The sequence below is a fragment of the Mercurialis annua genome, linkage group LG1-X (genome assembly GCF_937616625.2).
Source record: "Mercurialis annua linkage group LG1-X, ddMerAnnu1.2, whole genome shotgun sequence".
NCBI lineage: Eukaryota > Viridiplantae > Streptophyta > Magnoliopsida > Malpighiales > Euphorbiaceae > Mercurialis > Mercurialis annua.
Window position 1 is genome coordinate 48,513,717 of NC_065570.1, and position 72,089 is coordinate 48,585,805.

Sequence of the window (72,089 nt, forward strand, 5' to 3'; positions counted from 1 at the left end):
AGACCTTTGTTTTGCTTATGAATACAGTGCATACATGCTTCTTTGAGTAAGGATTATTTGGGTTTAGTAAAGAGTTTATGAGTTTAAGGGAATTTTGGGTTTACTGCTTGTATTTTGAGCTTTGTTCTTGGCGGGAATTTGGTTACTTGTTTAAGGTCTAACAATGGCGCTGTTAATGGCATGATCAAATTGGTTTGGTTTCTTTAATTAAAGAGGATGGCAAAATAGCTATTGTAATCACCAAAATGTTTTACTTAAATCCAATAAATGCTTAAAGTTAGTTTTATCCCTTGTTTGCTTAATAATTGGTTTTTATTATGATTTTAAAAAGAATTTATCGTAAAGGATAAACATTTTACAAACTTAGGTTAATATAATTACTCGGGTAATTATATTTGTTTTCAAATACCAAAGTGGCTAAGTTACAATTTAACCCTCGAAAATTCTTAAATTTATTTGATTAGGTTAATGGTTATTAACTAATATTTGTTTTGAATAAGAAACAAAAATATTTATATTTAATTTCGAATATCAATTTGGCATGAAATTGGTTAAATTGCAATTTAGCCGTTGAACTTATTTTATAACTTAATTAAGTGGATTTTGATTAGTAACTTATATTTTGTTTTAATTATAAACTAGAGTAATTAATTTGATTTTAAATATCAAATTGGCTAAAGTACAGTTTAGTCCTTAAGTGGCTAAAGTACAGTTTAGTCCTTTAGTGGCTAAAGTACAGTTTAGTCCCTAATTGGCTAAAGTACAGTTTAGTCCCTAAACTTTTATAAACTTAAAATGATTAAGTTTTTGATTGTAACTCGGCTTACTTGAAGTTAAAGATATTGGGTTCCGTTTTAAATATTGATTTATTATTTTACCAAAATTGATTTTATAATTATAAACTATGGTTTATAATTGGGTATGATTACACTTATTTTATCAAGGGGATTTTGAGAATTATAAACGCCGGTTTATATTTTGATAAAATATTTTGGGTCGGGTTAGACTTGGATCACCCGACATGTGAGGTAGCTTGGTAGTTATTGGTAACTCGGCTAACCCAATATTTGAGGAAATGTATTTAAGTTATTATTTATTTATTATTAAGTAATATTTTTCGGAACGGATTTTAAAGCGGAAACCCAATAGACTTTGTTTAATTATTTGAGTATTGTATTACTCGATGTGATTCATTTTGACTCGGGTCATTACGTGATTAATTGTTCATTCTATTCTTGCTACGTTTATGCTTGGCTCGGTATTGTGCTAGTCCTATGTGGTGTCTAGTATTCTTAGAGTTAGGGGTTGAATGGAGTTTAACTTATATATTGTTTTAGACCCGTCGACTGCTCGTGCTTCGGAGTCTACGCAGGATTAGCTGTTTGCCAAGATTCACGTGGATAAGCAAGCAGTGAGTTTGTAGTGCTATTTACCGCTTTATTAAGTACCACAATTTATTTTAGTATTATAAATGTTTTCGAATTGTTTTAAGCGATTATGGATCTGGATTGAAACGAGCTACTTGATAGGCTTGTATCGAGACTGTGTGCACCGGTAAGTACTCTGGGATCGGCAGACTAAGGTCTTGCTTACGCTGGTAATTTGACGAGGATTTGTTCCCGTCCACTTTGGGTTTTTTTTTTCAGTATGCTATGTCATACTTACGCTGGGATCATTTCAATACTGTTATTTCATAATCATATTATATTAGTATAAAAGGTTTTGATTTAAGGGTTTTAAACTTAATAAATGTAAATAGTATTGCGAACTCATCTCAGTATATCTGACCCCGTTGTTTTCCCAAATTTTCTAGGTTTATTATTTTGAGCGAGTCTGCAGATCTCCGAATCTTTATCCCTCGGAGGTTTATTGTCTTTTTAATAAATTGTCAAACTACTTTTATTCTTAGACCGCAGTAGTAAATTAGAAGTCTATATTATTCTAGTCTGTTTGTCGGATTTGTCTGACTGGCTTTCTTTTATGCTTTGGCATTAATATTGTTTAACTCTGGTTATATTTATTTAATGATAGTACTTATATTTAAACTGTTAGTTTAAGTTGGAGTCTCGGTTGCCCCGAGCATTGGATTTTCTGCAGGTTTATCTGATTGATGGTTTTCCGCAAGGCTTGCTACGGGTTTTGGTACAACCATACCCATACCCTAGCGCCGGTCGCGATCCATGAAATTGGGTCGTGAAAAACTTGGTATCAGAGCTTTGGTTTCAAACCAAGGCCTTATGCATGTTAATTGTTATGTGTTTTTGGCATGATAAGTTGATATCGTGTCTTAGGAACTACTGCGGAATTAGGATTCATGTCTTGTCTTTTAAAACGTCATCATTTGTTTTCAAACCTTCAGCCTACATCCTATAGGTGATGTCTGTCAGTCCTTAATTGGTATTGATGTTTTGATTGACAATTTATTTCACTTGGATGTTAATTGCTGTGTTTTATCATGTTGAGATTATTTCACTTGGCTGATCATAATTGCTTTCGATTTCTCGGGAAATCACAGGTTGGTAAATTTTCCTAAAAACTCATACTTGGGTATGATGTTGTTTGATAAAACTTGTCGTTTATGCCTAAAACGATTTAGAATATATGGTAATGTTACAGTTATTTTACGTGATGCGTTGAACTGCTTTTGCCTTGTTAATAAAGTACATCTTGGCTTTGGCCTCAATTGTTGATTTTAAATGTGATCGTATGTTGGGCGTTAGCCTGGGTTTTTCAATTAAAGAGGTTTTGGGTTAAACCTTAAAACGTGTTTTGATTGTCATGCATTGTTTGACCACATGTTGATTTAAAGATTTTCATTGGGAATATTGTTTTATCTGATTTGTGTTTCGACACAAAATCATAAGAGAAGTTTGATTTTAAATTCTTAAAAGGTTTGATTTTTGATTGAGTTACCAGTAAAAAGAAATTCTTGTATTTTGAAATATTATGTTTGGTTTGGTGTTAACAAGCGATAAATTCAAAATGATATTTTATGAGATAAGCCATTGTTTTAAGAATTTAGCGATGAAATTATTTTACCATGTTGTAGTATGTCAGCCTTTTAAATTTTTGGGATTTAAGGAATAAATGTTGGAGATTAAAGATTTCTCACTTGAGTTTTTAAATTACTGTTTAGCGGTTGGGTTAAGTTGAGCTCCCAAATTTGAAAGGGTGGAAATTGGATTAAAATATTTTTCCGAATTTACAAATATTTTGAATACATTTTAGGCCAAACCCATGTAGAGGTCCCTGTACTTAACACTTTTTTTTCCATAGGTCCTTATACTTCATTTTTGTATCATCTGGTCCCTCTACTTACCTATTTTTGATTTTCAGGTCCTTCGTGAGTTTTTTCCAGTCCCTCTACTTACAATTTTTGTTTCCTCAAGTCCCTCTACTTACAATTTTTGTTTCCTCCAGTCATACAAAAGGACCGAAAAAAACTCATAAAGGACCTGAAAATCAAAAATAGGTAAGTAGAGGGATCAAATAATACAAAAATGAAGTATAAGGACTTACGGGAAAAAATGTGTAAAGTACAGGGACCTTTATATGGGTTAAGCCTACATTTTATAAACGGTTGCTTTGGGTTCGACTGGGATCACCCAAATTTAGGAGTTGAGCTTGGTAGTTGTAATGACTCGGCTACCTCGATGATTTTATGGTTTGAGATACTTGGGTATTCGTTTTAAAGCAACTGATTAATAAGAAGAGACTTTTACAAATTGTGATTTTGTTTTAACAGAGGGGTTCAACAAAACTTGGGAGTTTTCGTATTCGACTTTAAATTTCAAAACTAATTTTGAAGCATGATTTTTAAAGGATGATATAATTACATGGTAATTTTAAAGTGAGATTTCAAAAATATTGTGGCATGTCCTGTTTTGTCATTTAAGTATGCTTGGGTAAATTTTTGCTTAATGGCAACACTTATGTGGTTTATGATTTGTAGCAATCACAATATTTTTGGTTCTGATTTGGGTGGTATAATTCGCTTACATGTCGGATTAAGTTAATTGTTTTGTTTCATCTATTCGTGCGAAGTAGCACGTGGGGGATGATTTATTTCATACGGTTATGGTAAATACCTGATTTTTGGTTTGATTGTGAGTCAGATTTTTGTTCAGACCCTGTTTTGATATAATATCAACTGGGGATAAGCTGAGTTTTCTATATTACGGTTTAGATCGAAATCCTTGGGTTTCGACATCAAGGTAGAGGAGGGAAATATTCCCTTGGATTGGCTAATGGTTTCTAGTTATCCTAGAATGGATAGTGAAAATTCTAAACCGAGAAGATAGATCGGTGTAATGATACACTGGTGTTTTCATCAAGTATAATGATGCGATGCGAGAGCTGGCGATAAAGTTTGTAGGAACGTATTGATGTGTTATTTCTTTAGGAATAAGTTTCAGTTTGGGTTGAGGTTAGTTGGATGCTCAGGTAATGAAGTTGTTAAGAGGAGTTGTTTGTAGCATTTAGTGTTACTAGGTTGCAAGTAAGGAAATTGAGAAATATTTTGAGGTTATCGAGTGCACATCTCACAGAGTGTAACGTCTAGCAAATGTTTTATTGAGAAATGGATTTCAAAGGTTGATATGTTAAAATATTTGAAATATTTTTAACACGTAATTATGCCCAGACATACCATGAACATGCATTTTAAATGTCACAAATAGGATTGCATTGAGCATTGAGAATGTTCACTAAATAAAAAGATAAATTAATAATTGATACATGCATAATAGTACATGCATCACGTGCATTGATATGATTAGGGTTGGATGCAACTCTTTGGGGATGAGAGATGTCATCACCCTGGCGCACAATTATGTAAAATGGATTTTATCGATAAATTGTTTTGAGAAAGATGTTTTGAAATAAACTCGCGAGTCACTTTGTGATACATTTATTTATAAAGTTGTTGGATTTCAAATGATTTTGAAACCGTTACTGAAAGGTAGCTAGACAAATACTCTGTGATGATGGTGATGATTATTGGACATTTACGTTGTGAACGATTGGTCTGTAGAATCAGAATTTTGTGGAATGAGTAAGAATGATTTTTAGGTTGCGCTCGAGATATAATTGTGCTAAGAGCGGTATAGTGTATTTTAGAATAGAAAGCTTCATGTTAATTAAGGATTTATGGATTTAGAATGTTGGTTATGCTCCATGAGTGTATATACACTATATTTTTGTTTTAAACAAAACTTTATCTTTCCAGATTTAAAATTGTCCAAAGTATTTTGGTGAATTGATAAAAGGAATGTTTATAAACAAGGAATTTATATTGCTGATTTTACTTTTCTGAGGAAAGGGAGAAATTTTGTCAAAATTGATTTAAAAAGAGATAATAAATTTTTCGCTTAAACGATTTCTTCAATTTGTGTTTTTGTTTGAAAAAATTTAGAAGCAATTTAAAATTGTGGGATGTTTGAAAGATCAATGTGTATTTTAAATACAGAGGATTTTGCCACTTTTGGCCTGCAAAGTATAGACTATTTAAAAAGTTTTTAACAAGTTTGAATTAAAAAGAACATAAATTTTGTCAATTGAACCTGTTTTATAGATTTACAAATGTATTGGAGAGTAAGAGGAAATTTAGGATTTAAATGTGGAGGTTTTAGAAATTTTTCAAGGGTTTGGAAAACCGATGGTTTTTTAACGGTAAAAGTATTTCAATTTCGAATGAAAAAGGAGGTGTAAGACGTGGAGTCTTTTAAACAAAGTAGAAATTTTTCTGTATATAAAATATTTGGTATTAAAAGATTTTATACCCACATGAGTTAGTTTCGAGCATAACTGACAATCCGGTCGTAGTAAACTGGTCGAATTGATCTATCGTTGTATACGATGTTATAGTCAATTGATTGAATAATTTAAGAATTTGAGTTCGATTTGGTTATATGAGATAGATGATTTGAGAATCGAGAATCGCGGTTAGTAGGTTTCGACAACCATGATTGGTTGATCGATTTTGTTAATTCATAGTATAATTGTAATGTTTGTATATCGTTTGATCATGGTTGAACCCTCGTTGTGAGAGACAAAAATTTTGAGTAGTCAGATGCAGTCGATGTTCAGCTTAGTTGGGGCATTATGTTTCTAAATGACTGAAGAAATTATTACAATTGAGTTTGTTTATTACTAATCTAGAGTTTCTCATTATGAGTCAAGTTCACGTTTGCTTGGGAAATTCGGTATGCGTCTTGTGCTTTATGATTCACAAGTTAATAGTATTATCGAATTGCTATGAATCATCGGGATTGGATGATTATTATAGTTTTGTTATGGAACCGAAATACTATCTGAAGTTTATTGGGTTTAGTTATCAATAATTTTAATGTAGAGATGCTATAAGTGGAAGTGAGTAAGTGTTTTAGAAAATAGATTTTGTCAGCGATGTTTGCAATGTTATTGTTTTTGTTCGAGACAAAAGATTTGGAATTATAAAACTATAGTTGAGCTTGGCGCTTAATCGTGTGTTTGACATTGAGGATTTTATAATGATGAGTTTTGAGCTGGTTTTGGAAGCCACTCTGGTATAGAGTAATTGTGACTTTCAGTAAATAATTGTGTTACTAATAGTTGGAGCACCAAATTGTTAGAAACAGGAATTGGTACTTATGTGTGTTGTGATCGCTTATATTGCGAATCAAAGTCAGTTTTGAGATTCGAAATTTGTTCTTTATTATCCTAGGTATATCAGCCGAGTGTGGTGTAGTAGAATTTGTTTTATCTTAGTTGATCTCACTTAGAGTTGCATTTTCGTTTATGCCTAGTGGAAGATGTGTCGGTAATTTGGTGACCTCTGAGTGTGCTCGGTTTTGCAACTGAAGGTTTTGAGTTGTTTCAATTGACAACCTGTTGAGTTTTCTTACGCGTGTGCGTATGTCGTTGAGCATGGTATACCTTTGATTACCGTGGGGTTGGTTTCTTGGTTGAGAACTATTCTTTAATGACAAAAGTCGTTTGTAGTGTTGTTGTTTTTGTTGTCTCTGTTTACTTTGGGTATCTTGTAGATGCGTTTCCTTATCGTCTTTTTACATTTTGTCCAGCTGTACGTGTAATTTTATGTTATGTGGTACGTCGATGATTTGGGTTTTAAATTCGAGGACGAATTTATAATTAGTTGGGGAGGATGTAATATCCCGGAAAATTTTCAAATCTTTCTAATGTGTTTTTGGAAATTAATTGAGACTTCTTCGGTTTGACGGTTCAATTCGTAAATTAAATTTTGGTCCGGTTCGATTTTTAGGTTCGCGACTAGTTCCCTTATTCTTGTGGTTCAACCAAAAAGGTTGAACCACTTTCGCGAATCAGGTCTCAAAAGAGACCTGACTCTTTTTCGAATAGTCTCGTTCGAGAATTGGAATTCTCGAACGAGACACCAACAATTTAGCTGAGTCTCGTTCGAGAATTCCAATTCTCGAACGAGAACTCAGTGTTTAAAGCCTGGTCTCGTTCGAGACCAGGGTTCTCGAACGAGAACCAGCTTTAAATTGCTGTTCTCGTTCGAGAACAGCTATACCAGTGCGGGGGGGTATATTTGTCACCCGTTTCTAACCTAATCGACCTACTTAAATACCTAAACTTTAACTCTACTTCATTCTTCATGCTACAAATAAACTCTAGCCTCCATCATCTCCCATTTTCGCTGAGAAATCGTTGATCGTTATCGCTCCCAAAGTTTGAGAAAAATTATCGGTATGGTTTGTCTTTGATTTCAGTTTTTGGTTTTGAACGGCTTTCCGTATTTTTGATCGTTCTCTCTCGTTTCTAGATCAAAATTGATTCCGCTTGATCTCAGGCGTTCTAGTCTCGTGTGCCTTCGATCCCCCACCTTGTTTTCGTTGAACGGTACGCTATCGATCCCGTTTCAATCGCCGTACGGTTTCCGTTTTAAGGTTATGAAATCTGTTTTTGTGAAGTTTGTTTTCTGCCGAATCTTTTCATTATCTTGGGCCATGATCATGATTTTTGTTATGGTTATTAGCATTCATGATTGTTAGGATTGATTAACTGAATTGATTGAGCCGTGTTATTGTGTTGTGTGAATCGCCGGATGGGTTGTTTTGATTGATTATCCGCCATTGTTAGACCTTTGTTTTGCTTATGAATACAGTGCATACATGCTTCTTTGAGTAAGGATTATTTGGGTTTAGTAAAGAGTTTATGAGTTTAAGGGAATTTTGGGTTTACTGCTTGTATTTTGAGCTTTGTTCTTGGCGGGAATTTGGTTACTTGTTTAAGGTCTAACAATGGCGCTGTTAATGGCATGATCAAATTGGTTTGGTTTCTTTAATTAAAGAGGATGGCAAAATAGCTATTGTAATCACCAAAATGTTTTACTTAAATCCAATAAATGCTTAAAGTTAGTTTTATCCCTTGTTTGCTTAATAATTGGTTTTTATTATGATTTTAAAAAGAATTTATCGTAAAGGATAAACATTTTACAAACTTAGGTTAATATAATTACTCGGGTAATTATATTTGTTTTCAAATACCAAAGTGGCTAAGTTACAATTTAACCCTCGAAAATTCTTAAATTTATTTGATTAGGTTAATTGTTATTAACTAATATTTGTTTTGAATAAGAAACAAAAATATTTATATTTAATTTCGAATATCAATTTGGCATGAAATTGGTTAAATTGCAATTTAGCCGTTGAACTTATTTTATAACTTAATTAAGTGGATTTTGATTAGTAACTTATATTTTGTTTTAATTATAAACTAGAGTAATTAATTTGATTTTAAATATCAAATTGGCTAAAGTACAGTTTAGTCCTTAAGTGGCTAAAGTACAGTTTAGTCCTTTAGTGGCTAAAGTACAGTTTAGTCCCTAATTGGCTAAAGTACAGTTTAGTCCCTAAACTTTTATAAACTTAAAATGATTAAGTTTTTGATTGTAACTCGGCTTACTTGAAGTTAAAGATATTGGGTTCCGTTTTAAATATTGATTTATTATTTTACCAAAATTGATTTTATAATTATAAACTATGGTTTATAATTGGGTATGATTACACTTATTTTATCAAGGGGATTTTGAGAATTATAAACGCCGGTTTATATTTTGATAAAATATTTTGGGTCGGGTTAGACTTGGATCACCCGACATGTGAGGTAGCTTGGTAGTTATTGGTAACTCGGCTAACCCAATATTTGAGGAAATGTATTTAAGTTATTATTTATTTATTATTAAGTAATATTTTTCGGAACGGATTTTAAAGCGGAAACCCAATAGACTTTGTTTAATTATTTGAGTATTGTATTACTCGATGTGATTCATTTTGACTCGGGTCATTACGTGATTAATTGTTCATTCTATTCTTGCTACGTTTATGCTTGGCTCGATATTGTGCTAGTCCTATGTGGTGTCTAGTATTCTTAGAGTTAGGGGTTGAATGGAGTTTAACTTATATATTGTTTTAGACCCGTCGACTGCTCGTGCTTCGGAGTCTACGCAGGATTAGCTGTTTGCCAAGATTCACGTGGATAAGCAAGCAGTGAGTTTGTAGTGCTATTTACCGCTTTATTAAGTACCACAATTTATTTTAGTATTATAAATGTTTTCGAATTGTTTTAAGCGATTATGGATCTGGATTGAAACGAGCTACTTGATAGGCTTGTATCGAGACTGTGTGCACCGGTAAGTACTCTGGGATCGGCAGACTAAGGTCTTGCTTACGCTGGTAATTTGACGAGGATTTGTTCCCGTCCACTTTGGGTTTTTTTTTTCAGTATGCTATGTCATACTTACGCTGGGATCATTTCAATACTGTTATTTCATAATCATATTATATTAGTATAAAAGGTTTTGATTTAAGGGTTTTAAACTTAATAAATGTAAATAGTATTGCGAACTCATCTTAGTATATCTGACCCCGTTGTTTTCCCAAATTTTCTAGGTTTATTATTTTGAGCGAGTCTGCAGATCTCCGAATCTTTATCCCTCGGAGGTTTATTGTCTTTTTAATAAATTGTCAAACTACTTTTATTCTTAGACCGCAGTAGTAAATTAGAAGTCTATATTATTCTAATCTGTTTGTCGGATTTGTCCGACTGGCTTTCTTTTATGCTTTGGCATTAATATTGTTTAACTCTGGTTATATTTATTTAATGATAGTACTTATATTTAAACTGTTAGTTTAAGTTAGAGTCTCGGTTGCCCCGAGCATTGGATTTTCTGCAGGTTTATCTGATTGATAGTTTTCCGCAAGGCTTGCTACGGGTTTTGGTACAACCATACCCATACCCTAGCGCTGGTCGCGATCCATGAAATTGGGTCGTGACACTGTTATCTCCTCTTGGCCTCGTTTTGGCGCTGCTTAGTCAGGTCTGATGGGTAAGATTGATGCGTGTGGAGTGAATCTCAAGTCTTGGACGTTTCACAACATCGGTTGTCGTCACATTAAGGACAATATGACAGCCCTAAAAAATTCTTCAAGACGAACCTGTCTCTGAGGGCACGAACAGGGCCATTTCTTCTCTAAATTTGGAGCTGGAAAATCTCCTTTTTAAGGATGAAACAATGTGGAAACAACGTTCTCGAGCAGATTGGCTTAAAGAAGGAGACTGTAATACCAAATTTTTCCATCATAAAGCTTCTAGTCGAAAGAAAAACAACACCATCTACAAGATTCGTGATGAGTTGGGCAACTGGAGGTTAGGTGAGGCGGTTTCGGTTGCTGTCTCTAAATACTATCGGAAGCTCTTTACTTCATCCAACCCCACAAATCAAGAGGAGGCAATCAGCTGTGTTGACTCTTGCTTGTCGCCTGAACAAATGGCGGATTTACAGTTACAGTTTCGAGAGGAGGAAATCATCTCTCCCCTAAAGCAGATGGGTCCTTCAAAGGCTCTGGAACCTGACGGTATGCATGTTCTCTTCTACAACTCTTATTGGCATGTTGTTGGTAAATATGTGGTGGATTTTATTCTTAATTTTCTCAATACTGGTGTTATGCCTGCTGATTTGAATCATACTTTTGTGACTCTCATCCCCAAGAAAGCCTCCCTGGAAACTATGACGGATCTTAGGCCTATTAGTTTATGCAACGTGGTTTACAAATTAATTGCGAAGGTTTTAGCCAATCGGTTAAAAAGAGTGCTGCCTAACTTGATTAATGAATCTCAGAGTGCCTTCATGTCGGGTAGGCTCATTATTGACAATGTCGTGATTGCTTCTGAATTGTTTCATTCTATGTCTAAACGTTCTCAAGGCAAGAGGAGTTTGATAGCGCTAAAATTGGATATGAGTAAGGCTTATGACAGGGTTGAGTGGTGTTTCTTAGAGAAAGATATGGTGCAAATGGGTTTCCCGGGTCATTACATTAAGCTAATTTTAGCATTCATCTCCTCAGTCACCTTTTCCTTCCTGATCTAAGGTACTTCGTATGGCTTCCTGCAACGCTGAGAGGTCTTCGTCAAGGCGATCCTCTTTCGCCATATTTGTTTCTGATTTGTATGGAAGTCTTCTCTGCCTTACTTCATAGGGAGTACAATCTGGGGTCATCTCGGGCAGCCGGCTGTGTCGGGGAACTCCTAAGATCAACCACCTTTTCTTCGCTGATGATAGTGTTGTATTCGTCTAGGATATTAGCAGGGAGTGTCGCGTGCTAAAACAAATTATTAGGTCTTTTGAAGTGGCGTCCGGTCAGCTTGTCAATTTCGACAAGTCGGGGCTTCTCTTTAGTGCTGGTGTTGTGCAGGAAAATCGCTTAGCTATTCAACAGATCTTAGGTATTATGGCTGTTGACTACTTTAAGAAGTACTTGTGTATGTCTATTATGGTTGACCGATCAAAGAAATCCATTTTTGCATTTCTCAGAGATCACCTGCACAAAAAGGTGATAAGATGGAAAGAGCGGTTTTTATCGAAAAGGGTAGAGAGGTTCTCATTAAATCCATTGCTCAATCCATACCGACATATATTATGAGTTGTTTCGCTTTGCCTATTTTCTTTTGCTCTAATATGCAAAGTATTATCACCAAGTTTTGGTGGAGTTGTACCGATGATAAAAGGAAAATCCCTTGGATTAGTTGGAAGTCTATTTGTAAAGCAAAGGACGATGGTCTTGGTCTTGGGCTCTCTGTGGATGTCCGAAAGGACAACCGGATCACCACTTCGAATAATATGCGGCCTGTTGGTCCGATAAATGCCCCGGTTTATTGCAAGGTTAGCTATTTTATTGATGCCTCTACAGCTCAATGGGACCGAGATAAACTCTCTTCGGCCTTCTCTTCTCTGGAGGTTACTGACATTATGAGAATCCCTATCAGTAGACTTCCTCCAGATAAGATCTTCTGGCCTCTCAATCGAAATGAGTTTTATTCAGTTAAATCGGGTTATTATAAGGCGTGCGATATTGCCAATAGAGGGATAGCTTGCCCTTCAGCTGTATTTAACCATCATGGGATTTGGAAGAAGATTTGGAACTGTTCAGTTCAGCCAAAAATTAAGCATTTTATTTGGCGTATTTGTCATGGTACGTTGTCCTATAACGATAACTTGTCTAAAAAAACTGTTCCTGTGCTGAATAGTTGTCCTCGTTGTGGTGCTGAATCGGAAATAGACCTCCATGCGCTGAAAGACTGTGACGAAGTCAGGGGTCTATGGCTTCTCTCACCCCTCAGTCTGCATGTTGATGCTTTCCATGTTAATTCCACGGTGGACTGGGTTTCAAGCATGTTTTCTACTCTAAAGGCTGATGATGTTTATGTCTTTCTGGTTTCTTCGTGGACAATTTGGAACGATCGCAATAATTTGGTGTTTGGCCATTCTCGACTGCCTGAGCCTTTTCTCTTTCGCTACATTAGTTCTATGCGCGACCAGGTCCCTGCGCATCAGATCATATTACCTTCAGCTGCAGTTCCCCTCTCATGGCAGCCTCCTCCTCTTAATATGATAAAGGTAAACTCAGACGCAGCTGTGGCAGTTCATAAAAATCTCTCTATGATTAGTACGGTTTATAGAGATCACTTGGGATTTGTTGTGAAGTGTGGAGTTTCAGTTGTCCATGGCGTTGTTGATGCCGAGCTTGCTGAAATGCTTGCTGTCAGATTTGGTTTACAACTCGCTGCTTATGTTCCGAGCCCGCACCTTATCGTGGAAGGAGATGCCTTAGCTGTTACCCTCCGTCTGCAGCAGCCAAACCCAGCTATAGATCATATTTAGCTGATTTCTGGAAGATGTCCTCGATCTCGCTAAGGATCGCAGCGTCGTCTTTCAACATGTTCGAAGATAATGCAACCATGTTGCCCATGCTCTCGCTAAATGGGGTATTTTTATTAGAAAAGATTGTATTTTTGACGGTGAAATTCCTTTTCCGGTCAACGAGCTTGTAAACTCTCTTTCTTAGTTCAATAAAGCTCTATTTCTCTCTATAAAAAATTGGATAATTAATTCTATGGTAAGTATTATCAATTCTTATGGTAATTATAAACTAATTTCACCAATTTTTGCTATTATTTGTGACTATAAATATTTTCGTACTTCTTATTTTTGTGTTTTATTAATAGAAATGAAGTATTTTAAATAGTTTTGTACTATTTTAAATATATATGTACTTTAAATATGGCTTCATGGTGAAAAAAGGCAAACTTTTACGATTTGTTGCAATTTAAACTATACCTTTTATTTTTATAATAATAGTCAAATAGTATTTTCTTTTTGCAATAAGAAGCGCTTTTTACATTTACTGTCGAACCATGAAATCATCTAAACTGGATACTTTTAAAAAATAGCTTAAATCTTGTATACTCCTTCGAAATATGAATTCACAACTGGCATGGATTATAATTTGATAGACCTTTTTTTATTACAATTTAGATTTTTTTGGAAAGAATTTTTATGTAAAATATTAAAAATGTATGTATATTATAAAGTACGACTGGACATAATTTTTAAGATTGTGGGATTAAATGTTTTTGTAAGGGTTGAAAATCTTCCATTTCCAATGATAAAAAAGAAAAAGAAAATTAGTACTGCCTAACAAAAGGAGGCACAATTAAATAAATTGAGGAAGCAGCCCAGATGTAACACAATTTGGCTATCAAAGTCTCAATTCAAGATTATTTGTTTCCTCTTTTTTTATATTTTAAACCGCGTTTGAATTATTGCTATACAATTGTTCAAAAAATTAATATTATATTTTTAGTTCAATCTTTTGAACAACCACATGGCTTGTTTATTTATTCATTCATATATAAACATATAAAATTCCCCTTTGAACATATGATGCATTACACGTACACCCGTCAGCAATTAGTAGTAAATTATAAACAAGTTTAATTCATAATGCATCAGCAACCCAACTATCACCAGCTCTATGATCATAGCAAAAACTTTGAACTTGAATTCTAACACGCTTGAAAGTGACCGACATATGTATTATAATTTTTAAATTTTATCAATTTGATATACTTTTCATTTAATTTTTATTAAATATATCAACGATCCGTCTAGAGCTAATATGATGGAATATGCTAAGTATAATAAATTTTGCATACATAGACATATAATATCACGGCACGTCAACTAAAAAGAGTCGTGGACACGACATTACAAAGATCGAATAGATGACACATTAAACTAGTAAAATTTCAAAACCATGGTATATTATAGTAAATTCATTAATTAAAATTTTGGATAAATTATACCGATGGTATTTGAATTTTTTTATTTTGGTGTTTGAATTTTTATTCTTTTTAAATTAGTCTTTCAAAATCAAACGAGGTATATTAAATTTTGTGGGTCACTCAGTTTATCCGAAATTCTAAAGAGGGCGCTATACTTTAAATTGTTAAAAAAAAGGTCAGTTAGTTATGAGTTTATTATAACTGGAGGTCACCGTCATCAAAAAAAGTTTTTGAGTTTACCACAAACTACAAAAAGAGTAATGAGATATCTTTTGTTAAAAAAAAAGGATACTAACATCTATTTCTTTTTTATAATGTCGGCATGTCACGTAAGCAAAAACGTTGCCGTTTTTACATTTTTCGATGACAGTGACCTCTATTGTAATAAAACGAGTGGCCTTTCTTTAACGATTTAAACATAGAACCCTTTCCATAATTTCGAATAAACTGAGTGATGTAAAAAGTTTAATATCCATCAAATGAGTGTTTTTAGATATTTTTATATAGGATTACTAATAAGTGTGTTATTATGCATAGAACCATCATTTGTTTTCATAGTATGAGATATAAAATTAAATAAAAGAGGAGTTATTTTTATCTTTTTACACAACGGTAATTTGAAAACAGTTAAAAACACTTATTTGATATATTTTAAAAGGAGTTGAATGTTAAAACACTAATATGAACAAAAAAAATAAAAGTTTAGACACCAAATTAAAAGATTTGAAAAAGTTTAGACACCAAATTAGAAGATTTGAAAAAGTTTAGACACCGCTTATCTAGTTTTTCCTAAAGTCTTGGGTAGATAATATATATGGTTTATTTAGAAAATACATTAAACAAATAATATATTTTATTTAATTACTAAAGAATAAAAAAACAACAATATCGTTTTAATTGTTATCAAGCAATTAACAGAAGAGGAAACTATTTTGTGACTTGTACTCTTCTTGTAACTTTATGCTACAACTTGTTCAAGATATTTTAATTAAAATACTATTAAGAATCCACACATCTTGCAAGTTTATTGGCTAATACTATATTACTAAATATGGAAGAAAAAAATAATTTTCCTCAAAAGATATGATAACTTTGCATAAAGATCGGTGAATGCAACGCCAGAATTTGATATGCACACAATGCTTTGTGTGCAGATGGTGCATTATTGGACCCTACAGTTTTGTTGGATGCAAAAATATCATTTTTGTGCCAATCAAATTTGATTATGTTTTAAACAAGAATAGAAGCCTAATTGTCGCTTTAATTAATTAATTGATATAAAGTTACTATCCTTCTGCATCTGATATGCCTAATTAAATGATTTGATTAAGATAGGAATTTGTTCATTTTGGGTCCTTCAAAATTATTAATCTTTCCGTCTAGAGTTTGTCTTCTAAATTAGAGCATCACCAATAGTACTCTTTATTTTAAAGAGTATAATTGTTAAAATAAAGAGTAATTTTAATATAAAAAATAATATATTTAGATTTATTAGAATAGACTCTCTAATATTTACTCTTTATTTTATTTTTATTTTTATAAAAAATATTTAAAAATAAATAATATTAATAATATTGATTTTATTTATTCAATTTAAACTTAAAAATTCAAAATAGTATATTTCAAATGAGAAATAACTAATTTATTTTAAAATATATTTTTTTTTCTTAAAATGAAATAGAGAGTGAAAATGACTTTCCATATGTAAAGAGTCATTTTCCTCTCTACTCTAAATTTAAATTTTAAAGAGTCCATTGGACTTTGATTTATTGACAAAAGTCTTTAAATTAGGAGGAAATCACACAGAGCACGGCTAAACATCATAATAATCTCACTTTTACTGTTCAGCATCTCCGGCTTGAGAAATACTGTTGAAGTTCAGCGTGTTTGAGTTTTATACTTCTTCCTTTTTGATTTTACGGTGAATTTGACAATGGCTGTGGATTTTTCTTCTTTCTTCTGATCTTCATCTTCTTCGCGCATCAGTCTTTCCCTCTGATTTTGCGACTACAACGGCGATGCGTTGCCGATTCATAGGTTGTCGACGATGGCGGCGGTGATGGGTTGTCGATTTAAATGTCTAAATCTACAACAATAGCTCAATCTTATGAAAATGGAACAATCGTCGATTGATGGGTTGTTAATCGATGGTTGTCGCGGCTGAGGGTTTTCCATATTTTGTGGATTTGTTGGAATTGATGGGTTGCGGTGGTTTGCTGACAACGGTGGATCTGATGAATTCAGTGCTGGATTTTTTATTAAAATGGGTAGTTGATAATTTTGGGAGTAAGTGGGTATACAGTTCACTAACGGTTTATTAGTAGTTTACTAAAAGTTTTATAAATTTATTTTAGCGAAGCCATTAATGAGAAAATAGAACCAGAGATAAAATCTCTTCTCTTCGGTTTAGTTTTTGATTAAAATATCCATATACTAGGCAATTTGGCTCTTTTAAATTCATTGTTAAATTAAGGGCATGATTTATTATGAATACTCTGTTCTGTGGGTTTAAATTAAGGGCATGGTTTATTTATAAATAAATAAATTGATAGTAAAACGATAGTAAACTGTTAGTAAACGGTTAATAAATATAACTATACTTTATATTTAATAAATTAGCTATAATTTTTAGTAAAACTAATAAACTGTTAGTAAACATCTGGTAAATTAACTTATTCTTTAGTAAACTGATAGTAAACGATTAATGAATTAACTATACGGTTAAAAAATAAATTAATAGTAAATTTGATTTTTAAGTAAACAGTTAGTAAATTGATAGTAAACTTTTTGTTAGTAAACTGATAGGAAATTTACCGTATTTTTATAAATAAAAACCGTTAGTAAACTTTTTGTTTTGTAAACCGTTGGTAAACTGTTAGTAACACAATAGTAATCTTACTGGTTTTTAAAAACAAAAAACCATATTTTTCAACTCAAAAAGTGCAATTTCGCAACTTTTAAAAGTCAAACCGTAAAAATCAACCCCAACTGGTCAAACCGTATTTTTCAAAATATTTATACACAGTATGAGTATTTTTGAAAAACTCTCTTAAATTAGAGAGTCTGTCAATTTTAAAGAGGTCATTGGAGATGCTCTTAGTTGGTAAATTATATGACAGAATTAATAATTTATTTTAAATGGTTTGTTAGATAATTTAAAGTTGTTATAATATTCCTATTATAATTGGAAAGCTTTTTTTTTTTTTGGCTTAAAGTTAAAATATATTAAAATAATCATCGAAGCACATCGTTAATCAACTGTTACTGAAAATTGAAAATACAAAAGAACACTAACATCGATCAACTAATTTTTAAAACGAAACAAGAAAATGGAATCTAAAAATAAAATTTTGACGGTGCAAATAAATCAAATATGATAAAACCTGAGCACCATTTACACCGCTGGTATTTTACATCTTTAATATGTTTTGTGTCAAACGTACTTCAATGATTGGATTACAACCTTAGTTTGCCAAAAAACTTGAATCTGAAATTCGAAAGAACGCTAAATAACCTTGAGCAAAAGAAGGACCAACGCAAATAGTGCTAATCAGAATCATCAAAACACATCAAAAAAAAACTCTCCACAAACAGAACAATTTACTGAAATAGAACTAAAATAAAACAAGAAATTAAACATGCAGGTGATGAAACGATGAATTTCTGCGCAAGGCCGGACTCATTGCCTCACCACCCTCAAAATCAAAAGTTTGGTTCTAAATTAAAAGAAGTTAGAGAAATATTTGTAGAGAAAGAACTAAAGCATTCGAATTTTTTTATTATAATTAAAAAATTAGAATAGTTTTATATATCAATCTTCTAAAATGTATTTTGTACTTTTGAAATAAATGTATTTCGTAAATGGTTTAATCGTTTAAAAATATCTTACTTTTTTTAACTTTTTTCGTTTATATTTAAACTTTTAAAATCATCAATATTATCTCATTTTCTAATTTTCAGTTTAATGTATCCATTTTTTCAAAATGGAATTTTTTCATTTAAAAAGGGTTCAAATATGTCGTTCATACTTAACACATAGTTATAATTTTTAAAAAAATTTAAAAACATTAAAGACTTATTACACATGATAAATATGAATGACATATTTGAAAAAAAAAAAATCAAATTAAAAAATGAGATAAAACTGATGATTTTAAAAATTTAAATATAAATAAAAAAATTAAAATGTGAAATATTTTTAAATGACTATTTCTTATTAAAATTACTCACATAACATATACTATAGTTAAATTACATGTGTGTGTGATATATATGCGCGCGTGTGTGTATGTATCTGATGGCAAAAAGTTTGAATTTATATGGCACCATTTGGAATGGGAAATTTGGAGGAATAAAATACATACATTTTGCATAATCCATAAATTTCACCGAAATTTATTGTTTGGTACGCAAAATGACATGACAATTCATGTATTTTTAAATTTTTTTATATTTCAAAATTCCTCATTTAAATTCCCACTTAGGAGATGGAAAGTTAAAACTATCATTTTTTTTCATAAATGGTGGGTTGTGTTAATATTTAATTATTTCAAATATATTTCTATAAATTTATAAATTTTATATATATTTCAAACGGTAAAATTTATAAAATTATAAATTTTACATTCTATTAATTTAAAATTAATAGATTTAACAAAATCTTTTGATTTAAAAAATTATTAATCTATTCTCAAGAAAGAAAAACAAATTATTAGTCTAAACAGTGCTATGGTATCTATTAATCATTTCCCCTCCAACAGGGAAACACGAATAAAGGCCCCTCTCAAATCTTGAAGCATACTTTTGTATTCAATATCCTAGCTAACTTGGATAGTGAAAATTAATTAATCATAATTATGATTTTTTAAGCATCCCTCTCAATAATAGTTCAAATTTCTTCAGACTGAAAGACAATATTTTATTGACAATTTATTGCACTATGTATAAAATAGAATTCTCATCCAACAAAGGGTCAACGCGCCCCCTAAATTTGTAACACGGAGTCATCTAACCCAATTTATATTTTTTGAGCAACTAACCCAAAAACTCTTTATTTTTAGGTCAAATAACCCCATTATTGTATTTAAAATGCATACAATACAAATCGGAGGTGAGGGATGCAAAAAAGTAATTAAATACATCCTAATTGTTGCGATATAATTATTCTAAATCCATCTTTTAAAATAAAAATATAAATTATGGGGCTATGTGACCCAAAAATAAAGAGTTTTGGGGTTAATTGCTCAAAAAAGTATAAATTGGGTTAGATGACCCCGTGTCACAAGTTCAGGGGGCGCGTTGCCCCTTTGTTCAATTCTCATTCATAGTAAGGTAACATTTTAGGGAAATGTGTTGTTTGAATCATACAATAAATTTAGTAGTGTAATTGAACAATATGCGAGTCATTCGAAATTGACTTCATCTTATATGAATTTAGTAGTGTAATTGAACAATATGCGAGTCATTCGAAATTGACTTGATTTTTTCTAAAATCATCGAGTCAAAATTGATTTTGAACTACTCAAATCTACTTTTAAAATCGAGTTCATGTATTAAAACAATCATTTAAATCAGTTCGTGAATCATTCGAAATTGACTTGAAAAATACTCAAAATTATTGAGTTTGAACTAATCAAATCTAACTTTAAAATCGAGTTTATGTATTAAAATACTCGATTTGATTAGTTTACGGGTCTAATTGAACTTGAATTAATTTATCATAAAAACTACATTATAGAAAATAATATCATTTCCAACAAAAAGATTAAACATTGCCGTAGTCTGCAATAGTATTAAATTTTATTTTTAAGTCTATTTTATATTTTTATAAAGAAGGATGGCAACCCTTACTTTTTTTTTGATGAATAAATATATTAAAAAAGCCACAAAGGGCAAAACCAAAACACTAAAACTTTCGCACAAGAAGTGGCAACATAAGGAAGCACACTAGAGGCTACGGAATAGTGAAATGGCAAAATCAAGAGTCCGAAAACAAAATACAATGAGGATTTCTAAAAAAATCCAAACTGGAGTAGCAAAAATCCTTATTACAAATTTTGTAATGAAAAACTGCTTGAGAAAAGCAGTTAAAAATTAGTGACTCCTTATTCGCTATTGAATTCGAATAAATACGCCCATTCCGACACTTCCATAATTCCCATACCACCAAGAACCATAATGTTTGCCAAAGAATCTTATAATCACCTCTGCCAACGATGACCTTCCATTGAATCCAGAAATCTGAAAAAACTCTAGGAAAAGTCCATGCTACTCCAATCTTCTCAATAATAGCACACCACACACTTCTAGCAAAATCACAATGTATAAGAATGTGATCTTGAGTCTCCACAACCCCACAAATAGAGCAAAGAGAATTATCCACATGTAATATCGAACGTCTCGCCAAGAAATCGAGAGAAGGAATACTATTGTGGAGAGAAAGCCATATAAAGAATTTAATCCTAGGAGGAACCAATGATTTCCAGATTTGCTTAAATGGTAAATCCACAATGCCTGGTATACCACGAGACTCCATATTAGCTGGTCTTAAGAAATCCGCAGCAGCAGAACCAAGATTTGCAGCAGTAGAACCAAAATCAGCAGCAGTAGTAGACCCAAAATCCCCAGTATAATGAACAGAATCAGCAGCAGCAGGTCTCTCTAACCCTTCATACAGAATATCAACAGCGGCGGCAGCATTAAAAGTAGCAGGCATCTCCTCCTCATCATAGTAACCAGCAATGGCAGCCGCATTCTCAACAACAGCAGTGGCAGAAGATCTCTCAACACCATCATCACCAACACGATAAATAGCAGCAGCAGGTCTTATAACATCATTGTTCAGAAAATTAGCTTCCTCACCATTATGAAAGTTCCTCGCAGTTGAATGATGAATTGCCACATTTCCCCTTGCTGAATCTGAATCCGTCTCACTACCAAATCGTGTCAGCTCCATCAATAATGAGGAACGACGGGCTGCAACATTGTTCTCATCAAAAATAGGAGCTGGTTGTTCAGGAAGTAAAGCAGCAGCAGTAGAATCCCTTAAGCTAACAACAGAATTCAAATCCACTTCTGCTCTCCCAAGCATAATAGAACAGGCTTTACAAAAAGAGTAAGGAGAATAAATTCCAGAACTTGAATTCCATCGAACACTGTCCGCATGGGTTAAGTTATCATCGAGATGATTTAACAAATCTTGAAATGCCTGTAGTAAAGAAGATTCAGCATTGCGCAATCGCCTACGCCAACGCCAACCTGAGTTCCATATATCACGGATAGAAGCTTGCTTCTGGTTAGACAGATTAAATAGCCGAGGAAATAGAGAAGAGGCTGGACCATTTATCATCCAATTATCGCTCCAGAGGGAAACAGAATTACCGATACCAATTTCATATCTAACATTGGTGATGAAGGTATTCCAGGCAGCCGTATCCATGCAACAACACTTCCGTATTCCTTTCCAAACATAAGAAAACTTTCTGACGCTCCCATTATGTAAACTGTCCCAGCTATAAATCTCTGAGCATGACGAGATAATATTGAACCACAAGGAACCATCTCTGTTAATCCGCAACTTCCACACCCATTTAAAGAGAAGACTTTGATTTCGAATGAGAAGATTAGTAATTCCCAAGCCTCCTGTATCATAATCCCGACAAATCTTCGCCCAAGAAACTTTACTGAGAACTCGATTAGCAATATTACCTTTCCAAAGAAAACGAGACATGTAGGACTCCAGCGTCTTGATAACTTGTTTCGGCATGCTATGAACTGACATAAAATAAACCGGTATGCTGAAAAGAACTGATTTGATTAGAATCAGTCTCCCAGCTGGAGACAGAAGATTTCCTTTCCAGAGAGCTAGCCGACCCTTGAACCGTTCGATAACATAGTCCCATGTCCCCATTGATAATTTTCGGTTGGATAGAGGAAGACCCAAATATCTGATAGGGAAAGAATCGATCTTACACCCCACTATTTCAGCCGCAACTAGTAAATCAATCTCAGAAACATTAATTCCCATAATGGAACTCTTATGAAAATTTATTGTCAATCCTGAAATCAATTCAAAGCAGCGAAGAATCCGTGTCAGATTGTGCAGCTGATCTATATCATAAGGAATGTAGAGCAACGTATCATCTGCAAACTGAAGAATCGAGAGCGGCTCATAGTCTGTAGAAAAGCGGAAGCCATTAATAAATCCCAGAGCAGCCGATTTATCAAGCAGGCATTTTAAACCCTCCACCGCGATTAAAAATAGGTAAGGAGATATAGGATCTCATTGCCTTACTCCTCGCCTCAATACAAACGGCTCTACAGGACTTCCGTTTACCAAAACTGATGTCGTACCTGTAGATAAGCAGACCATCATCCAATCCAACCATTTTTGCGGAAAGTTCATGCAGCGCATGACAGACATCAAGTAAGTCCAGTCAATGCTATCAAACGCTTTATGAAAATCAAGTTTAAGGACAAGCAAACTATCCTTCCTCCTTGTTGCTAAATGAATGAGATCATTAGCAATCATAGAACACTCTAAGATGCTTCTGCCCTTTATAAAAGCATGCTGGTTGCCAGAGATAACCTTATTAAGCATAGGAGCCAACCTCAGAGAAAGAGATTTCGATAGAAGTTTAAAGAAGCCATTAACCAAACTTATAGGTCTATAATCTGAAATACTCGCCGAACCTGCCACTTTAGGAACCAAAACCATGAAAGAAGTATTTATCCCCTTAGGCAGGACACCCTTGCCGTAAAAATCATCAAAGAAATCCAAGAAGTCCTTCTTCATAATTGTCCACGCCTTTTTGTAGAAGTAAAAATTAAATCCGTCTGGACCCGGAGCCTTTTTTTCTCCACAAGATGAAAGAGCGTTGAATATCTCATCATGACTAAAAGCTCGAACAAGACCATTAGCCTGAATATCAGTTAATTTCTCAAAAGATAACCCCGTGATGTCAAAATCCACACCCTCTTTAGCACTATACAAAGATTTAAAGAAATCTCTAATATAAAATCGAATATCACTAGGTTCAGAAAAAGCTGAGTCGTCCACTTGGATAGTCGAAATGTGGTTATTTCTATAATGTTTAGAAGAAACACTATGGAAAAACTTTGTATTTCTGTCTCCTGCTGTACTCCATCGCAGCCTTGATTTTTGCATCCACATTGATTCGTTCCTTTTTTCTGCTGTCCATAACTCGGATTTGAGATTCCATAACATAGCCTTCTCCTCTTCCGTGCATCTGTGAAGGTCAATCTGCGCTTCTTTCTCAAAAATCATAGACGTAAGTTCTTTGATCTTTTTTCTCTGATCTCCGAACGTGTCTTGGTTCCAAGCTTTAATCAGGTAACGCAACTCTTTCAGTTTGCTTGTCAAACCCAGCTTTCTTGTGCAGACCGTGGCCCAACTATCAGCAACAAACTTCTCAAATTCTTCGTGATCCCACCAAGCATCCACTGATCTAAACGGTTTAGGTCCCCAATCAAAGATATTAGCTGAGCGGACTAATAATGGCACATGATCCGAATAATTCCCTGGCAACGCTGAGAGTGAGATGAACGGCCATAAGATACCTACTGAAGACGAAATTAGACATCTATCGATACGTGATCTCGAGTAGGAGTTATGCCAAGTATAAGATCTTCTTTGCAGCGGTAGATCTAATAGCTCTGAACTATTCACGAAATCGCCGAAAGCCAACATAGAAGGAGAGTATCCTATACCATTTAGCCTATCATCTGGATGGAGAGTTTCATTGAAATCCCCGCTGATGATTGTATTGGCCGTAAAATCTAACAAAGAGCCAAGTTCCTGCCACAACACAAGTCTCTCCACGGCTACATTACTTGCATAAATGAGGATATGCCGACAAAAGACGTCCTGGTAAAGGAAATCCATGGAAATCCATCTCGAACCCTTATGAGTAACAACATTGCTTAACAGCATAGAGTTCCATATAAGCAGAATACCTCCAGAAGCCCCTATTGACGGAATCCAATCATATTTAAAATCCAGATTTGGCCAGAGTTTTCTAACGAGAAAGTCATCGATGAGTTCTGTAATACCCCGTAGAATTATTAGTGTTTATTTTCGCTAGTGTCCAATTTTAATTTATTAGGACCTCGAAAATAGTGAATAAATTCACGTGATGAATTTATATGGGTAAAAATGTGATTTGCTATGTGTTTGCCTTAAATGTGATTTTTGGCAATTTTACGTGTTAAAAGTGAATTTTGTGATTTTTCACTAAAAACCGTAAAAATAATTATTTTAAATATTTTTAAAGGCCAAAAAATATTTTAACTCAGCCCATATGATATGATTTAATGTTTTTGAGTGTTTGAGAAAGTTGAGATTATTTTGCCCCTAGAGTTCGAATTATTTACAAGAATGCCATAATGGCAAACTTGTAAATAATTGAAACTCCAAATAAATATCTAGATATTTCTATATGAAGTCTTGGTGTCCAAGCTAATCCATCATCTTCTCCATTTTGTGGGTGCCGAATACACCATAGCTCCCAACACAAAACTTTATACTTACATTTTCTCTCAAAACTTTCTTCACGAAAATTGTCGGGAATATTACGTAGATCGTGTGTGTGTATTTGCATGTTCGTTTGAGGTATAATTTCAAGCTCAAATCTTAGTTTTTATTTGCTGATGTTGGTTGAGGTCTAGAAACATGCATAGGATGGTTTATATGTGATGTTTGATGGATAATTAGTTGGTTTTAGTTGCTAGTTTAATGGGTTTCGGTTTTTAAATAATTTTTCCGTGAAAATTAAATTATTTATTTAAATTTCTGGGCTGATCTAGATGATGATATTTATATATGCTTTAAAGTGTGATTTTTGTGGATTAAAAATGTTAATTAATTCGGGTGATAATTTAATTAGTTGGGTTTCGATTTTTAATTGTTTTAAAGCTTGAAAATAGCTTAAAAATGGTAAATAAAGGGATTTTTAATTTCTGGAAATAAATTGGTTCATGTATGAGTTATATTTGTGGTTGATGTTAATTAAATGGTTGATGGTTAATTTTTAGCGGTTTAATAATCGGGTTTAATTTTTATTAACTCTATTCGGCTAAAATTGTTTAAAAAGGGTATTTATGTCATTTTTAATTTCTGGGCAGAAAATATTTATGAAAAATTTATGAAATGTGTTTGATAATTATTTATGGAATTTAAATGATTTTTGTGTAGTGTTTTGAAGGATTAATAATCGGTTTTGTTTATTAATCATTAGTTCGGTTTTAATGGTTAAAATAATGGAAAATATTATTTTAAAAATATTGGGCTGCTGTTTTTACAAGATAAAAATTAAAAATGTATTTGAAAATGATTTTGGTGAATTTCGGTGTTAAAATGGCTTAAAATGAATTTTTAAGCGTTTTTAGCGTTTTTGAGTTTTCCGGCCAAAACCACCGGAATACGGTGACCGGAGTATGAGTAGAGGGGATAGAGCATGTTGGCTCAGTCCTAAACTCATTTGGCAGCAGTTAGTGCCGAAATGTTTTTGGCAGAAAATAAGGGGGGGCCGAGCCCCGGGTCAAAAATATTTTACGGAAAAATATTTTTGGATATTTTTGAATTGTGATATGTTTGTTGATATTTTCTAAAGGTGTATTTTAGAAAAGTATGTGAATTGAATGTGTGTTAGAATTATATTGAAAATAAATAAACTACGTGGTGTATCGTATAGAAATACGATGACGCGGAAATAGATAGTCGGAATCAATTTGGTTAGTGATTATGTGGTTTATATGGTTGAGTCGGTCTAGAGTTTATCCTAGAATTTAGAGTTATTACATTTATTAATGTTTAATCTCTAAATTAGATCCAGCGAGTTTTGTCGCGGAAACCGGCGAGCAAAGGTTTTGATATTCGACGGGTGATATTTTTATATTTGGAATAAGCGAGTACTGTGAGTGTGTTTACAACTTATACTGCTATATATTAGTATTAAAAATATTGCGAACTGCTATACATGATTTGCAAATGCTTTAATTTATTTTGAATTTAAATCGCATGAACTATTCATAGTGTTGAAACCGATTTAGATTCATTGAAACGTGCTTACTATTGGGCGGCAATAGTGCTGTGTGATCACCGGTATTGCATTTAGAATGGGTTGCATGTGAAAATGGTATGTGGAAATCTGGAGGACGGTCTGGAAGTCAGGCGACGGCCTAGACATATGGCAGATCTTCAGAGGCAACGGAATATAGACGACCAAAGGCAGTCAGCAAACTGCCGAGATCTGGGAGGTTGAACCTTTTATTAAAAAAAGTGAAATTGGCGACAGTATTTATGTACTGCCGAAATCCGTTGTATTGTAAGAAGAGTCTGGGACTTTCAAATACGTAAAATAAGAGTAATCGGATTTGACAGGCTAAAAGTACAAAAAGAGAAAATAAATACGGCCAAAGAAAAATAAAAGGTTAACCCGAATGGAATGGAAAAAAAAAATGGAATATTTATGTTTCCTGTGTTGAAAGCATATAGGAACATGAATCATGGTTTAGGGTTTCATATGAATCGGTAATCTGGAATGCATTGCTTTCATATTAATGTTTATTAGTACATGTTGTACGCATTCACCAGTTTTTATAACTGACCCCGTTGAATTTAATATTTTTACAGGCGAGTAGTTTGAGGTGAGGATTTCCAATTTCTTGTTCCGGAAATCCCTGGATTGAATAAGTGAGAATGACTTTCCTTTATGTGTCTAGAGTTGCAGTAGCTAGAATAATGAACGGTGATACCTTAGTAGTCGTTGGACTTATTTATGCTTTATATTTTATTATAACGCTCAAACTCTGATATAATGTAATATGTGAATGCTGTGCGAAAGTCCGAGCGACTGCACTTGAATAAAATGCGGCGAACGCATCTGCATAGTGAAATGCAGTTAAGCCCATTAGAGAAATGGCCTGCATAGTGAAATGCAGTAATTACCATAGTAAGATGGTATGCATAATGAGATGCATGATAAGCCATAGAGAAATGGTTTTGAAACTATAATGCGATAATTAAAGAGAAAAATTATGTGCATGTTTTAAATGGTAATTGATAATAGAACGTTTTAAACTGCGATTTTAAAATGTTCGAAAATGATTTGAATTCCGCGAAAAATTTTAAGTGATTTTTAATGTATTTTTAAGGCTTGCTACGGGTTTCGGAGCAACCACTCCCATTCCCTAGCGCCGGTCTCGATGCCGAGAATCGGGTCGTGACAAAGGTGGTATCAGAGCAATGGTCGAAAAACGGGCCATTGTCGAGTTTGATATCAAAGTGATGGTTTATAATCTTAAACCATTACTAATATGTGAAAGGTGGTATCATTGTAATATACCGTTTGAAATGTGAACCTAGGAAATTAATATATATAGAGTCTACTGCAACATATAAGTTTCTGTCATGTCATTTGTTAAGTCATCATTTGTTTTAAATATTCCCAGCTGTGCTCTAGGATCGAGTCTGTATGCTTGTTAGGAGTAAGTAGAGCCTGATAGTATACGATTAGAACGCTTAGATAGATTTTTAATAGACGACGTGCTTTGATCAGAATGGCTGATCAGCATGAGGAAAACATTCAAGAGGAGAATGTTCATGATGAGGAGTCCGTTCATAACGATGCGATACCCGCAGCAGGCGAAGGTCGTGGTCGTGGACGTGGACGTGGTCGAGGTCGTGGTAGAGGCCGTGGGCCTAATTTTAATATTCCGGGCTTTGATTTCGAACAATTTTTAGCTGGCATAGCAGCCATGCAAACGAATCAAGTGGAAGTGCAGAATATGCACAGAGAGCAGTTGGATTACCAACAGCAGAGAGTTGGTGCTAATGTTGATCGTGATCTCGTTATGGCTTACATGAGGCTCAAGCCCATGAAGTTTGATGGATCAAACGATGCATTAGATTTCTTGGATGAAGTAGAGATGAATGCTAGACGTCTTAATGCTAGTGAAAGACAGTCTATACTGATGGTGGAGATGTCAGTAAAAGGATCTGCGAAGGATTGGTTTCAAAGGCATATTCAACCAAGTATGGGAGAGATGACTTGGAATGAATTTGTCACTCGATTTAAGGAATTCTTTCTGCCGTTATCAGTAACGGAGAATCATCGAGAGAAGTTGTTGAATTTGAACAAGATAGGAAAGACGGTGCAGGAGTATGTGACGGAGTTCACAAGGTTGAGTCGTTTCACACCTGATCTGATGTTGGATAGAGATAGGGTGAATTCAAGGTTTATTAAGGGGCTAGGACCCGAATATATTGGATTGCTATCTGATGTTAGGAAGGATTTGGTGCAAATCATCGATAGTGCACGTCAGATGGAAAGTACTTTGATCCAATTTGGAAAGATCAATGTTACTGGTGAGCTCGTAAGAGAAGGAACTGCTAGTTCGAATACGAACAGGTTCACTGGACCATATCGTAAAGGATTTAAGAAAGGAAAGAAAGATAGGAGGTTCAGTATGTCTGGATCAAGTTCTAGTGGACGAAGTTCAGGAGGAACAGTACCACTATGTAATACTTGTGGGAAGAAGCATTTTGGGGTATGCTTTATGACGAGAGGTTGTTACACATGTGGACAACAAGGTCATTTCTCAAGAGAATGTCCTATGTCTGGACCACAAGGTTCAAGTGCTAGTGTTGTTCAACCAGTGTTTCAACAACCTAGACCTGTATATCCTGCAGTGTCTGGGCAGGCACAGAACCAAAATGTGTTTAATGGACAACGTGGAAGAGGATATGGTTTTGGTAATCGTGGTGGAGGAAGGACCATAGGCGGACGAGGATCTGGAGCAACTGCTAGCGGAGGGCAGGCTAGAGTTTTTGCGATCAATCCTCAAGAGGCGAATGCGTCGAATGCGGTAGTGCAAGGTATATTTTCAATATCTTCGCATGATGCATCAATTTTATTTGATCCCGGTGCTACGCATTCATTTGTATCGTCGAGTTTTGCATTAAAATTAGGAATTCAACCTGTGATTTTGCAAAACCCATTGTTAGTAGCTACACCTGTAGGCGAAAGCATAGACGTTACTGTAGTGTATCCGTCGTGTCCTGTGTTAATTGGAGAGCGAGAATTGCTTGCGGATTTGTTGTTGCTTAATGTCTTAGAATTCGACGTCATCCTAGGAATGGATTGGTTGTCGCGACATTATGCAAATGTGGATTGTAGAGAGAAGATAGTGACGTTCCATGCACCTGGAACTGAACTTATCTCTATACGGGGAGAGAAGTTGGAAACCCCAAAGAGTTTAGTCTCGGCTTTAAAAGCGAGAAAGATGTTAAGTAAAGTATGTCAAGGATTTTTAGCTCTGGTACGAGATGTTCAGAAGGAAGTTGGAAGTGTGAATGATGTACCAGTAGTTTTGGAGTATTCTGATGTGTTTCCAGAAGAGTTACCTGGATTACCACCAGATCGAGAGATTGAATTCTGTATTGATCTAGTTCCTGGTACAAGTCCAATATCGATACCTCCGTATCGTATGGCACCAGCAGAACTAAAGGAGTTGAAGGATCAATTAGAAGAATTGATTGATCGTGGATTTATACGACCAAGTGTCTCACCTTGGGGAGCACCTGTGTTGTTTGTTAAGAAGAAGGATGGATCAATGAGACTCTGTATAGATTACAGACAACTCAATAAGGTCACAATCAAGAATAAGTATCCTTTACCCAGAATTGACGATTTATTCGATCAATTGCAAGGAGCGAGGTACTTTTCGAAGATTGATCTGAGGTCTGGTTATCATCAGTTGAAGATCAGAAATGATGATATTCCAAAGACTGCATTCAGAACAAGATACGGTCATTATGAATTTTTGGTGATGTCATTTGGATTGACAAATGCACCAGCGGCTTTCATGGATTTGATGAATCGGATTTTTAAACCGTTTCTAGATCAATTCGTGATAGTGTTCATAGATGATATCTTGATTTATTCGCGCACAGAGGAGGAGCATGCGCAACACTTAAGGATTGTGTTACAAACTTTGAGAGATCATCAGCTTTATGCCAAATTCTCGAAGTGTGAGTTTTGGTTAGAAGAAGTAGCATTTTTGGGACATGTAGTATCTCAAAGTGGGATTAAGGTGGATCCTAAAAAGATTGAAGCTGTGATGGATTGGAAAAGGCCAAGTTCAGTGACAGAAATTCGTAGTTTCTTGGGTTTAGCTGGTTATTATAGACGGTTTGTGCAAGACTTTTCTAAGTTGTCTGCACCATTAACTAAGCTGACTCAGAAGAATGCGAAGTTCATTTGGACTAATCAATGTGAAGTGAGTTTCCAGAAGCTGAAGGAGTGTTTGACAACAGCTCCAGTTCTGGCATTACCTTCTGGTAGTGATGGACTTACAGTCTATTGTGATGCTTCTAGGATCGGGTTAGGATGTGTACTGATGCAACATGGACGAGTTATAGCTTATGCTTCTCGCCAGTTGAAAAAGCATGAAGTTAATTATCCAACCCATGATCTAGAATTAGCAGCAGTAATATTCGCATTAAAGATTTGGAGACATTACCTATATGGAGCAAAATGCGAAATATTCACTGATCACAAGAGTCTGAAATACATATTTGATCAGAGAGAGTTGAATCTCAGACAGAGGAGGTGGATGGAATTGCTAAAGGATTATGATTGTACGATACAGTATCATCCTGGCAAAGCTAACGTAGTGGCTGATGCGTTGAGCAGAAAATCAGCAGGAAGTTTAGCTCATGTTACTTTAGTTGAGAAGAGACCAATGATTGGAGAAGTGCATTCGTTGTTTGATCAAGGAGTTCAATTAGAGGTTTCGTATTTGGGGAGTTTGTTAGCTCAAATGACGATTAAACCTACATTAAATGATCAGATTAAGGAACTTCAGACAACGGATCCTCAACTAAAGCATGTTATTGCAGAAGTTCAAAAGGGAATGAACTCTGAGTATAATTTGAAAGGTGGTATTCTGAAATTTGGTACAAGGGTGTGCGTACCAAACGTAGAAGAATTGAAACAGAGAATTATGATGGAGGCACATGGATCTAAGTATAGTGTTCATCCTGGTTCTACCAAGATGTATCACGATGTTAAGGAGATGTATTGGTGGAATGGTATGAAAAGAGATATAGCAGAATTTGTTGCTAAGTGTCCGATATGCCAACAAGTGAAGTTGGAACATCAGAGACCATTTGGATTTTTGCAACAATTACCGATACCAGAATGGAAATGGGAAAGAATAACCATGGATTTTGTCGTTGGATTGCCTAAGTCGCAACATGGTTTTGATTCGATATGGGTTATCGTTGATCGAATGACAAAGTCGGCTCATTTCATTCCGATCAAGGTTACCTATACAGCAGCGAAATTGGCACAGATTTATGTTGACAAAGTAGTCAGTTTACATGGAGTTCCTGTGTCAATTGTGTCAGATCGAGGATCAGTTTTTACATCCCGATTTTGGCAAAGTCTGCAAGAGGCTTTAGGAACGCGCTTAGATTTTAGTACGGCGTTTCATCCCCAAACGGATGGACAGTCTGAAAGGACCATCCAGACTTTGGAGGATATGTTAAGAATGTGTGTTTTAGATTTCGGAGGCCATTGGGATGAGTATCTACCGTTAGTAGAGTTCTCATATAACAATAGTTATCATTCCAGTATTGAGATGGCACCGTATGAGGCGTTGTATGGACGTAAGTGTAGATCTCCAATTTGTTGGGAAGAAGTTGGAGAAAGGAAGTTGACAGGAGCTGAAATAGTTCAGATTACGTCTGAGAAAGTGCCGTTGATTAAGCAACGTTTAGAAACTGCATTTAGTCGGCAAAAGAGCTATGCTGATGTGAGGAGAAAGGATATAGAATTTCAAGTCGGAGATTTTGTGTTTCTTAAAATATCACCTATGAAAGGTGTAATCCGATTTGGAAAGAAAGGAAAGCTAGCGCCGAGATATGCAGGACCTTATGAGGTTATTGAGCGAATAGGAGCGGTAGCTTATAAGTTAGCATTACCGTCTGAGATGTCGCAAGTACATCCAGTGTTTCACGTGTCGATGCTTAGGAAGTATATACCTGACCCTCATAGACTTATTCAACCTCAGGAGGTTGAGATAGACGAGGAACTATCTTATGAGGAGGAGCCCATAGAAATTGTGGATACCCAGATTAGGAAACTCCGTAGTAAGGAGATACCTATGGTAAAAGTGCTCTGGAGGAGCCGTACAATTGAGGAATGTACGTGGGAAACAGAGGCGGATATGCGGAAACGATATCCCCACTTGTTTGCTCAAGGTAATAGTTTGTTTTGAAATTCGAGGACGAATTTCTTATAAGGAGGGGTGAATGTAATACCCCGTAGAATTATTAGTGTTTATTTTCGCTAGTGTCCAATTTTAATTTATTAGGACCTCGAAAATAGTGAATAAATTCACGTGATGAATTTATATGGGTAAAAATGTGATTTGCTATGTGTTTGCCTTAAATGTGATTTTTGGCAATTTTACGTGTTAAAAGTGAATTTTGTGATTTTTCACTAAAAACCGTAAAAATAATTATTTTAAATATTTTTAAAGGCCCAAAAATATTTTAACTCAGCCCATATGATATGATTTAATGTTTTTGAGTGTTTGAGAAAGTTGAGATTATTTTGCCCCTAGAGTTCGAATTATTTACAAGAATGCCATAATGGCAAACTTGTAAATAATTGAAACTCCAAATAAATATCTAGATATTTCTATATGAAGTCTTGGTGTCCAAGCTAATCCATCATCTTCTCCATTTTGTGGGTGCCGAATACACCATAGCTCCCAACACAAAACTTTATACTTACATTTTCTCTCAAAACTTTCTTCACGAAAATTGTCGGGAATATTGCGTAGATCGTGTGTGTGTATTTGCATGTTCGTTTGAGGTATAATTTCAAGCTCAAATCTTAGTTTTTATTTGCTGATGTTGGTTGAGGTCTAGAAACATGCATAGGATGGTTTATATGTGATGTTTGATGGATAATTAGTTGGTTTTAGTTGCTAGTTTAATGGGTTTCAGTTTTTAAATAATTTTTCCGTGAAAATTAAATTATTTATTTAAATTTCTGGGCTGATCTAGATGATGATATTTATATATGCTTTAAAGTGTGATTTTTGTGGATTAAAAATGTTAATTAATTCGGGTGTTAATTTAATTAGTTGGGTTTCGATTTTTAATTGTTTTAAAGCTTGAAAATAGCTTAAAAATGGTAAATAAAGGGATTTTTAATTTCTGGAAATAAATTGGTTCATGTATGAGTTATATTTGTGGTTGATGTTAATTAAATGGTTGATGGTTAATTTTTAGCGGTTTAATAATCGGGTTTAATTTTTATTAACTCTATTCGGCTAAAATTGTTTAAAAAGGGTATTTATGTCATTTTTAATTTCTGGGCAGAAAATATTTATGAAAAATTTATGAAATGTGTTTGATAATTATTTATGGAATTTAAATGATTTTTGTGTAGTGTTTTGAAGGATTAATAATCGGTTTTGTTTATTAATCATTAGTTCGGTTTTAATGGTTAAAATAATGGAAAATATTATTTTAAAAATATTGGGCTGCTGTTTTTACAAGATAAAAATTAAAAATGTATTTGAAAATGATTTTGGTGAATTTCGGTGTTAAAATGGCTTAAAATGAATTTTTAAGCGTTTTTAGCGTTTTTGAGTTTTCCGGCCAAAACCACCGGAATACGGTGACCGGAGTATGAGTAGAGGGGATAGAGCATGTTGGCTCAGTCCTAAACTCATTTGGCAGCAGTTAGTGCCGAAATGTTTTCGGCAGAAAATAAGGGGGGGCCGAGCCCCGGGTCAAAAATATTTTACGGAAAAATATTTTTGGATATTTTTGAATTGTGATATGTTTGTTGATATTTTCTAAAGGTGTATTTTAGAAAATTATGTGAATTGAATGTGTGTTAGAATTATAATGGAATTATAATTCTATGTTTATTTATTGAAAATAAATAAACTACGTGGTGTATCGTATAGAAATACGATGACGCGGAAATAGATAGTCGGAATCAATTTGGTTAGTGATTATGTGGTTTATATGGTTGAGTCGGTCTAGAGTTTATCCTAGAATTTAGAGTTATTACATTTATTAATGTTTAATCTCTAAATTAGATCCAGCGAGTTTTGTCGCGGAAACCGGCGAGCAAAGGTTTTGATATTCGACGGGTGATATTTTTATATTTGGAATAAGCGAGTACTGTGAGTGTGTTTACAACTTATACTGCTATATATTAGTATTAAAAATATTGCGAACTGCTTTACATGATTTGCAAATGCTTTAATTTATTTTGAATTTAAATCGCATGAACTATTCATAGTGTTGAAACCGATTTAGATTCATTGAAACGTGCTTACTATTGGGCGGCAATAGTGCTGTGTGATCACCGGTATTGCATTTAGAATGGGTTGCATGTGAAAATGGTATGTGGAAATCTGGAGGACGGTCTGGAAGTCAGGCGACGGCCTAGACATATGGCAGATCTTCAGAGGCAACGGAATATAGACGACCAAAGGCAGTCAGCAAACTGCCGAGATCTGGGAGGTTGAACCTTTTATTAAAAAAAGTGAAATTGGCGACAGTATTTATGTACTGCCGAAATCCGTTGTATTGTAAGAAGAGTCTGGGACTTTCAAATACGTAAAATAAGAGTAATCGGATTTGACAGGCTAAAAGTACAAAAAGAGAAAATAAATACGGCCAAAGAAAAATAAAAGGTTAACCCGAATGGAATGGAAAAAAAAATGGAATATTTATGTTTCCTGTGTTGAAAGCATATAGGAACATGAATCATGGTTTAGGGTTTCATATGAATCGGTAATCTGGAATGCATTGCTTTCATATTAATGTTTATTAGTACATGTTGTACGCATTCACCAGTTTTTATAACTGACCCCGTTGAATTTAATATTTTTACAGGCGAGTAGTTTGAGGTGAGGATTTCCAATTTCTTGTTCCGGAAATCCCTGGATTGAATAAGTGAGAATGACTTTCCTTTATGTGTCTAGAGTTGCAGTAGCTAGAATAATGAACGGTGATACCTTAGTAGTCGTTGGACTTATTTATGCTTTATATTTTATTATAACGCTCAAACTCTGATATAATGTAATATGTGAATGCTGTGCGAAAGTCCGAGCGACTGCACTTGAATAAAATGCGGCGAACGCATCTGCATAGTGAAATGCAGTTAAGCCCATTAGAGAAATGGCCTGCATAGTGAAATGCAGTAATTACCATAGTAAGATGGTATGCATAATGAGATGCATGATAAGCCATAGAGAAATGGTTTTGAAACTATAATGCGATAATTAAAGAGAAAAATTATGTGCATGTTTTAAATGGTAATTGATAATAGAACGTTTTAAACTGCGATTTTAAAATGTTCGAAAATGATTTGAATTCCGCGAAAAATTTTAAGTGATTTTTAATGTATTTTTAAGGCTTGCTACGGGTTTCGGAGCATCCACTCCCATTCCCTAGCGCCGGTCTCGATGCCGAGAATCGGGTCGTGACAAGTTCCTTCTTAGATTCTAATAACCCAATAAAAGCCAAGTTGTGTTCAGTAACCAAATTGCGAATAAAATTTTGTTTCCTCGGAAACAAAATACCCCCTCGACAATTCCATGAGACAAATGAAAGCGGTAAAGACATGGAATTAATATAAACCTTGAGATAGAAAGGAAGCTCAAATCTGCCTTTGTTTCTTACTAGCTACCAAATTACTAGCTAACTTCTTCAATGTAGCAGATCTTGTTTCTCTTTTAAAAACTCCAAGGTTATGACCAATTTGCCAAGTTTTATCTGCTTCTTGTTCCTCTGGCGTAGAAAACGAGTTTTCTTGTCTGATCGTGACATTAACTAGATTCATAGTAGCAATATCTATCTCTGGGTTATTATTCAACTGAATCTGGCCTGAAGCTTCATTACCCAAAGCAGGAATGCGTTGCAAATTTCTCTGAATACTCGTCTCCTTCATCTGGTTATTATCAGCAGTAACAGCGATTTCAATCAGCTTGCTATCACTCACAAAGGAGTCTGCAACAACTGTATCAATACTCTCCCTCTCGCCCATGTTTAAACTTGGTACAGCTGAGTTTGAATTACTAGCTTTAACTCCCTCTAATTCTTCAACTGCAGAGTCTAAATCTTCCAAGATGTTCCTGATTGGAAGTGAGTCAGAAACCATAACCTGATCTGTAGCAACATCACCCATCGGATTGGAGTCCAGTATTGTTGGAGTAGTTCCAGTGTTTTTTGTTGCATGGCCATTGAGGAAATTAATCAAAATATTATCACGTAAATTTATTCCTCCCGTACTTGCTCTCCTTTTTTCCCCCTCTCTGCTAAACATGTCTGCACACATCATAAGTTCTTCTCCTCCTTGGTGATTCTGTTTTTCCACAGAATTCAGTTTGGCCACTGAGGTTTTTGGAGGAGCACCAGACAGCTTCTCTGTCGTACCCATCAAGGGTTTAGAAACTGGACTTACTCCTTTAATTCCTCCACACATAGTATGAGAATCAAAGGCTACCGCTTTCTCACATTCGACCGCATATACAGAACGTGAGATATCCCCAATGCTCACTTCCACCGAATGATTGATGTATCGGCAAGTGCTAGAAATCAGAACAAAACCAACATCATGTCGCTCACTAAAGTTAACTGCTATTGCCTCGCCAATACAATTCCCAATCTTCAAAAACACTTCAACTGTCCAGAGATAAAGTGGAACATTTGCTATCGAGACCCATACTAATCTTGAGAAGGATTGTTTATAATCCTTTGCCCAACCGAAGAATTGAAAAAAATCCAGTAACGATGGCCCTGAAATCTCCATAAATTCAACCGCTGCCAGGATTGATTCAAAAGTTATAAGAATTTGGTTTGCACCCATAAAACTAATCTTTTCAAAAGCTATACCATGATCGCAGAGAAAGTTTTTAGCTTCCAAGATCTTTTTTATGTCTGAAACTCTTGCCACAATTGATCTCATCATCCAATCGTTTGTTTCCACGAGAACCTGTTCATCGGTTAAGGCTAATTTCAACACGGGAACTTGAGGGCAGTCTGTTACAGGTTCAGCAACCGGAACATAACCTGAAATAGCATCCTTATAACTCCTATTATCCTTGAAAGCTGGTGATAAAATCCCACGCTTGGGTGTGTGGTTAGCAGTAGGTCCTGTAATAGTTTTAGGGTCTTCCATCTTCTTCTCAGGAAATCTAGAGCGAAAAGCTCTTAACCTAAATTGGCCAATTGCGATCATGTTCAACTGTTTGAGAATCCATTGTAAGTCTTTGGCAGAATCTGGTCTGAAAAAACCAAAGCTACAGTTCCGCTTAGACAGTTTCGTTGCTAGGGAAACTCGTCCGATAACTCCGTATCTTGCAAAAACCTTTTCAAGATCAAAATATCTCCATGTTCGTGGGAAGTTTTCAAAATAAATCAAACTTCTTTGTGTAGATGACAGGTCCGACGTTCTGGAATCGGTTTGCATGCTTGAACGTTCAGAATTCCATGCATGATTGTTGATTGCAGCTCCGGTAGGATTAGGGTTTTTGGTGTTTTTTGGGGGTGGAGGGAGAGGAGGGTTCATCGCGGGTTTTTTTTTGGCAACCCTTACTTCTATAAATATTTTCAAAAATTCGATATCTATGTAAAATTGGGAACTCTGTTGTTTCATATTCTTTATCTTTGCTAATTGTGTCTCCTTGAGTTATCTATCATTTTTTAGCCCATTGCATTTGCCCCATTCATTCAGCCCATTGTTTTTGCCCCATTCGTTCAGCCCATTGCTTTGTCCTATCCAAATAACACTCCACAAGTTATCACAATTGAAAAATTATAAATTATAAAATACTGTATTATTAATTTTATTTGTAAAAATGTTTACTTTTTTAAAATTAACTTTATTAACTCTTTGTTTTATTTCTATTTATAATTTTAAAACCTAATTCTTTTTTAAAAAATTCAAAGGTTTAAACTTTTTACTTATTACTCTTTTTTCTTCGACGATTTTTCTTCTTCGTTCTTAGACTTCTACATATTCTTTTTAGAGCAAAAATTCAATTGTTTATGTTAGTGACTTAGGGAAAAAAATTAGCAAAAATCTCTCAATTTTTAAAATCCATTAACACTGGATACCTTATTTTATCTTATTCCTTTTCTAACCCTCACCTCACTTAAAGGTTAGAGTTAAAAGGCAAGGATTAAGAGTAGCTGGTTGGTGGTCAGAAAGGCAATGGAAGTGGTCGGACGGAAGACAGCGGTGGTCGGACCAGCACGCAACAGTCTCATCTCTCACCAATCTTTCTCCACTGCTCAATAGGCACCATTACCACTGATGATTTCTCAATTCATGTTTGTTCAGGTGATGTTCTTCTTTTTCCGTTGAGATCTCAGCTGCTATTTTAGCCAAAATCTGTCAATTCATCGACTCTTAAATTTCTACCGTTGATATTTTCAGTCCCATCAAGCTCTGAAGCTGAATCAAACAATAATTTCACCGACCATATGATATATTAGCAATTCAAATAATCATCTGCAAATTCACCCGTGTTGATAAAAAGCAGTGGATATGCAGATGAAAGAGTTATGATGAAGCAGAAGAAGGAGAAAACAGAGCTAAATTACATGGCTTCTTCACCGTTAAATAAATAAAACAATGGAATAGATGATTTAGTGAAAAATATGGTGGATTGTGATTTACCTTTTGAATTTGTTCTTATTTTCCGTTGTTGTGTGTGGTGGTTTGCTTATTAAGACATAAGCTAGTACTTTTACTTGATATGTCCATATCATTTGCTTTTGCTTTTTTTCTTATCCAGTTGAGGTTTGGAATTTTGACTTTGTGATGTTGAAATTACATGAAACTGGTGAAATATCCTTATATTGTGATTCGACCAATTGGTCCAAATGTCATTTGATGCAATAAACATTTTGTTATGATTGTTGTTATGATAGAGATATGTTGTAAGATATGTGTACCTGTTTATTTCTATTTTAATTCATACTCATGCTTGATTTGCAGTTCATATAATTCAATTATATTGAATACAACTTTGTTATTAATGTTGTATAGAAGCTTTAAAGTCATTCTTGATAATTTTAATTCTTAATATAAAATATTAAAGTAAATTAATATGAACTTAATATGAACTCGATATAAATTTAAAATAAACTATTTAAAATTAATTTTTTGCAAACTGATTATCAATTTAAAATTAACTTTGTCTAATCAAATTAACTTACTAATAATTCAAAAATAATGTTCTAAAGTGACAAATAAATTGAATGTAAACTATCTAAGTTTGACACGATAGTCGGTGTAAACTTTATATAGAATTGATATTAATTTAAAATAAACTTAATGTCAATTTAATATGAACTCAATATGAACTTAATATAAACTTAATATGAACATAATGTCAACTCGATGAAAATTTAAAATAAACTTATATGAACTTAATATAAACTTAATATGAACTTAATGTCAACTCGATGAAAATTTAAAATAAACTAATACGAACTTAATATAAACTTAATATGAACTTAATGTCAACTCGATCTAAATTTAAAATAAACTAATATAAACTTAATATGAACTTAATATGAACCTAATGTCAACTTAATATGAACTTAATGTCAATTTAATATAAATTTAATGTCAATTTAATATCAACTTACTATCTAAGTTTTTCATAGTAGTCGGTGTAAACTTAATATTAATTCAAATTTAAAATAAATTTAATATCAACTTTCGAAACTATTTTCTTTATTATGCAACATTATCATAATAACCCAATTATATCTTTGCTTATATGGTAACCCATTGTTTATAAGTGCATTCACCTGATAATGAAGATATAGATACAATAATTTATATCTTGATTGCCATGAACATGAACAAAAACATAACCCTAAATGTACAGGATAAAGCAAGCACTAAGAAGTTAAATAAGCTTTTAAATATCAATATAAGGAAGCTATTTGCCGGTGTGAAAACACCACAACGGCTAACAGAGTGAATAGTTATTTAGCTAAATTGATTGCATATATATATATATATATAGTGGACAAGTTTTCATGATAATATTTTACAGAATTTGCAGATGTAAGACATACATGAGTTGTTCATTTGAAACACCCACAAATAGCAACATCGCATAACTGAAATCTGTATGTATAATCAACATCATGGTTGGCCAAAAAATCTGATTTTATATGATAAATAATTTACATATCAAAACTAAAGAGAACGATACAAATTTGAAACTGAACAGCCCACAAAAAGATTAAAAAATGAATTGCAGGTCAGTGATTTGCATCAAAAACAGCAACTGTAAAATTTCCATTTGGGTCATTAATGACCACACACTGACCCACCCCTATACACACAAACAAAGAATCTTCAAGCTGAGGGTAACAACGGAGAACAAAGAATCTTTAACCCTCTTCGGAGCTGGGATCTCCAGCTGGATTCGTCTATACGAATAGATGTTTGTTCATCTGTAGACGAACCAAGCTGAAGACGAACCCAGCTGGGTTTATCCAAAATGAACAGTCCGAAATCGTGGTTCTCTTCTCCGGCGAGGCGCTACGAGATGGAGGTGAGATGAAGGTGGAGGCTATGCGAGGTGGAGCGAGGAAAAATGATGTAGTGATCCAGAAGCTCAGAGCCGTATCGGCCACCGCCATTGACCTGACCATCTCTATTGCGCTGTTGATCCGACCACCACCGTTGATCGGACCATCTCTGTTGCGCCGTTGATCTGACCACTGCTGACGGCACTCCGATTATTGACCGACTATTGAAGATTCAACCACCAACAAACCACTTCTAATCCTTAGCCTTAAAGTTTTCAGGTATCCCGGCGAAGATTTGCGTAAACTTGTCCCAGTTGTAAACAAAATGAAGGACAACAGGTGAAGGTTAAAGATGTCTTATTTTATAATTAATTCAGCTACTTTTGGGTTATGGAGGATTTATAAAAACTTTTTATTTTATTTTTGAGAGATTACTGCTAAAATTAAAAAATTGAGATAAAAACATTAGATAGCACCACTTTTAGGGGATTTGTGTAGATTACTCTTTTTTTTATCAATCTCAATGATTCCCTTTTCCCTCAAATATTGGACTTTTTATTTATTTTTCTTTATTTTTTTAAATTTATTTATTAATTTTATTCGACAGCAAGAGTTTGGGTGTTTTACGACAATGGCGTTTTTTTTCGACAGTCATAGTCTGCTATATTTATTAGGAATTTTTTTACTCATTTTTTAAATTTTAGTTTCATCATCATCTTTGCATGTTATCATTTTTTGTAGGGTTAATGTCAAAAATCACAAACTTTACACATTTTCTCAGGCTAATAATCACCCACGGCCCCTGACTTTAGGGGTACCTTACGACAAACCCCCTGATAAAAAAAAACGATCAGTAAACCCCCTAATCTTTGTGGCGGCGCTCGCAAAACCCCCTAAACCCCAAATATGACGAAAATACCCCTGGCGCCGTCTTTTTTAGTCAACTGTCATTTTTTTGAAAAAAAAAAAATAAATCTGACGGCGCCACGTCAACTGCCATGTCAGCAAAATACCATAAAAATTTTAAACACCCAAAATACCCCTAATTTAATTTAGAAAAAGACAAAAATAAAATAAATCAACCCAATTTAAACCATTTAATTAACCGACCCAACCAACGCCACCCAACCAACCCGCCACCCGACCACCGCCGGAAAATTTTCCGGTCATCTTCTCCGAGATGACCGGAAAATTTTCCGGTCATGCTCAGATCTGTTCTTGGAACAGATCCACCATGGATCTGTTCCAAGAACAGATCCCACGCAGGTAAACAATTTTGAGTACTCTGTCGCTAAAAACCTCATCTTCCTTGGTACAGTACTGTTATAACTGGTCTTGATCACTATTAATTTACTTGTTTCTTCATGAACTGCGTAAAAGAAACCAACCTCTGCAAGAATTAACAAAACCCATAAAAATAAAACAATAGCAGCAGCAACTCGAGTTCGAGTTCCTGTATTCATCACCATACTCGAGCTTGAAAGCATCTTTAATGGCCTCAGCAGAAGCACGATGACCGCCACCTGTATCACTCATAAGAATCAACACATTTTTGGTTCTTTCTGCACCAATTTGAACAAGCTCCATAGTCCCATCTTCGTCTTCAAAATCATCTTCACTTTCATGAATATAATATTTCTTTACATTATTATTATTATTAAAGTTGCCACTATTTGACCCAAAATTGCCGTACACTTTCTGTAATACCTCTGTTATCGAAGCTTTCTTGGGAGATGCAACTTCCATCACCATTTTAATATGAAAATAATACAGAAAACAACCAAGAAACAGATATAACCAGCAACTAATTAGTTTTAAATATTCATAAACAAGAAAAGAAAGATCATATGAACAAGAAATACCCAGATGGATAAAAAAGTTTAATTTATGTTCCCGCCACCGGAAATGGGATTTTCCGGCGGAGAGACGGTGGTGGGTTTTCTTAGGGAAAGAGAGTTTCTTGTTAATGTTGTATCTGTTCCAAGAACAGATCTGAGCATGACCGGAAAATTTTCCGGTCATCTCGGAGAAGATGACCGGAAAATTTTCCGGCGGTGGTCGGGTGGCGGATTGGTTGGGTGGCGGCGGTTGGGTCGGTTAATTAAATGGTTTAAATTGGGTTGATTTATTTTATTTTTGTCTTTTTCTAAATTAAATTAGGGGTATTTTGGGTGTTTAAAATTTTTATGGTATTTTGCTGACATGGCAGCTGACGTGGCGCCGTCAGATTTATTTTTTTTTTTCAAAAAAATGACAGTTGACTAAAAAAGACGGCGCCAGGGGTATTTTCGTCATATTTGGAGTTTAGGGGGTTTAGCGAGCGCCGCCACAAAGATTAGGGGGTTTACTGATCGTTTTTTTTTATCAGGGGGTTTGTCGTAAGGTACCCCTAAAGTCAGGGGCCGTGGGTGATTATTAGCCATTTTCTCATTTTAATCACGCAGTTTAAATTTTCTCATTTTCATGCACGAACTACCACTTTTTCTCAAATTCATGCACGGTGATGAGGTGGCACTCATTCATTGGTGTAAATTGACCTACACCTCAGCGAATTACACCAATGAAGCCGTGACACCTCAGCACCGCGTATGAACTTGAGAAAAAGTGACAGTTCATGCATGAAAATGAGAAAATTTAAACTACGTGATTAAAATGAGAAAACGTGTAAAGTTGGTGAATTTTTATGACATTAACTGTCACGACCCAAAATCGAGGGCTTAGACCGGCGCTAGGGAACGAGAGTGGTTGCTCCGGAACCCGTAGCAAGCCTAAAAACGAGTAAATTTTTTTTCGCAATCAAACATATAATTTTGCACAAAACGTTTTCGGAAAAACATCATAAAACAATATTTCATATACGTCGAAACCGTTCTTTGAAAACCAATGCATAATCGATAGGAACCAAGGTCTTACTCTGCGATAACATAACCCAACATTGCCTTGTTCCGAATCAGACAATTTTATACCAATTTCATTCGTAGACAATTGGTGAAAATATCAAACGGGTAAAAACATAGTTTTATAAATCGTGTATCTATATTTTATAAAATCCGAGTTAACAGTTGGACCTCGTTTGATACAAACAATCAAATATAGACTAATATCTACTGACTACTGCAGCGCTACGAATTGAAGCGTACTTCAATACATACTTTATATATTGCAGACTTCCGGAACAAGAATGGAAGTCTATCTCTTTAAATACTATCACCTGAAATAAAACACTGTTGGGGGGTAAGACAACGCTGAGTGAGTTTACACGTTACTAATGGTGTTACATAAAATAACATCGCATTTAAAAATAAAACATATATAAAAGAACATAACATGTATCAAGTATTAGATCCGATTGAAACCTTAATCTTAAACTTATACTATTTCCTATCCGTATCCTATTCATATTATATCCATTCATACTGTACCAAATCATTTTGATCCAAGTGGTACGGTCCCGAGATAGTTCAACCGAGTTACTCGTTACCACGTGACGTAGTCCCGAGATAGTTCAACCGAGTTACATCATGTCACTGCTTAATCCCAAGGTGTGAGTCCCGAGATAGTTCAACCTAGTTACTCACTAGATACGGGTCCCGAGATAGTTCAACCGAGTTACTCACATATCTACCAAAAACATAATTCTCCTTACTCCCAAACATAGTCATCATTTAACGAGATCATATTAAACATTTTTAAATACAAGCATCTATCTATACTAATTCTATGACTGACTCGGACACTGGTGATCACACAACCTATTGACGCCCAATAGGTAGCTCGTTTCCTCGGATCACTATACTAGTTTTATTTCATACAAAATAAACATTTAATAAAAATAATAATTATTATAAATAATAATATTTCATGCGATGCATTTATAATAATAATAAACAAAATAAATAACTTTTATTAATAACACACAAAAGTAAATTGTAAACTCACCACTTGCTAACCAAAATCTTCGAGAATTCGTAAAGTGGTATCGCATTCATCATGTTCTGGGTCCCGTTGGTGGTCGTCTCGCCGGGTCTAAGAAAATCCGATAATTGCACTAATTAATAAAAATCTAACTAGAATTACTTATACAAAAATTGGGTTTCTAGCCAATTTCGGCTATCGAAACCGCTTATTTAAAATAGCCCGTACTAAGAATTAATTGGACATTTCCATAGTCCGCAACATCGTCTACAACATTCATTTAGACTCAAACTTCATTCGACATCTTTAAAGTTTCCAAAATTTTCCTCAAAGTTAGCTTCTTAAATTTTCCTATTTATTTCATGTTTTTGGACAATATTTGAGCTATTAAAAATGTGACATAAAGCAGTCCAAATTCTAAATAAAATTGACATTCCTAAAGTTCGGAATGTCCTCTACAACTTTTGTTGAGACCTCGAATTAAAACTAGCATCCGAAGGTGTCGGAAATCAATCCTGAAGTTGATACCTTAAATCTGGAAACTAAAGCTGTCAAAACAGCTTACTACTGCTGCTGTTTCAGGCCTCGAAACAGGGCAAGTATATTGGTCGAAATCCAAAACAAATTTGACATTTTTATTCTCCGTACTCCAATGAACAACTTTCGTGAAGATTTCAACTGATTCCGACTTACCATTTGCTCACAATTTAATTCCAAAGTTTCCCTTTTTGTTATGTTTTAACACTTAGTTTATTTTTTTCTAACTTATATTTCCAGTTTTTGACTCAACTTCAAACACGGATAATTTTTTATCCGACTTAACAATACCACGTTTATTTTCCTTAAACTCCATCTATGCAACATCATTTATCTATTCTACTCATTTGTTTGGTTAATATTATTACGGATTGAGGTCCGTTTTTGCTTGCGAAGTAGGCTTCACAGCTTGGTCGACAACATGTCCAGATTTTTTATATAACTATCATGCTACATATTTCAATCATTCTAGCCACTTATACTTATCCAAATCCTAATCCAATTGTCACGTTTTATTCTCCGTATATTCATTACGACATACCACTTAAACCTTTTCTAAAACCATCGCTTAAAGTCTTCCGAAACGCGGTCGAAAGTGAGTGTCATAAACTGTTTTGGGTTTAATTTTCTGCATTTTATAAACCCAGTTTTAAACCTCTTTAACCATGATTTTGAAGTTCCGAAAATTACGTTTTGGACTCGAGTATGCGTACATCGACCTAGTGTCGATGTGCCATTTTTATGGCTGCCGGAGCTCAATGGCAGCTCCGCCATTTGCAGCAGCAACTGCTGCCAATTTGCAGCAGTTTACTGCTGTCGATTGCAGCAGTTTACTGCCGCCAATTGCAGCAGTTTTCTGCTGTAAATTTGCAGCAGTTTTCTGCATTATACGGGCATGGGATCGACTTAAAAATTTGTAAATTCCGACGTGTCTTAAGCCCTTTAAAACATCCCCGAAAAGAGCCCCTATATCCATCAAAATTCCAACTTAAACACTTATCCAAAATTCATTTCAAAAACAGTTTGCACCTCAATTTAAACTCATCAAACTTATCATCATAAACCTTTTAAATTCAGAATTTACCTTAAGTTTGATTAATAACCCATTCGGTCGAATCCTTGCTCCAAGTTTCCATCATCAAAACTCAACAACTCAAGCTCCATATCCATAGTTTATTCCTTAACAAGCATTAAACATCTAAAGTTAACTCAAAGTTTAAAAATCCTTAGTTTTCTTATTGAAATTCCATAAAAATTCACAATTGAACTTACCAACTCCTAAGCTTACCTTGATCACCATTGCTTTATCATTTATTTGCCTCAAGAACCATGGATTTTGGTTGAGAATTGATACCCCTAGCTTAATGATGAACGGTTCGGCAAACATAGGGAAAAAGGAAGTTTTTTGGGTCAAATTCTTTCTCTGATTTTAGTTTGCTATAGGAAATGAAGAGGTGGAATGCAAGGTGTCCTTATCTTATTAATTTGATGGGTAAAAAGGTCTATCTAAGTGCTTAAACTAGGCATCTCTTACAACTAAATCCTTAGCCTTTCACTTCCTCCAATTTAATACCAAGTCATTTTCGTAATTTAAATAGAACCTTGACGATTACTCTTTATCAATAAATAATGGACTTTGTCGCATTATTTATTTATATGGGTCCAAATAATTTATTGATATCGTTTTCCTTTTCCGATAGTCAAAATCCGTTTAATTAATATACTTTCGTCCAATTTCTATAAAATTTAATCTTAGCTTCTAAATTTTTATTTTACAAACTTTATCGTAAAATTTATTAGTTCGGGACTTACCATTTATTTTATTTTAATTTTTTTTCTCTTTAGTCCCGTTAAATTCCAATTTATCAAATAATAATTTTACTTAAATTATTATTTTACGATAATTTTAATAGACTCACTTTGGTCTATTTTCTTATTTCTCGAATTCAATTCCGATGTCCCCAATTAAATTTTCACACTTTTGCCTCGTGGCACCTCACTTGGTATCTCTAAAGGTACGGGGTATTACATTAACCCTTTTTTGTATTGTTAGTTTGCTATCATATGTTCTATATATGTGCTCGTATTGCTTATTTAGCATTTTTTGGGATTAATTTTAAATTTTGAATTAATTTTAGTTTTGTTATACTATTTGGACTAATTAACTATTTTGAAATTTGGTCGATTTTTCTTATTGTCCTAGTTTAATTTGCAACTCTAAAGTGCTTGGGAAAAAAATCTATTTTACAATTTTTTGGAGCTCTTTGTGATACTGTTATGAAATTGTTTTAAGTTTATAGTACAAATGATGAAAGTTTATAAAGAGATATTAAGATGAGAAGATTTGGTAATGTTACTTTTAAGAAGGAAGATGTAGACACCTATTTTCTTGACAGGTAAAAAGTGATAAGAGACTGAAGCGTCCAATAATAATTTTCAGAGAAATTTGTCCGGATGACGATCTTATGGTCCACTTAATTGGACTCAAGCTGGTTAGATCCGTGCGCAGTTGCAAACTTCAGGGATTGAAACGTATTTAGCTGCAAATAACCTATAAAAATCTAAAGAGATTGTGATCTAAATCTGAGAAATTGGACTAATTGCAATATTTCAGAAGTTTATGCGCCAATTTATAAGTTTGATGGACTAAATTGACCATACTGAAACCCTTAGAGTCCCATAAGCCTTTTTTAACACTTCTGGCCACCAAAAACAACTTTTAGTCTATTTTTATGTGACACACAAGAATTACTATGAATTTTAATTAATTAAATCCTAATGATAAGAGTCAAAGTTAATCCTAATCCTAAAACTCTATCACTCCATATATTTTCACCATCCCTGTACATCTCTAACTCTGACCCCTAAATCAGCGTAGCTGAAGGTCGGCAAAATTAATCACCAGAAAAGCACACAAACCCTAGGAATTATTAGTGTTGGCTGAACCCTAGCACACACACACATAAACACATCGTTCGATCAAACAAAGTTAAGACGCTTCAATCACTCAAGAACACACTGCTACACATCGATCCGAAGCTGGATTCCACGTCTGGATCACCAGAAAACAAGTAAAGGGCTCAGAACGGTACCTCTAAGGATCCAAAATCTTCTTTTATCACTTTTATCACTTTTTAATCATAACTATTGAATTATGTGTATTAGGATGCATGTTTAACTTGATTTGATTGTCTTTACCATAAACTGCCATCAATTTCCATAACTGCTCTTTGCCATGCTTTTAACATGATTTCCATGATAACGATTTATAAGTATGCTTTAGGGCTATTTTAATAAGTTTTATACATCATATGTCAAATCTGATCTATTTCAGTACTTAGTTTGTATGTTATACTTGATTTGTCACGATTGTCATGTTCTTCGTTCTTAACATGTCCACCATGAATTTAACCTCTTGATATGATTTCCATGATATTGGTGTAGAAACATGCTCGTGGGTTGTTTATATACGTTTTAACCATCACATGTTGAAATCGCTTAGTTTGAATGCTTAGAATGCATGCTTGTAAAACTGCCATGATTACCATGCTTTTTGTGTTCTTAATTGTTTTGCCATGATTGCCATAAAATCTGATTAGAAACATATGGTTTAGGATGTTTAATTCAAGTTTAAACATTGTTTATCAATCCAAGTATTGTTTTTGAGTGTTTTTGCATGAAACTGAGCCTAAAACGACGAGCACCTTTGGCCAAATCACAGTGGCGCCGGCGCCATTATGCCATAGCACTGCCGCCACTATGCCATAGCGCCGCCGCCACTCTATGGTGGCGCCATCACCTTACGGTGGCGCCTTTGTTCTTTCTCCCAAACCCTTTCCAGATCTTCGATTCGTAGTTTTCACACTACTTTTGTGTTTCTGGGTTCGTTTGAACTCAGAACTGGACCCCATTTGAGTCCACAGACTTGTAATTAGTTGTTGGAGATATTTGTAATCTGTAATAGGTCAATCCCAATTTATATCGGGCCTCGAAGCCCAAACCTGTAATCCGCCAAGCCAACATGGCCTCGAAGCCCAAAACCGACGAAGCCAACAACTTCCAGACGTGATTTTGGGTTCGTTTGAACTCAGAATAGACCCCGGTTCAAACCACTGGAATCGTATAGACGAGACAAAGAACTTACATCTTTTGACCAAAACTAGATTTCGACCACACAGAGTGCCAGATGACGGACGAGTGCTAGACGTTCCAGATTTTCAAGGTTTAAAAGTATTTCTAACCTTGTATGTATATCAACTGCACATAGGTATGTTTAAACTATTTATACGCTTTCCAAAGCATGATCAAATCTATTATTAACAGGTTAATGAACCTAATCACGTTAACTTAGTTAAATCCAATCAAATCTTGCAAATCACTTAGAAATCATTGGACTGCCATGAAAATGTAATTAGTGGTTGTATAGGCATTCAAGATGACTTAATAAAATCATCCTCACTTAGACATCCAATTTGGGGTTTATGCATGCAAATGGTAACGACCCACCGCTGTCTGATACATGATAGAAACCACCAGGATAAGATGAATGTTTAGGATTACATGTTACTTGTCTCACATGTCAGTCCAGATAGAGTCATATGCAAGTCTTATGTGTTTACCGCTTTTTAGATGTGTTTACATTTCCAGTATCATATCCCGTGAACTGCATGATTGTTGAGATAAGATAACCAGATGTCTCCTGTGAGTAATAATATGATCGATAAGTCAAGTATATGAGTTTCAGTAGTGTCCATCGAACCCGGTCTTTTAGTCCGATGCACAATAATCTCACCCATAAGCGAGTGCGATTATCCAGTCGATAAAAAAGTCATTTCCTAGCTGAACTAAGTGGCGACTCCATATTTTTCAAACCTTTTCAGATCGAGAAGTCAGCCATAAGCCTGCGCAAGCGAGCCCCCCGAACAGCCGCTCCGCTCATAGAAGATAATGTGATTGTATAATTTTTATTTAATTTATGTTGTTTATGATTTCATACTTGTTTATGTATTTTTTTAGTGTTTGCTAAGGGTTTACATAAGTGTTCATATTTGTTTTAATCATTTAAGAGGGAATATTGTTGGAGAAAATGAATGACTTTAGCAGACTAGTGCTCAACACTTATACCATTTGAGATGTATGTTATTTATTGTTCGAATTCTTATATATATATGTTTCATATACTTTTTATATCTATTTTTATCTTTGGTTCATATTTTTTTCCATTTGGGTTTGTAAATTGTAATATACTTTGATATTTTTATTGTAATAATTTATTTGTCGTTATTATTTTCTGTAAAATTAATTTTTTTTTTCATAATTCTATGATATATAAATATTTCATAACTATTTCATTATTTTTTACATGGTTATCCAATTTGAAAACTTTATAAAATGGATGTAAGAAAATGATTTCTGGCGGTTCCTAAATGAATACCGGCGAATTGTTTTCCTATGTGGCATTGTAGTCCGGCTCACTCCTCCCTCTTTCTCCATGTCATCATCTCCTTCCTCAATTATTTTTATATTAAATACCAAAAATGGAAAATAAAGTAACCAATCATCTCCTACCGCCCACACCCATCACCATCCACCACCTACACCCATCACCAGCCGCTACCCTATCCGTCACCACTCTACCAGTCGTCTCTGTTACTTGTCGCTCGTCTTCTGAGAGGAACTCTCTTTGTCTGATCTTGAATCCAGATAAAGAGAACTCTCTTCGTATGGAGAAAACCCAGATGAAGAGAAAGATCTCTCTTCGTCTAGAGATGAATTCAGACGAAAAGATCTCCCTTTCTCTGGTTCAAACCCAAACGAAGAGGTTTCTCTTTGTTTGGAGAGGAACCGAGACGAAGTTTGAAGGTCTGCATGGTGGTTTGAAGGTAGGAGTTGGTGGCGGCACTGGGAGGTGATGTTAGGAGGTGGTGGCGTCTGCCAAAAGGAGAAGATGAGGTTATACAATTTTTTTGTAATGAAGAAGGAGAAGATGACATATCAAGTTTACATGGCAAGATGACGTAGTGAATTTCAAAATTATAGTATGGCATGGCAAAGTGGGGAAGAAGTGACTCGGATTCCGGCTGTCCCGTAAGAAAAAAATTGGCCGGAATTCATTTAGAGACCACCAGAAGTTGGGTTTTTATTGTACGGTAACCATTTTATAACGTTTTACAATTGAATAACCATTTTTTAAACTTGAACAAAGTTGGATGACCCTTAAATGTATTAACCTTAATTATAAAATATGATTTTCTCATAACTACTTCATAAATTTTTAAATAACTTTTTCATAGTGGTTTCATAACTGTTTCATAAATATGACTAAATTTGTAAATATGAATTTACAAAGCAGACATGAGATGAAAATTATCAGTAAATAATAAACATGAGATGGTTGATTTTGAACGAATAACAGCCGAGATGAAAATCGAAGCTATGACTAACTTTTTTAAGATTTCTAGAAAGATAATCCATATAAATAACAAAAATAAAAGGGAACATACCCATTATCTAAAACCTTTACTTGATTTGAAATTATCACCGCTAACACCAGTGGTCGAAACTTTAAAAGCAATTTTGTATAAACATTGCAAAAATCAGAAAAAAATTCAGCACTAGAAAATTTTGAAATATCATTAATAAAAGACCTAATCTCTTGAAAAATTTCGACCTTTTATCCCCTTTTCAATCCTACCATAACATTAAAAATCAGTCAATTTTACCCTATTTTGCATTTTTCATTTCAATTGTACCCTGAAACATAAAATTGACTTTTTTTTATTTGGCAAAAGTTTAAAAAAATTTCTCTAAATTGACCCTTTTTGTATTAGATTAACTTTTTATATTAAATTGAGCATTTTTGAAGAACTTTTTTTGAACTTTTTTCAAATAAATAAAGGTCAATTTTATGCTTCAGAGTACAATTAAAATGAAAAATAAAATAAAAAATAGGATAAAATTGATAAATTTTCAACGTCAAAGGTGATGAAAGATCGGGACTGTTTAAGGCATTAAACCTTAATAAAAATGAAATTAATTTTGTGTTTAGGATTTTTCTTGAGGCAAACACCTTTTGAACCGCAAGATTTAGAGACTGCTTGATAACACTCCGAGAAGCTTTATAAGAGTGAATGTTAAATCCATCATGATATGCAGCTTTATCAGACCTTATAGAAAAAATATTTTTTTCACTTCCATCTCACTTAATATTCTCATCCAAAATATTAGTCACTAGAGCACCATTGCTGAAATGCTTTTGTTAACATGTTCTATGTTAGATAAATTGTTAATAAAGAGATTCTTATAAACGGAGGCCATCTCGGAATGATAACCTCTTTGCCATGAATATATCCCTTATGTATCCAACTTTAAAACAAAAGTTTTATTTCTAATTCTCCTCTGCTTCATAGAGTTTTGGAAATATTTCGTGCTGGCATCACCAAGCTGCAACCATTGAGCCCAAAATTTCTGTTTGTAGGAAACTTTCTTACAATTCAACATGTTCTTAAAATACTTAACCAAAACTCTTTCTACTTCGAATTAGAATAAAGAGAAAATATTAGGATAAAATGGAATACCACTTAGATTATATGTAATTAGTATAATTAAATAATTAAACAATTTGATTGTTGATCTTTAACTCATAAATTTATAACGAGCTCTAATTGCCTATAATTTTCCACAAAATATATTTTACTGTCCATAATTTTAATATGTTTCTCATGCCATGGTCTTTTAATCTTGTAATGTACATCATCATCTTTCCAAAAAATTTCAGATATAATCTACGATCCATTTTAGACCGATATGAAGCGATGTTATTAATTTGTTTCGTATATAAAACAATCATCCATGACTAGTATTTGTGGTAAAAATAAAAATATTGCGAGTAACAAATATATTTTGCTTAAATTTTATGTTCATTTATTTGAATAATCTTTTAGTTAGACATAAAAAATGAATAAAATTTAACACGAAATTCAAAGGAAGTTTTTTTCTAAATCATTTTTATTGATATATTTCCTTTATTTATACCAAAATTATTTGCATAAGCTTTCCTCACAGAAATTCCCCTAAAGAAACACACTTTTTATTTAATGCAATGTTTATGTCACATTACAAACTTTCACATTATGCAAATAAGCACCACACAGTACAGAAACAGATCAAACATAATATTCTTAACCGGAAATCTGAACAGACTTAACTTCAGGCTTCTTCTCCGGCTCTGCTTTGGGTACAGTAACAGTAAGAACGCCATTTTCCATACTAGCTTTAACCTCATCCATCTTTGCATTCTCCGGCAACCTGAATTTCCTCATAAACTTGCCGCTGCTCCTCTCGAAACGGTGCCATTTATCGTTCTTTTCCTCCTTTTCTTTGCTTCTTTCACCGCTTATCTGAAGAACTCGACCTTCTTCCACTTCAACTTTGACTTCTTCTTTCTTGAGACCAGGCACGTCGGCTTTGAAAATGTGAGCTTCTTCTGTTTCTTTCCAGTCAACTCTCGCATTTGCTAAGGCCGATGTTTCTCCGGCGGAGGCCGGCAAGTTTGCGGAGTTGAAGAAAGGGTCCCAAAGATCGAGAGAGAATGGATCGAAGACGTTGGTTCTGCGGTTGCCAAAGAAACTTGGAATTAGAGACATTTTCTTGAATTTGGGTTAATAGTTGAAGGATTAATACAGATAAAGAGCTGTTAGATTTATTTGTGTGATGATTGAAGATGATGGGTTTGAGATCATATTTATATTACGGAGAGGAGAATTCTGGAGTTTCTTATTTGATCAGGAACTATTGATAAAGAATGGACACTAAAGCAATATTCTGGTGGTTTCTCATATTTTCTTGAGTTATTAGTTGTTGCCAATATTAGTTTTTCCCTCTCGTTTCTACAATCTTCTACAAAGTCCCATATTTTCATCATCCCCAACAAGTCACTCTCAAAAGTTATTTCTGGTGACATATTATATTTTCTTTTTAAAGGACAGACCTATTATTAGGTCGGCCAAAAGATCATTTTACCACCTCAACTTGTAACAGAGTATGAAAAAAGTCTAAATTAGAGAAACTGTATCACTTATACCTCGAATTTGTCAAAACCGTATCAAAATACCCTTATACTGACGTGGTACCTTAATTGGAGAGTGAGTTTTATAAACTCATAATTAGTCTAACTAATCATACTTAAATCTTAATTAGTTATAATTGAACCCTAATTAAAACAAATTAAATGCAACTTTTTTTATTTATTTTTACTATATGTCCTTATTTCAACAGACCGTTTCCGACCAATCTGTTGAAATAAGAACAAACCCAGCTGTTGGGTCTATTCTTCAAAGAAGAATAACAAACACAGTCGGGTTTGTTCCTTTTCATTGAAGAACAGACCCAGACCGGTGGGTATGTTCTTCCGACGAGGAACAGATCGCTGCTCGCAAAATCGAGCTGCTGCTCCTCACTACAGTAGCAGCTCCCCGCTCGAGATAACAAAATTGAAAAAAATGTTTTTTTTTGTAAAAAATGTAAAATAGTCCTGAGTGTTTTTAATTAATTTTATTCTGATATATGAAATTTTAAAGTTAAAATGATTAAATTATTTTTTTAAATTATTATGACTTAATTATTTGAATTTTTTTAAAAATATTTAGGACCATTCTAAACTTTTTACCATAAAAACCTACTTTACCAAAATAAACCAACATCCAATACCCAAGAGAATGCCTCACTCTCTGAAGTGAGTAGGGAAGGGGGTTTTTGATATATTTTTTACAAGTTCAGGGTATAAGTGACGGTTTTACTAATTTGGACTGTTTTGATACTCTATTACAAGTTTAGAGGGTAAAATGATCCTTCGTTCTCATTAGATCTTCAAACTATACGTCTTTTGATTAATCATTTCTTAAATTAAATTTTATTTTTTTAGTCTAAACTTATAAAAAATAATGTCTTAAATTCCTTCCGTTAAAAGAGTGCGATCCACGTTCAAAAATAAAGGCGAGTTGTTAAAAAAATGCCACATAACTAACAAAATTTCTAACTAAACTCTATCAAAAGACTTGAAGACATGTTTTTCTGAATTTAGGGACAAAAAAAATAAATTTTAATAAAGAGACCGGTTAATTAAAAGATGTATAGTTTAAAAACCTAATAATGGGTTAAGCCTTGTTAAAACGTTAACTATCAAAAGAAATGATGTTTTTTTTTCAAATTTTAAAGTTTTGATTAAAAAAAACCCACCTTTTAACCCTTTTTTAGTTGCACCCCGACGTTCTAAGTTTGTCCAATTCACCTAAATTCGCTCCTTTGGGCTCAATTCCACCCTCAAGTACTAAATTGATCTCTTCTCCATTTTAAAAAAAGTTGAAATAAGTCGTTCATTTATAACTTTTTGTGTGGAAAAAAGTTCAAAAAGTACTTTATGAAGGTTTTTATGAATTTTTTAGAGTGAAAAAGAGTCCAATTTAATTTTGAGGGTGAAATTGGAAACCAAAAGTGTGAATTTGGGTGAATTGGATAAAATTACAACATCGGAGTGCAACTGAAAAAAGGTTAATCTACTCCTGTTTTTTTTATTTAGTTTATATATACTATCTTGTAATATTAGATAACATATTTAAGGTAAAGTGTAATCATTTTAAAATTAAAAAAACTGATTTTTTTAAAAATAATTAAGTTATAAATTTTATAATTACTTATAATTTCCAAAAAAGAATGTCCAGTGATAACATTTGATTTTTATTTTATTTTATAATAGATCACCTAAATTTAATTCATAATTGTACTATGAATTATAATTTAAAGGCCAAATGACTAAAAAAGATCAAACCTTTTATGAAAGTTTCATAAAAGTTTAAATTTTTCAATTTTATTGAATTTGTCATAAAACACAAGATTTCTAACAAAATATATACTTCTCAGCTGCATCAAGCATGCTCAACTCTTCTTATACAAAACTTTATGCTCCTGTTTATGCTTTAATTCGAGCTCATTGACAGCTCATCAATCCATACACGCTTCATTGTGTGTTCAACATTCTACTAGTAACTGTTTTCAGCAATGTATATAAATAGAGTAGTGGCTTTATATTTACTCTTTAATTTGTAATTTTACAATCCAATAATATAGATTTTGTTCTCTGATTTTGATTTCCAACATGGTATCAAAGCGGGTCCCAGCCCGAGAGTTGGCGTTTCCACCGGTGTTGCCGCCGCGTTCACTACTAGAAAACAGTAAATTACCGACAGAAAAATCCTGATTTATCGACGGAATTCAACCTTTTACTGACGGAAAACTGATTTAGCGACGGATTTCAGCCTTTTACCGACATAAATATCTGTGGCTAAAAGGTTGTTTTCTAGTAGTGGTTTCCGATCGTTGTTGTTCTCCGTTGTATGCAAGTGATTCGGATTGATTTGATTGATATTCTTTTGATTGATTTTGTTTGATTCTTGATTGATTGTTCGTGTCGTTATTCATCGACAATTATTTTTTATCTATTCGTGTTTAGAGCTGCATCAATGGCTGCTCAGGTTCCTATTTGATTATTCAGTTCACTACTGTCAGTTACTCACAATTTCAGGTTCTTATCATCGCTATCAATAATTTCCGGCATCAATTTCAGGTGGTTATTATCATTTTATCAGTTCATAGCTATTATTCAGTTTCACTTCCTACAGTCTCAAATTCACTGATTTCAGCTCCTTGTTCATATTTTTTTAAGTTTATGATTTCAGTGAAACCGCTATCGGTATTAATTCTTCTTTGTTGAGCAAATTCAGTTCATCGGTGAAGATCAGTTCTCTTATTCCCTAATTAATTTTTCTCTTTTCTTACAATATCAAAATATGATTCATAGATAATCTCAGCTTCTCTCAATTTTTTCACATTTAACTTTCAGTTTTATTACTACTGATTATTCTTTGATTTCAGCTTCTATCTCATTAAATTTATCATATGATAAATGTTTTGTAATCAGATCAATGTTTGATTTGATTTTCTCTTATTCGACTTCTCTTTAATTCTCAAATTCTTAAATCTTTTTTTCTCATAATCTCGATCTATGTTTTAAGCCTTTGTTTTCAGATTGTGAGGTTTATACCAATTTCCATTCTCCGTGTTGATCTTTGTTGAGATTATATCTCCTTATTTGAGTATTGAGATTTGATCGAATCTTAGTTTTTGAGTGGATCAGCTCTGTTATTTGTTGAAACAATGGATAATCGGTTATGCACACTTTATGTTCGATAAATTCCTCAATGGTTATGGAAAAGAATCCATTTGAATGATAGTTCGGGAATTGAGTTCATTATATGTGGATTTTTCTAAAGCTTCATTGCTACTAAACTGTTATGATGACTGTGCCATTAATTTGGTACAAATTAAGAGAGGTGTTGTGATTGTTTCTCAAATCTTGTGGACTCCTTGTGCGGACGTGTGATGATGAATCATCTGTTGCCACTGTCAATGACAAAGTAGAATATAGATTGAGTTACAAAACTAGTTATTTTGGGAAAAATAAAAATGTTGCAATCCATCAAAGCCAAGAGACTGAAGCTGCTAGTTTGTTTCTGATTATTGCTACCTGCAATTCATCAAGTTGCTTCACTTCAAGGATGAAATGGTTCTCTCAATTGCTTTTGGTGCCTGTAAACAGTTGCTAAAAATTGATATTTCCTAAGGCTGCAACGTGCTTCCTCATCGCTGCTGCAGCAAAGTGGCTGTTTTTGTTTTCTCCTTTTGACTGTTGCGATGATAAGGTTTTATTGCATATATTATCTTTGTTGAAATGCTTCTCGGCTGCATCAAGCATGCTCAACTCTTACCAAGCTCGGCATATTTGACACCTATGCCTAACTTGAGGGGGGTAACAAAGTATATGATTCTCTAATGTAGCAAGCATGCTCCACTCTGCTTATACAAAACTTTATGCTCTTGCTTATGCTTTAATTCTAGCTTATTGACAGTTCAGAGACAGCTCATCAAATCCATACATGCTTCATTGTGTGTCCAACATTCTACTAGTAATTGTTTTCAGCAATGTGTATAAATAGAGTAGTACGTAGCTTTACATTTACTCTATGATTTGTAATTTTACAATCCAATAATATAGTTTTTGTTCTCTGAGTATGATTTGCAATAATTTTGTTTCAATTATGTCCAATCACACGATTTTGCTTATGTGGCGCTTATGTGTTGCAATGCCAAATCAGCGCCATGTAGGCACCAGATTAGCAAAATCGCGTAGTTGGATATTATTGAAACGAAAACCTACGTTTCAGGACGATACAAATAAAATGAAAAGTTTGGACATTTGTGAAACTTTCATGAAAGGTTTAGCCTTTTTTAGTCATTTGGCCTAATTTAAAATATTAAAATTTAAGGAATGAATTGAATTTGTTTAATTTAGTTAAATCTTTTAATTTAGTTGACTAGCACCAAAAATAACAAAAGGATAAATATGTTTATGGAAATAAAAGTGGAAGGTCATATCATGAATTGCAAACGAAAAAAATTAAGATGTAAATAATGGTATATATGGAAATTTGAGAGTAATTTGCTCTAAACTTCAACACAAAATTCAAAGGAATTTTTTTTAAGAACAATTTATTAATATTTTTGTTTATATCATTTTTTTTTGGAAATAAAACTTCTGCTGCTTTAAAAGTTGTATGATCAGCCAAAACATATGGATGAATATTTGAAGAGATGATGCCCATCCAACAACTCATAAAGGTTCTGTAATAGCCATCCTATATAAGCCATTAGCCACTTTGTTGGCTTTTCTGTATTTGTATTTAAATCATAAACATACCTTCACCAACATCAACCGCAGCATTCCAGAGATGCTTCCTATAACCAGCTGCTGCGACCTCCCCATATATATTGTCCCTAATAACACAGCCAGTGCCAAAATAACTACAAACCATGACCACGCTAGGGAATGAGAGTCTTGTTGGTCATTTACCGCAAGAGTACGATATCGCTACAAATAATAGAATGGACTATAAGTGCAGATTGTTGAACCCACAGAGACTATAAAAAATGACGAGAATGATTTCCATTAAGCACTTTCATTCGGTTAGCAACAAAAAGGTGAGTATTTGCAAACACTTAAATAACTAATTTCAAACCAATCGAAACCAACAAAATGCAATTACCAATTCACTAAACACTAAACTTCCAATCAACAACGGAAATATAAAAGCGGTGATATCAATAAACTAAGGCGTTTAGAGATTGAAACTAGCATTAGACCTTGTAATCACGGAAATGTAAAGCATGGGAAATAAGAAAGGCCGAGTTGTTCCTAAAGCGTCGTTCCCGCTCTCTCGAGCCTCAAAGAATAGCAAAACCGCAAACCGAGCACTCAAAAGCCACTTAACTCACTTTCATGATACTAGACATAATCAGTTAAACGATAAACAATTAAATAATCAACCCAAAAGTCACCTCATTTTCGATTTGAGATAAAAAAAAGGTCGAATTCCGATGTCATAATAAGGAGATATGTGCCGTTAAAACCTGACGTACCAAAACCCGTTCTTATTATAATTATCCAAAAATTTCTAATATAATTTCTTACGATTCACATATATTTATGTACTCCCCGAGTATTCAAATTCTCCATTTGAATTTATATATCACTTTCCAAAATTCTGATTGTCCAAATCGTGACACAGATCTTAATTTAAAAATTAAAATTTTTGGGATATTACAAACCCTAAACCGCAGTCTGAGCAATTACAATATATATAATGCTCAAATCAATTATTAATCTAAAAGGCCTTGGTCCCGAGAGCAGAGTTCCACTGAGTTACCACTGATCGCACTTAAAACACAAATAGAAATCCCAAAAACTAGACTCCACCGAGTTAACTCCCTAATACGGGTCCCGGAAGTTACGCTCCACAGAGTTATCCTAACTACATTTAGATGCATTACCAATCATATACCTTATTGTTACTGGCGTTTTGCGTTTGTAACAACAAGCGTGTGAAATGCGGGCGTGCCAGGAAGCGGATTCCAAAATGTAACTTAACTTCTTAAACGAGCGATTGGGGTTTGGTTAACCTTATAACAAGTACTCCAATCAAGTAATGCTAAAACAAAGAAATTCAACTGTAAATATGTTTACTAATTGAATGAAATGAAAATACAAGTGTTTGAGTAGAAATTGCAGAAGTTCAATCGTAAAGTTCTTTACTGATTGAAGAAAATTGAGAATGCTAAGTGTTGAGTGTTTTTGCCTTTGGGCTGGTTTTTGTTGGATTTGATCGGGGGTTGCAAATTTGCTGCTCTTCTCTTATTTATAGCTTAATCCTTTGAAAACTGTTAACTGCACACGTTCTTCCCCACCTTCAAGAACTGTCAATCGTGTCTTTGTTTCTGCTGCACGTGCTTTTTAACTTCTTTTCTTCTGGAATAGACTTCTTGGGCTTATGGGCCATTTAAATTAATATTTAATGGCCACCTCAAATTTGGGCTTAACCTTCTGCAAATGGACTATGACTTTTTGATTTAACTTCTGGAGTAGTCAACCTCTAGAAATCAACCTCTGAAGTCAAAATTTGTCAACCTCTAAAAATCAACCTTTGGAAATCAACCTCTGAAGTCAAAATTAGTCAACCTCTAAAGTCAAAATTAATCAACCTCTAGAAATTAATCAACCTCTTGGTGTGGAACACAATTAGGCCAATTATTCACAGTACTTATTCTATCTTTTGAAAAAAGAATATGGGCTTTTATGGCCTTTTAGCCATATTTTAAATTTTGGTGTAAACAATGCCCCCTATATAATTGGCTTTTTAGAAATAAAGCCATTTATATATATATATTCTTTTAGCCAAAATTAATTTTAATCTCCGTCATGGTGAAATTGAAAATTTAGATAATTTGAAAATTCACAGCATATGTTTAGCCGTTAAAATTTCAATAACTCTATATCTCCAAAATCTCCAAAAATTGAACTTATTTAAAAAATCCAAAGAGTTTGGGCCTTAAAAGTAAAACCCAAAATCTTTAAATTTATTTTTCATCTATCCCTTCATATGCTACAGTCCTAAAATTCAAATCCTTCGCAAAGCAATTACCTATGCCGTCATCTTATGCTCTTCTTCTTTAATTCATGCCTTTCCATTATCCAAGTGTCATCTTAATTTTAGATAACAAAAGACCTGCCCCTTTTTTTTTGATCTGGACAACGATTTTTCCATACTAGCATCTTTAATTTGTTTTCTTTTATTTGAAACCATGGCATCAACTTTCAGTGTGCAACCATGGTGTTCCTCATCTTCCATTGCCTCACTCATCAAGTTTAGCCGGAAATCAACCACCACCAGCCAACTACCACGGCGGCAGCAGATCCTTCTCCTCCGGCAACGGTGACCAGTCCACCATCTTCAAAATTTACAGCGGTTTTGTCTTGCCTAAGAGGAATGGTTGTTCCTTATCTCATGAGCACGGTTACAGCGGGTCTTCTCCGTCCGGCGGCAACAACAGCAGATCCTTTCATCTCCATGGCGGCAACAGCTTCACCATCGCCCAGCTTCTTTTTTCCTCCGCTGATCGCTGGCCGTTTCTTCGTGCCCAGCTGCTCAACCCCGCACCCGTCGCCTGCAGCTCGCCAACGTCCGGCCGGCAGATTCTGCCGCTGCAGATCCTCCGTCCAGCTCTTAGCGTCTCCCTCAGTAGCAATGCCGTCTGTTTTCACCTCGCCAGCAGCAGCGGCGTTTCTCCTCGGCAGTTGCCCGACGACCCATCAACGGCGGCCATTCATCCTCCAGCAGCTACAACGCCTGGCCACTCAACCTTCAGCCACAACCGCCGGCGGTCACGAACCCTCTCAGTTTAACGCCATCGCCGTACCCAGCAGCTCCAAAGTCAAAATAGGTGGTACCTGCACAATGTATTAGACCGGTGGTTGTTCTTCGTTCTAGATGGCATTAACTCCTGGCCACCATTGGACCTTCAGCACCATCAATGAGCCAACTCTTCCAGTAATTTGTGTTCAATTGTATAGGTATGTTCTCTTTTGCTTTTTCAAAATTGAATTTGAATATTCAGGATATTTATTTAGTTTTAGAACTTTTGCACATGGATGTATTCTTGATAACCATATATGCTAAGAATCCATGTGTTTATCAAATATTTTTTGTTTGAAATTGAACTCATGAATTGTGCCGGAATCAAATACCAATCTCAGAACCTTTGAAAAAATTGAATGGATTGGTTCCTTGGTCGGCAACAACAAACTTACCAAAAATTCTAATTTTCTTTCTTTACGGCCTTTAATCTATCTTCTAGTTTTAGCCGCAAACTTCAATCCGACTCAATGAATTATAATAATAGAAAGTAAAATGTTGAATTTCACTTGTTTCTATCATCATATTTTATGTATTCAAGTGGTTTGGATATGAAATATTTAGTGTATTGGCAAAGAATCTTTTATGTGAATCGTTATGTGCAATTTTGTCCAAATGGTTAAGATTTGATATGTTCTTAGAGATTACGTAAGATTTTTTAAATCATGTATCTCTATCAAATCGGCTAATTTTCTTAAGCCGTTTTGAAATTAAAGAACTTTCCAAATGATTTAATGATGAAATAGCTTATTCAGGCCATATTTGTGTTTTAGGCCTAAACTTATCATTTCCATTTGAGAAACAAATAAAAATATAAATTGGCTATGTAGTTGGATTATACATTTGCATGTATCACAATTAAAAATTCCAACTGCACTATTTCTTAGCCAATCTAAGTTTTGAAATTTATGCACATAATTGATTATATTGAATGAATTTGGACTTACAGGATCCAGCAGATGGCATTGTTGACTCTAGCCTTTCCATGTCGCCATTCGAGAGAAACATCATGACATGAATTTATGAGCCGTTTATCCAGAGTTTGTGAAAGTGAAGTCCGTTTGCCGATAATAATGAGATAAGCTGAGGTGTAGCATCTCTTTTCAAATTTTCCTCCATCTCACTTGTCACATACTGCTCAGGACTCCTCCACCAACTTTGATACTATTTAGCAGTATTTGTATATCGAACTAGTCAAGTAGTTGATGGTTGTAATAATTTAGTACCTTCAAAAGTTGTTGGATTATGTTCCTTCTATTTATCTCAGACAATATTTTTCTCACACGGCCTTTTGGCCATTACTTGCTTGTTGTGACACGTACACTTGCACATATTCACTTGTTCATGCATTGCATTATAGAGACGCCATTCAGGTACTTTCTAAACTTCAAATGTCTTGGTGTGAAGATGGCTCTCCAGCCATTTGTTTGCTTGTTGTGTTCCACACCAAGATTCACTTACAGGTACAGCCATGCATTGCATTTTCACTATGTGTTTATGTTCCTGGTATGAAGATGGCTTTTGCCATATACTTGTGTAGTGATGTGATGTCCATACCAGGACTTGTTTCACGAACAAATCACATATGTCACTTACAGCCATGCATTGCATTACAGGGCCGTTTTTGTTTGCTGTTGAATGTTGTTGAATTTTCTTTTTATCCCTTTAGCTTAGTTAGCCAAAGTTTAAGAAGTCTTAGTAGAATAGAGACCTTATAAACATAGTAGGAGTTTGACTTTCCACCTTTGACAGTCAACTCTTGACATCAACTTCTAGAAGATCAACTGACCAGTCAACTTGAACTTCTAGGAATCAACTTTTAGAAATCAACTCCTAGAACAAACTTCTGGAATTAATTTTTAGGAGTCCACTTTTAGAAGTCAGCTTCTTGAACTTCTAGGAATCAACTTTTAGGAGTCGACTTCTAGAACCAACTTCTGGAATTAATTTTCTATAGTCGATTAATTATAGCCTCACCAATTTAGCTAAAGTAGCCAAATTTAGAATTTTAATTATCAAAAATGGCTAAAAGCCATTACATTACATCTTGTGCCAAAATCCATAAGTTAATGAAAAAGTACAGGTTTAGCCAAAATAGCCAAACTACTAAAAATCTGATAATACACTTGGCTAAAAAGCCACAATGTTACAACTCATGTACTGATATTGCTAAAACAAGTTACATAATCTGCAGTACATGTATGGCTAAAAGCCATTACGTCATTTCTAAGTTGTATTTCTCCCAGATGGTGGGAGTGTATTTCTTCAAGTACTTTCCATTAATAAATTTTTTATGAGGCTCACCCTCTAGACTTGATAGCCAGTACGCATTCCCCTTCATCACCTTGTGGACTAAGAATGGCCCTTCCCAATTAGTAGACCATTTCCTATATTCTCTATCTTTAGTACCAGGGGGTAAGATCAACTTCCATACTAGCTCCTCTTCTTGAAATGTCTTAGGTCTAACTTTCTTGTTGTAGCTTCTGGAGACTTTCTTCTTCTGTATAATCATATTGTTTAAAGCCTGAAGTCTCCCTTCTTCTAGATTTTCTAACTCCATCATCATGGTTTCATTGTAATCTTCTGGAGTCAAATGATTCTGCTTAGCTACTCTCAATGACCTCACCACCACCTCCATGGGTAACACTGCATCATGACCATAGGTTAGCATAAATGGACTTACTCCGGTAGCATTTCGCCTAGAGGTGCGATATGCCCAGAGTGCTTCTGATAAAATTCGATGCCAATCCTTTGGATTTTCTTCCAACATTTTTTGAACTATGTTGATGATAATTTTATTAGAAGATTCAGCTTGGCCATTGGCCTGAGCATAATAAGGTGTAGAGGTCAATAATTTTATTCCATAATCAGTGGCAAATTCTTGCATCTCCTTACCAGTGAACATTGTGCCCTGGTCAGTAGTTACTGATTGTGGAATTCCAAATTGATGAATAATTTCCTCTTTAATAAATTTAATAACATCTTTTTGCTCTGTTTTTACCAATGGCTTAGCGACTACCCATTTGGTAAAATAATCAGTAGCTACAATTATGAAACTGTGATTTTTAGAAGATGGAGGATATATTTTACCTATCAAATCTATGGCCCAACCTCTGAATGGCCATGGTTTGATGACAGACTTCAACTCAGCAGCTGGAAGTCTTTGTATATTTCCATACCTTTGGCACGATTGACAACCCTTTGCAAAAGTCATGCAATCTTTTAGGATAGATGGCCAGAAGTAACCATGTCTTCGGATCAGCCATCTCATTTTCACTCCGGATTGATGTGCTCCACAAACTCCTTCATGAGTTTGTTTCATGACCTCTAGTGCCTCTGTAGTTCCAAGGCATCTTAGCAATAGGTTGTCGAATCCTCTTCTGTATAAAAGATCTTCTATGAGCACGTAGTTAACAGCTCTCACTCTTACTTTATACATCATCTTCTTGCTAGGATTCTCCAGGTACTTTTTAATATCTCTCCTCCAATCCTGTACTAAGTTATCATCAATATTGAAAATATCTAGTTGTACTCCTCTTTTAAAAATTGAAGGGTGAGTTTTTCTTTGTACCATTACTAGTCGGTGGGTTAACTCCTCCGACAGACGTAGGCCCGATGCTAGCTGGATAATTCATCGGCCTCCCAATTTTCCTCTCTAGGAACATGTACTAATTCAACCTCTTCAAAACTCTCTATTAACTGTATAGCAATAGCATAATAAGAAGTTAAAGAGTAACTCATACATTTATATTCGCCAGACACTTGTCTAATAACCAATTGAGAATCTCCAATTATTTTGACCTTTTTAGCACCTAGATCTAGGAGGATTTCTAATCCAATAATCAAAGCCTCATACTCAGATTGATTATTTGTACATTCAAAGTCAAGATTAAAAGACAAGGAGGTCTTAGCTCCAGAAGGTGATACTATTATGATTCCAGCACCCGCAGACCTATCTGTACTAGACCCATCAAATTTAAGCATCCAAGGTCTATGTTCATTCATAAAAACCGGTAAGTCAAATTTACTTTCATCTCCTAGGTTTATACATGGGTGGTCGGCTAGGAAATCTGCTAGAGCCTGACCTTTGACCGACTTCTGGGGATGATAAATCAAATGAAAGTCTGCCAAACTTAATAACCACTTTCCAATATTTCCTGATAAAACAGGTTTGTTTAGCATATATTTCATCAAGTCGGTTTGAGACACCACATAGACTCTATTACTAAGCAGATAGTGTCTTAACTTAGTGCAGGCAAAAAATAAAGCCAGACACAATTTCATGATAGGAGTGTATCTAACCTCTGTAGATGTCATCGAACGGCTCAAATAATAAATAGCCTGTTCATGTCCATCTTGGTTGCTCTGGGCTAGCAGACACCCAATTGAACCTTCGGCTGCTGAAATGTACAACCTCAGAGGTATACCCTTTTTGGGAGGCATCAATACAGGAGGCTTCATGAGATAATCTTTAATTTCATCAAAAGCCTCTTGATGGATGGTTTCCCATCTGAAGACATCCTCCTTTTTTAATTTCAACAGTTCTGAGAACACTTTTGTTTTTCCTGCAAGATTAGATATAAATCTCCTTAAGTAATTAACCTGCCCAAGAAACCTCTGAAGTTATGTTCTATTTCTAGGCGGTTTAGCTTCTCGAATAGCTTTGGTTTTGTTTTGGTCCACTTCAATGCCTCTTTCATGGACCAAAAACCCCAAAAAAATTCCAGCTTTTACACCAAAGGCGCATTTCAGAGGATTGAGTTTTAAACAGTGAACTCTCATCCTCCTAAATGCTTCCTCTAGATTTTTCAAATGATCTTTCATTAGTTTTGATTTTACAACAACATCATCAATATAAACCTCCATAGTTTTACCTAAGAGGTCGTGGAAGATGGCATTCATAGCCCTCTGATATGTTGCACCAGCATTACGTAAACCAAACGGCATGACCACCCATTCAAATGTCCCAATAGATCCTGGACATCTAAATGCCGTTTTGGAGATGTCTTCTTTAGCCACCATAATCTGGTTATATCCAGCAAAACAATCCATAAAAGACAAAAGAGAATGATTAGCTGTAGCATCAATAAGAGTGTCAGCAATTGGCATGGCATAAATATCTTTAGGAGTTGCTTCATTTAAGTCCCTAAAGTCTATGCATATTCTAAGTTTTCCATTCTTTTTAACCACTGGAACAACATTTGCTAACCAATTACTATATTTAGCAGGCCTAATAAAGCCTGCTTTACACAATTTTTCAATTTCCTCTTTTACCTTTAATTCAACTTCTTTTGACACTCTTCTTGGAGGTTGGCGGTATGGCTGAAACTCGGGCTTAATAGAAAGCCGTTGTTCTACCAATGTCCTGCTTAACCCCGGCATATCAGAATATTGCCATGCAAAGCAATCTTTGTATTCCTGCAAGAGTACAGTTAATTTTGTTTTTAAACCAACCTCTAGGTTTTTACTAACAAAAGTTACCTGAGGTTCCTCAGAGGTTCCAAGATTCACTTCTTCTAACTCCTATCTAACATGGATGGCTTCATCATCTATCCAAGGAGGTGCTTGTTCTAGCTCCTCCAAGCCAATCTCATGATCTTCATAAACTTCTTCTTCTTCATAAACCACTTCAGCATCTAGAACCTCTGCCAAGTTGTTTTCCTCCATAATTCCTTCCATAATGTACTGCATACGTTCTTTTAAGATAGCAGATGCAGCTGCTGCAAACTCACTAGAGGTGAGCTTAATCATTAATTTCTTCAATGGTGATGGAGGAACACGGCTTGTTATATGGAATAATAGCCGTTGATCCAAGTATCTCAGTTGCTTTTCTTTTGACCTCTTCATGCACATTCAGAGGTTTGTCGGATTTCTCTTTCTTCTGCCCTTTTTTACTTTTCCCAGTAAATTGGATGGGGCCAACACATGAGTCATAATAACGGGCTTCTACCATGTTGGTGGCAGTGGTAAATGGCTTTGTGTCTGCCCATACCACCTCCACCTCATTTCCCTTCCAAAAGAGCAGAAACTGGTGTAAGGATGAAGGAACGCACCAATTGGCATGAATCCAATCTCGTCCCAAAAGAGCTTGGTAGCTGGCTGATGAATTTACAACAAAGAACGCCGATAGGGAAGTTTTGCTCCCTACAGTTACCTCTACTGGGAGAACACCAATAGTTTTTGTGAGCTCTCCAGTAAAGGCAGACACACTAACCTCTGTAGAGATGAGATCTTCTGTAGTTTTTCCTAGAGGTTGTAGCATGTTGAATGGCATAATATTCACAGCAGAACCATTATCAATCAAGACTCTGGAGGTTGGTCTGCCATTGAAGTGAGCCTTTATGTACAAAGGCTTAATATGTTTGGTCATTGCCTCTGCAGGTTTGTCAAAAATCACCCTCTTTGGTCCACCATTTGCAGCTTCTTGTATGGTGACCTGGCTGCGACACTCATCTTTTGGAGGTTTGGATACCTCCTTTCTCTGAATTTCTTCTACTTCCTCAGAGTTGTCAGGACCTTTGAAATCACTTGGAAGAATCAAGGAGAAAGCATTACAAGTGAGGGGAATCTCAATTTCACCCACTCTGATGGATCTCTTCTTATCACCTTCTGTGTCTGATTTTGAGTCGCCATTCTCTAGAGACCTCCTCTGAAATTTGTCGCTTTCCTTAACGGGTGGAGTATCATCAGTATCCTCTTTCAAGAGTTCGTTTAGTCTCATGCCCTCCTTTAGGATTTCCTCATCCTCGAGATCATCCAACTCCATGTCGTCTTCTAGGAGATCATCTAAGTTCATGCCATCTCCTGCAAATTCTCCTTCAAGAAAAGCTTCCAACTCCATATCCGAAATTTCCTTCTTCGAAGGCACGTGGGAAGTTTTATTTTTCACTTCCACTGCCTCTGAAGATTTTTGGCTTCCAGATTGCTCTTTCTCAATTAAGATCTTCTTTGACCCCTTTTCCTCAACAACTTTTCTAGGATCTTCCAAGTGCCTGGACTGCCACTCGTTTCTTGCAGCAGCCCTCAACCTCTGGCGCCTCCTCTTCTGAGTTCTTGTTAGTGGAGGCGGAAACTTCTTGTGATAATTGGTATGCCACCTTGGACTAGGTGAGACCAATGGTGGTACCACGAATCTTTGTTCTTTTCTTCGGTTTTCAAAGGTAGAAGGAACCTCTGACTGTTTTTCTTTAAGTGCCAAAGGAGCTTTTGGCTTTTCCTCCCTAGGTGCCAAAGGAGCTTTTGGCTGTTCCTCCCTCTTCCACACGAAGGATCGCCTCTCCGGGAAGACATGCCTTTCTGGCCTCCTTTGATAGTAAGAGGCCCTGTTTTGTTTTTTCAAAAGAGGGCGGTTAGTAGAAACAAAATTATTAGAGTTTCTAGATACCTGCCTTCTTTCTCCTCTGTAATCCCGCTTTACCTCTGCTCTCCTTTCGCGTTCGAATTGCTCTCCCCTGACTCTTTGGTCATTTTGCTCCCCGATTCTGAGCTTTCTTTTTATATCTAATAACAACCTCAAGTCAAGTTCCGAGAGATCACTGGCATTCACAGACGCCACAGCCGGAAAAGGATCTTCATCTATTACCAGTGCCTCCTTTTTTTTCTGGGAATTTTAAAACTCCCTTGGCAATTCTATCCTGTATAATATTTTTGAACCCCCAACATGAATTGGTTGAGTGGTTCCAGGAGTTGTGGAACTTGCAATATTCTCTGCCTTTCAACTCATCTTTTGAATGCATTTTATGATCCGGAGGCAAAGTAATGAACTTCTCTTTCAACAGAAAATCAAAAATTTCTTCTGTTTTTGAAACCTCAAAAGTATACAGAGTTTGGGCATTGGAATTCTGTTTCTTCCACCCATCAGGTGCTTTTTTAATCAACATAGGGCAGGTACATGAACCGGTGGCCGTGAGGTCGGCTACCGCGGTTTCATATGCTCCCACCTCCTGATAGTAAGTGCCCATTGCCACCTTCTTCTTGTGGCTTTCTTCTCTCAGGAGTTCTTCATATTCAGAGACTTTAGCAGCTAACTCATAGAAGTCCCTGAATTCCATCCCCTGGAACTTTTTTCGGAGCTCAATGTCCAAGCCCCTCTGAGCCATTTTTACATACTCAGTTTCTGGTAGAACAATTTTACACCTGCTCCTCATTCTTTTGAAGCGGTGTATATACATGTCGGCATCCTCTCCCGACCTTTGAGAAACTCTTGACAATTCTGCTATGCAAACCTCTGGCTCTGCACGGTAAAATTGAGTATGGAAAAGCCTCTCCATCTCCTGCCATGTGAGCACTGAGTTCCTGGGCAAAGTAGCATACCAAGTAAAGGCAGTACCTGTTAAAGAATTTGGAAATAATCTCAGCTTGAAATTTGCAATGTTATCTAGGTTGGCCAAGACCCCACATTGAATTGTGAATTTCGCCACATGCTCAATGGTGGAGTGGCCATCCTCTCCAGAGAATAAAGAGAAGTTAGGAATTTTATAGCCTCTAGGGTAAGGATTCTCCCTGTCAATGACATCTGGATAAGGCTTGTGAAATTGCGGTCGGTCAATCTGCCTTAGACCTGGACCATACAACTCCTGAATTGCTTCTCTTACAGCCTCCATGTCTAGTTGCCTTCCCCAAGGTTGGGGTGGCACCTGAGGCTGATTTCTCTCTTGGGGCATGTAATTGCCCCCCGTGCCCAGAGGTTGAGGAAAATTTTGATTAACCTCTAGGTCGTCCGAAGTCGGACAATTAGCACCTGCATTAAACAGCCTGGAATTCCGGCCAGTTTGATTATTAGTTTTAAAAGAATTAAAATGCACAGGTTCATCTCTTTTGTGAGGAGGAACGTACCTTTCTTCAGAGGGCGGGTTTAAGATTGGCACATGACTAGTGCTCCCAATCTCCTGGATTCCTCCAGATGGCTGCCCCCCGTGTCCCTTAGGATCTTGTTTGGCTGTGTTAACAGCCTCTAGTATATCACCACCATGAGATGATATTTTGACAGCAACTATCAATTCTGCCAAAAAGCGTTCCATTTCGAACTGCTGTTTTCTGTTCAACTCGGCCTGTGCTTGGTTAAAGCTAGCCTGAGTCTGCTTCATGTCTACCATGGCTTTTGACAAAACGTCTAAAGCCCCTACCAATCTTGGCTCAGAATTTCGCCTAGTTGGTGTATGTTGCTGTTGCTCTCCAAAGCCAGGAGGCACATCTTCACTCGCCTCTCCTAGAGGCAAATTTTCTTTTTCAATGCTTCTGACCATGTGAGCCACATAGTCTCCATGTCCTACATTTGTAGTAGTAGGATCATCCACTGCATCCTGGGATACAATAACATCTTTTCCTTTTTCACTTCGAGTTCTAGCCATAACTCTTAGTGTCCCATTGGGCGTGCCAAAAATTGTTACTGGCGTTTTGCGTTTGTAACAACAAGCGTGTGAAATGCGGGCGTGCCAGGAAGCGGATTCCAAAATGTAACTTAACTTCTTAAACGAGCGATTGGGGTTTGGTTAACCTTATAACAAGTACTC

The 72,089-nt window shown here is 34.9% G+C and overlaps 1 protein-coding gene and 4 long non-coding RNA genes across 6 annotated transcripts; 3 read left to right on the plus strand and 2 right to left on the minus strand.

Moving 5' to 3' along the window:
* Nucleotides 1-26,427: 26,427 nt before the first annotated feature.
* Nucleotides 26,428-27,709, plus strand: LOC126670383 (uncharacterized). Its single transcript, XR_007638721.2, has 2 exons — nt 26,428-26,579; nt 27,299-27,709. It is a non-coding gene; the product is annotated as an uncharacterized LOC126670383 (long non-coding RNA).
* Nucleotides 27,710-33,406: 5,697 nt separating this feature from the next.
* On the plus strand, nt 33,407-36,010 carry LOC126670328 (uncharacterized). Its single transcript, XR_007638715.2, has 3 exons — nt 33,407-33,551; nt 34,795-34,881; nt 35,600-36,010. It is a non-coding gene; the product is annotated as an uncharacterized LOC126670328 (long non-coding RNA).
* Nucleotides 36,011-38,814: 2,804 nt separating this feature from the next.
* On the plus strand, nt 38,815-39,666 carry LOC126664512 (uncharacterized). Its single transcript, XR_007637443.2, has 2 exons — nt 38,815-39,050; nt 39,147-39,666. It is a non-coding gene; the product is annotated as an uncharacterized LOC126664512 (long non-coding RNA).
* A 4,604-nt stretch (nt 39,667-44,270) lies between these two features.
* Nucleotides 44,271-47,145, minus strand: LOC126678890 (uncharacterized). 2 transcript variants are annotated; one of them, XR_007640763.1, is made up of 4 exons: nt 47,007-47,145; nt 46,803-46,897; nt 45,206-45,292; nt 44,271-44,490 (listed from the first exon to the last, which is right to left on the minus strand). It is a non-coding gene; the product is annotated as an uncharacterized LOC126678890 (long non-coding RNA). The 2 variants fall into 2 exon arrangements; XR_007640762.1 differs by having other exon boundaries at nt 46,991-47,145.
* A 6,646-nt stretch (nt 47,146-53,791) lies between these two features.
* LOC126665942 (18.2 kDa class I heat shock protein-like) lies at nt 53,792-54,664 on the minus strand. The gene has a single exon (XM_050358878.1). The coding sequence runs from the start codon at nt 54,361-54,363 to the stop codon at nt 53,899-53,901; it is 465 nt and encodes a 154-aa protein (XP_050214835.1). The 5' UTR covers nt 54,364-54,664; the 3' UTR covers nt 53,792-53,898.
* Nucleotides 54,665-72,089: the final 17,425 nt, after the last annotated feature.

Coding starts and splice junctions, on each gene's coding strand:
- LOC126665942 (XM_050358878.1), bottom strand. CDS start 54,363: ATGTCTCTAATTCCAAGTTTCTTTGGCAACCGCAGAACCAACGTCTTC.